The sequence below is a fragment of the Erigeron canadensis genome, chromosome 4, assembly GCF_010389155.1.
Source record: "Erigeron canadensis isolate Cc75 chromosome 4, C_canadensis_v1, whole genome shotgun sequence".
Taxonomy (NCBI): domain Eukaryota; kingdom Viridiplantae; phylum Streptophyta; class Magnoliopsida; order Asterales; family Asteraceae; genus Erigeron; species Erigeron canadensis.
Window position 1 is genome coordinate 31559510 of NC_057764.1, and position 72089 is coordinate 31631598.

At 33.1% G+C, this 72089-nt stretch overlaps 6 protein-coding genes and 1 pseudogene across 6 annotated transcripts; 3 read left to right on the forward strand and 4 right to left on the reverse strand.

The window, feature by feature from the left end:
• Positions 1-1419: 1419 nt before the first annotated feature.
• Positions 1420-6048, reverse strand: LOC122596411 (protein argonaute 7). Its single transcript, XM_043768982.1, has 3 exons — positions 5544-6048; positions 3571-4798; positions 1420-2962 (listed from the first exon to the last, which is right to left on the reverse strand). Exons 1-3 carry the CDS (start codon positions 5956-5958, stop codon positions 1522-1524), a joined length of 3084 nt encoding a protein of 1027 aa, XP_043624917.1. The 5' UTR covers positions 5959-6048; the 3' UTR covers positions 1420-1521.
• Positions 6049-18620: 12572 nt separating this feature from the next.
• On the reverse strand, positions 18621-25953 carry LOC122598025 (CSC1-like protein At1g69450). Its single transcript, XM_043770630.1, has 11 exons — positions 25735-25953; positions 24718-25058; positions 24316-24471; positions 24162-24225; positions 23361-23570; positions 23129-23263; positions 22629-22927; positions 22167-22443; positions 20731-21006; positions 19777-20010; positions 18621-19027 (listed from the first exon to the last, which is right to left on the reverse strand). The coding sequence occupies exons 2-11, from the start codon at positions 24996-24998 to the stop codon at positions 18860-18862; spliced, it is 2100 nt and encodes a 699-aa protein (XP_043626565.1). The 5' UTR covers positions 24999-25058; positions 25735-25953; the 3' UTR covers positions 18621-18859.
• Positions 25954-27669: 1716 nt separating this feature from the next.
• On the forward strand, positions 27670-31565 carry LOC122595772 (vesicle transport v-SNARE 12-like). The gene is made up of 6 exons (XM_043768209.1): positions 27670-27792; positions 28005-28113; positions 28270-28328; positions 28426-28614; positions 30238-30408; positions 31282-31565. Exons 2-6 carry the CDS (start codon positions 28014-28016, stop codon positions 31432-31434), a joined length of 672 nt encoding a protein of 223 aa, XP_043624144.1. The 5' UTR covers positions 27670-27792; positions 28005-28013; the 3' UTR covers positions 31435-31565.
• Positions 31566-32309: 744 nt separating this feature from the next.
• Positions 32310-34943, forward strand: LOC122595767. The gene is made up of 5 exons (XM_043768204.1): positions 32310-32834; positions 32986-33085; positions 33779-33899; positions 34310-34405; positions 34676-34943. The coding sequence occupies exons 1-5, from the start codon at positions 32492-32494 to the stop codon at positions 34811-34813; spliced, it is 798 nt and encodes a 265-aa protein (XP_043624139.1). The 5' UTR covers positions 32310-32491; the 3' UTR covers positions 34814-34943.
• Positions 34944-36245: 1302 nt separating this feature from the next.
• LOC122598735 lies at positions 36246-36461 on the forward strand (annotated as a pseudogene).
• A 2532-nt stretch (positions 36462-38993) lies between these two features.
• On the reverse strand, positions 38994-41706 carry LOC122597408 (G-type lectin S-receptor-like serine/threonine-protein kinase At5g35370). The gene has a single exon (XM_043770006.1). It carries the CDS (start codon positions 41696-41698, stop codon positions 39077-39079), a length of 2622 nt encoding a protein of 873 aa, XP_043625941.1. The 5' UTR covers positions 41699-41706; the 3' UTR covers positions 38994-39076.
• Positions 41707-53179: 11473 nt separating this feature from the next.
• On the reverse strand, positions 53180-59155 carry LOC122598524 (transmembrane emp24 domain-containing protein p24delta9-like). The gene is made up of 4 exons (XM_043771117.1): positions 58813-59155; positions 57694-57903; positions 53829-53905; positions 53180-53460 (listed from the first exon to the last, which is right to left on the reverse strand). The coding sequence occupies exons 1-4, from the start codon at positions 59017-59019 to the stop codon at positions 53316-53318; spliced, it is 639 nt and encodes a 212-aa protein (XP_043627052.1). The 5' UTR covers positions 59020-59155; the 3' UTR covers positions 53180-53315.
• Between the last annotated feature and the right edge of the window lie 12934 nt (positions 59156-72089).

Sequence of the window (72089 nt, forward strand, 5' to 3'; positions counted from 1 at the left end):
GGGTGGTTAACCGTGAGAATCAACAACTGTTTGATACTTTGTTTTGCTGGAACTTCTTTGCCATCAAATGTTTATCTATCCCATATTATAAAACAAATTTACTTTTAATTTTCAACAATAAACTTAAAATTTCAATATTAATTTTAAATTTTAACAATGTACGAATTCTAATGCATGATATACCATACATCATAGCCAGATCCATCAATAATTTCCACTACTTACCGGCGCCACCACCACCAATCTCCGCCGCCACCACCATCGGCACCGTCGCCACCTCTATCATCGCCGCAACATGCAGGTACCGTTCTCTTTCTAATTAAAAATCTATTCCATCAAAATGTTTATCTAAAATTATTCATGACCTTTTACACGAGGCATATAAGACAGTTAAAAAGATATTTAATTTGATGCGTGTTGATGTGAATAGAGGGGAGCAATTGTTGTTGTTGCTGGCTGGCATTGTATTGGTCTTTGCATGCATGACACAAAATAGGGTCACAGTTGTCTACTGTTGTACTAATTGTGGGTATATACACACATATACACTATAGCATGCATTACACACTTAAATGAACTGACGTCCATTCTCCAACCCTTTTTCTGTTTCTTAATTTTTCTTTCTTAGTTTTTCTTTAAATAAATTATTTCGTTATATGGAGATTTTAAAATACAAAAGAAGTTTAACCTGGTGGCGGTATATATATATGAATTATGAAAAAGTCGATAGCCCAAAGTTATGCTACTCATATACACACAAACTTCCAGGACTTCTTTATATAGTGTATGTTTTACTGCAAGAAAATTATGACTAGAAGTTTAAAGTTTAAAGGTAGGAAAAAAAAACCAATTTTCATATCTAACTTAACATATCTTAAAGCTTCCTAACAATAGGAGATATCATTTGGATAATTCAAAGGGAAAAGATTAGAAGAAGATTTAATATAAGATCCACATGTCATAATAAGCATATTTTTCTTTGGTGAGATTGAATCTTTGTTGACAAAATTAAATGTTGTCATGGCTCTATATAAGAAGAAATGTGGCCCATAGTGTTGTTAGTTGAGCGAAGAATGTAGCATCATTTCATGTGATCCCAATTATTTATAGTGTGGGAGGTCTGGTTTCATACATAGTTGAGCACACTTGTGTTTCCCAATCACCATACCCCGTTATGGACCGATACTGATCGTAGGTAGTTCTACACATATGTCGTTAGAACTTACAAACGACTATGTGCGTCTTATGTCATGGGTAGTACTAAGTAAACGTATGCCTTTACGATTGTGGCATGCCATATCATGTACACGCACGGTATCTACAATAAATAACACAGTATCTTTCGGGCATCCTCCTTACAAGAAAAGGCAATTGCCCAAATTAACAAAAGATAACCCATTCCAAATGAACACAATAACAAAACTGATCAATGGCATGTTAGAATTCATTCAATTAGCCTAAAGTTCTTTTACAATGGGACATGAACATACAACCAGATGTTCAAGATTTAATCTAACTATATCAACAATAAAACATAAGATTCTTGACATTCTCTAGTACTTTTGGGAGGGGGGCGGTCTTGGGTGGTTCTTGTCTAGTGAATCCTAACGAGGCACCAGTTCGATCAAGGTACAACCGACCTCTATAAGCGGCCAAATGAGCATAATAACATGGTGGAACCAATGAAACAGGTTTAGTACATCTTACAAAAGTGAAGCAAAGATTGTAAACCAGTTTCTGAAGTTCATCGGAAGAGAAGTCATTTTCATCCCATAATATGTGATAATGAGTCGGCCGGCTTGTACCCTTTACACCCCAATGGCTGCATAGATAGAAATCAAATTCTTTTGGGTGGGTGATGACAGAATCAACCACCGTTCCTGGAGGCACGTTCTCGTCTGTAAACATGTTTTTTCCACTACTAGATACCAACTCAGCGGGAAACAGCCTGGTGTGATGTCGTTTTTGGACCACAGCAAATGTGATGGGAGGGTTGTATCCAGAGAACCGCAAACACGCTGCACGAATAGCTTGCAATTCTTCACTAAGAACCTTTTGGAATTGGGTCTCACTGACACCATCCCGAAAGAAAATCAATCTCTTTGGCAGTTTTGATAGCTCCCGAAGAAAATCATGAAGTATTTCTTCTACCATAGCTGTCAAATCTTGAATTATCTCTTGCCGGTGAGTCTGAGACCTCATTTTGGAAACATACTTATTCGCTGCCGGCCAGTTCACTGACCCGACAACTGCAGCCACTGATGGGCTGAAATCGTCTAATGGATGTGGGTGGGTTACATCTGCACCCAAGAACATCACCGGCTCATCAAGTTTTAAAATTCTCGGAATTTGAGCAGGCAATGAGGTGTACAACGCCACGGTGCACCCACCAATCTTTGCATTGATTTTAAGTGCCAAATTAGCGAGAAACTGTGAGCTTAACCTAGCAAGGTTTTGATACAAACAGCATTGGCTCATAACCCCGATACTCGTTTCACTGATTCGCTTCAAATCTGCATACCCTTTGTGTTTCTTCTCCATTATACAAACTAAAAGTTGCAACTTATCATTTGCAGCTTTTTGAATCTTCTTGATCTTTGATTCAAGAAGAGACACATTGTTAAGAACTTGCATTGATTCAAATTGTGGCTTGATGACTGTGTTTTTGTTGAGAAAGATCCCTAGTTGTTCACATCTTTGAGTTAACTTATCGATGAATTTTGGGATTATCGATCTTTGCTCATTAGTTCCTCCAAAACTAATTACCGCCCATCTACCTATTCGGCTACCTTCAAATACCTGACTGCCAGAAAAGTTCCATTGTCGGTCATGTCTCGAAGGAAAAAGATTGGTCACCTCACCACCGTCTCCAAGTTTAAGCTTTGGAGGTCGCAGAATTCGTCCATTTAGTCTTGTCATCTCCTTCGCAACACAGAGATTAAATTCTTCTGCTTGGTGTCCACTGTTGCATTGATTGAAAAACATCACAAACATTAGAGTTGGCAGCAGATAAGTGGGTTATTGTAATAGATAGATTTTAATGAGTCTGGTGAACTTGGATTGACCAATAAACACCCTTTTGTCTGTTATTCAACTACCAGTGAATTATTACTAGCCAAATGTACTGCAAGAAAAAAAGCTTACCACATGCATTTTGCAAAATTTAACAAGACATTAGTAAAGTGCTTTTCAAATCTTATCTACAACAAATTGCATACTTAAGGAAGAGATGGTAACTATCTTGTATTAAAAGTTCATAAAAGTACGTTATATATACTCTCAAAAGGCAAATAGTACATTTTAGATCTAAAAAGTTCTGTACAAAGATAGTTAAAGCATTGAGGATATCCAAGATACATTAAAATTATACTTTAGGCAACTTTAAGTTTAACTTGTTTGACCATGTTGATCTGTTCAAATTTCTTGTAATCTGTTCAATTCAGACTCGTTTAAGATAAAACACAACCGGACCATTACCAAATATATGGGTCAAGATCACTGCTACAAAGTATGAGACAAAATCTTTTAACTATTTTTTTAGAATTTATTAATAAAATTTGGGTTATATACCTTGTTGGACCAAAGGGTCCAGCCATGACTCCATCAATGATCGACTTGCGTTCTCGTGGTTTTTGACAACCCATTTTCAGGATTTTCGCCGTTTGATCTTCAGAAAGTTTTCCAAGAAACTTCTGACCCTCACAAACACGACAAAGTTCCATAGGAAGGTAACATGGTCTTCTCCGACTAGTCTGCAAACAGGGCAAATTCCTATATTGAATCTCATAGTTATACTGTTCTTTGAAGTAACTCAACACCCACAAATTCTCCCCATTTCGATCTCTAAACTGAAGATTCTCAGTCGTTTCATCGGTCAAGCTATGAACTTTATATCTCTGAATAGTTTCTCTATGACAAACAAACACTTTAACATTCTTTAAAGCCCTTTCTACCTCTTTCTTTTCATCAAACGTCAAATCCCTCGTCTTTAGTTCACAAAAATCGTTTAAAAACGTTAAACGTTTCTGCAAATACTGAATCACTCCAATACTTTCATGAAATGCAGTGACTGTCAAGTCCACATTCAGAGCTAACCCTTGCTGTGTCGGCCTAAGACTTTGAAAAAAACCTCGAAGTCCAATCGCTCCGCCCCCTATATCTTTAGCTCCACCCATGGCAGTCGAGTACAACGACCTTCCTAACGGGGTGCATTCAGACAACGGGTTTTCGCGTAACACAACATCTAAAGCTTGTATATAGTCTTGTGGAAGGGGGACTGAATCATTATGTTCTTTACTCAAATACTTACTCAACTCTTTCCCATTTAGTTTCGACACAATCTTGATTTTAACCCGATAAAGCTTCAATCTTTCTTGGTTATCATTACAATTCGACGAAATCGAGTGACTACCCATTTGAACTGGGATGTTAATAAAGAGTTCTAGGCTATCTTTTTCAAACTCTACCGCACTAAAAAGGTTTCTCCTACCGTCATAACTCGGGTTTCCACCCGAAAAAACAGTAGCATTATGTTCTACTAGCTTTTGTTTGATTAATCTTGCAATCTCTTTTGAGGGTTTTGGAGAAATTTCAATATCATAATGGTAGATTTGTTGTAAAGGGTCAAATTCTACTAAAAAATGATTGGCTAAAAGTGAGATTTTTGTTCCTTCTTTGCCACCAGAATCAGGCCTTCTTGCCACAGTTAATGGTGGTTGTGGTGGTGCTAATGAATCTCTAACTTGTTTCATTTCATCTTTCTTGGCTCCTATTATTGTTTTTGGAATCACCTCTATAGCTATTTTAAGTACACAAAAAGAATATTAGTACTACATTATGGGTCACATTTGTTCAAATTTCACATTTTCCATATCAAATGCTTGATGAGTTAAATTTTTTTTGAAATTATCTGTATAGCTGTTTTACATTATGGGTTACATTTAATTAACTTTCAGATTTTCCATACCAATTTCTTAATAAGGAAAAAAACACATTGAAGGGTATGAACAAGAAATATATTTAGCAAAATTGAAAACTACAATTTAGCTCAAAAGAAATATATTTAGCAGAAAATTTGAGTGCAGGAGATAAGATTCTGTCTCTTTTTTGCCAAAGATTCTTGAAAATAACAAGATTTTTGTATTTCTTGAAAACAAGAATTGAGCAAAAATATAGAATATTGAACACATGTTTGCACCAATGTTTGACAAATCTAACAAAAAAAAAAACTCGTGTTGGGGTTTAATAAAAATTATTATTTTTGTTAAAAACTAAGGAAAAAAGGAAACAGAGTCCATTTTGCCATTTTGGAACATTAACAGAAAAAATAAATCAAAACTTGTGAAGACAAATGCTTAAGAGCAACAAAATAAAAATATAGTATAACTTTTCAATATATCAATATACTTCGTATATATAAAGTTTATAACTTTTTTCAAAAATTAGAAGGAAAAAATTATATATATATAAAAAAAAAAAGCATAACCAAATAATGTTAAGATATTTATATAAAAAACAAAAGAGGGGTGTTGTAAATTTGTTACCTTTTTGAGGAATTTGTGGGTCAGGAGTAGAAATAAGTGGTGGTTGATGATGCTTATTGTGATGATGATTTTGCTTCAATGAATGTTTATGAAAATGGGCTTTTTGTGTGAAGGATGGTAGAGGTGGTGGAGATAGGACAGAATAAGGTGGTGGCAGGGGAAGTAGAGGTGGAGATTGAGAAATACTAGATGGTGATGAGTATAATAAATTTTGGTTAAAGAAACCAAAGTTTGTGTGTGTGTTTGAATGATGATGAATAAGATTAAGATAGTGTGGATGAAGATGAAAAAGATGATGATGATGATGATGATGATGAAAGTAGTGTGAAGTGTTTGTGTTGTTATTATGATTATGATGAGTATTATTTTTATGTGTTGTTTTTGGTGTGAAGTTTTTCTTGACTCTATGTTCCATGGTGAATACACACAGAAAAAATAGCCAGAAAGTGCTGTTTTTGCATGAGAGACTGATGCATATGTGTGTTGTATTTATATATAGAGAAGAGATAGATTAATATGTTTATATGAATAATAATAATAATAATAACAATATATGTGTATGTATATAGAGAGATAGAGATGTAAGGAGAGACAGGGAAAGGGCAAATGGGGTTTTGTCTGTGAAATCAGAGGGCAACTAGGAATAGGAGTAGCAACTTCAGTTATTGCAGAGAGAGAAAAAGAAATGGTATGGAGATGAAGCATAAATTAGAAGGAGAGGTATAGGGGTGTGTGTATGTAATGGAGTGTAATCTTCATGAAGGAAAAAAGGCAAAATATGAATCTTTTTAGATATTTGGATTGTTTATCTATAACTTTTGCATACTTTGTGAACTATTTTATTTGATAAACATAAACATAAAGATAAATATATAAATATCTATAAAAACCTATTCTCGACCCAAAACAGATCATAAGTTAAAACTTTTAAAAAAACTAAGTGGAATTTATGTGTGAACTTAAATGTTTAAACATATTTCATAAAGAGTGATAAAACTATAACAACGTTTGCCATTTACAACAATATATGTTTTATATATTATATGTTTGTTTGTTTTAAAAGAGGTAATAATAATATTTTACAATAAATGGACGGTTGGTATAATAATATAAGGGGTTAACAAGTATGCATTTTTCTACCATAATTTTCAAGAGGGATGAATTTTATATTTAAACATGTGATTTTGAAGGGGAGAAGTTGGGAGTTTGTGAGGGGAAGCCTTATTCTACCATGCTTTCAGCAGCATTTGTTTTTTATTTCCCATAATATAATAATTAGGTTATCGGGGGTGATTTAATTTATTTAGGTTAGTTTAGTTAATTCGCATATGTAATTTGTTTCAACTTTAACTATTCAACATATATATTACATTGGTAACAAATTTTTGAAAAAATTAAATCTTACATTATATCTTATTATATTTATGTGATTTGAATAACAAAAACGCAAAATCAACACACAAGCTCAACGTAGATATATCTATCATGACACCACGATGCTGCAAGTCCGCAATCATGTTATGGCCGTAGTGGTCAACATTGGTAATAGTCTTTGTATAATGACCAAATACAAATACTTTAACTATTGTATAATTTTTTCTATTAGAAAAAGGCATTTCAAATAAAATATAATTTTTAAAATAAAATATTCGTTGACTCTGATAAAAATATGGTTATCTATAATTTTTTTACACTAGCATGGTATACCCGCGTTGCATTGGATATCATGGTACAAGCTTGTGTGTGAACAGTGTGTATGAAATCATGTAAGGAAACTGGTGTGTGTGAAAATGTGAGTTTTGATGGCTGTCATATTTTAAATTTATGGTTTTTTTCATGAGGAAAGTAATTTAGACATTTCCTTATAGAAAGCTATTTCTTTTATTATATAGTATGGAAGTATAGAACTATAGATAATCATTTCTAACTCCCATCTCCTCCCTTCAAATATGTCAAATCATATACCAATGTACCTAAATTGCTCCTATACAATAAACACACACCTAACAATGACGAAAAATAATTTTAATGTATTGATTCACAATATTTATATATTGCTCCTATAATAATTATATTCGTTTTTTATACATCAATTAAATTTATATTGATAAGATACAACATAACATCATCGCACAACACGATTACAGGAGCATCCTTTTAGGACTTTGAGGTTGAGGTGGTGATAAAAGCTATTTTTGTTTACATTGTATATATTTAGAAACAACTAAAGTTATAGCTAGTAAAGTAAAATTGAGTTGTTTCCCGTTTAGGGCATATAGAAATGTAAAATGTCTTATTTTGGAAGAATAAAGGGAATGTTGTTTTAGAGTATTAAATTAATAAAAACATAAGAAATACCTTGGATGCTTTGTGGATATAATTTGTATCATTACTAACAAAGTAAATTCTTGTTATTGTAAAAACAAGTGTTTGTTTTGTAGTTTCTATAAAGACAATATGTAAATAAAATAAAATCAATTCTAAGGGTGGGGGAAGTGTCTCACTGCCCCTCCACGCTTTTTCTCTTCCTCCCGCCCACTCTCTAATTGCAAGGAGTGCTTCACAGCCTATTCTCTCTTTTCCCCATCTTTTTCTATTTAATTTATTTTCTATTTATTTTTATTCAAAAATTAACTAAAACTTTTATTTAATAAATTAAAACTAATACATTATTAAACTAAAACAACAAAATAGAACATGAAACTACAATTTTAAACGAAATGACAACACAGTACATAAATCAACTAGCAAACGATGCTCGGGACGAATGTGCGATGAATATGGTCAATGAGATCCATCCAAAGATCTTTGTGTACGCTTAAGTCATGTATCTCTGCTAGTCGAACATCTGATGGCTATGGTCCTCATATTTTATAATCATGTTGTGAAGAATACAACACGCATACATGATCTTACGGATAGTTCATCCATATGTCGTGCTGGTTCTTTAAGTATTTTGAAGCATTTTTGGATAATACCAAAAGCTCGCTCCACATCCTCCCTTGTAGCCTCCCGTGCCTAACAAATCGAATCCTTTTCTCACTGGTTGGATGAGGAATGGTTTTCCACAAACATCGCATATCATGGGTAGATCCCATCCACGAGAAAATACGTGTACTTATATTCAGTTTCATTTACAGTGAATGGAACCACTGGTTTTGTGTCATCTTCATAGTAATTGAATAAGGGAGATTGATTCAACACATTGACATCGTTGTTTGAACCGGCAACACCAAAGTATGCGTGTCAAATCCATGCATCCTGTGTCGCCACTGCTTCAAGCATTATTGACGACCCCTTTTGGTCACCTCTCATGTATTGCCCACGCCAAGCCACCAAACAATTCTCCCAAACCCAGTGTGTACAATCAAGGCTCCCTATATATACATAACTAAACCGAAACTATTAACTATGTAATATACATACATATATATATATATATATATACATAACTGAATTAAATAATTATATAGTTATAATTGAAATTTATAAGTAAATATATACCTAACATGCTGGGAAAACCATGATAAGACGCATGATGATCAAATGTGCGTTGCACGTCATTACGCGTTGGCTTACACAAATATTCATGCCGGTATAACTTAATGACTCCATCACAAAAAGCATTAAGGGTGTCACGTGACGTTCTTTCTGCCATGTTTAAGTAATCATTTAAGCTGTCGGGATTAATATCGTATCTTAACTGGCGAATGGCGGATGTGCATTTCTATAAAGTCGGGAATCCTATCTTCCCACGACCATTGTACCTCCTTTGAAAATATTTAAAGTTGTTTTCCATATCTTTAGCTATCTTCACTAACAACCGTCTCCTCATCCAAAACTGTGTTCTAAAAAAATCCGCATCAAATTTCGGTTCCTCAGCAAAATAATCTCGAAAAAGACGGTCGTGCGACTCAATACGATCGTCTCTGTTTGTGTAACATCCCAAACCTTTTTACGTTGACCGTTAACTTGTTGTTGGTGACCGTTAGCTAATATGTGATTTATATGTGTTTTTGTGAATTAAATGATTAACGTGAGATATGTGTTAAAGTGATTATAAGTGATTAAAATAAAGTTGATAATGATTAATGAAGTCATTTAATGTTCCCGATAAGATATAAGGGTCGTTAAGTGTTCTCGTATGCGTTAAACGAGCAATTAATTGACGAAAGGAGTTGTAAGAAAGTGCGAGGGCTTAAATGTTAAGTTTTGAAAGTTGGTCCAACAAATTTTAGGGCTATATTATGTTCCATAAGCCTCATAACCAGTTCATAATCCTTAGAAATTTTCACACACAAAACCCTAGGCATCTCCTTCAAATTTAGAGCAATTTCGGAGTGATTCGGAGATGGTTTCTTCCAATTTTTATCCGTTTATCATCCTTACAGGTATAACATCATTCTTTAATTGTTAATTAAGTTCTTTAGTAAGATTTTTTCTAATCAATTCAGATCTTAAGGGGTGGGTATGAAGGATTTCAATTTGTTATCGTTTATTAGGTTTTCGGTAATCAATCGGTTATAGATTTGATGCAATTGAGTTCCGAATCGTTTTATGAAATCAATTGGTCATTGGAAACATGTTTTTAATGTCAACTTTTAGTGTATAAGTCGTGGGGTTTACCTTGGATGTGTTTGGATTAATTTTGGAGTGAGAAAACGTGAAAAAATGAATAAACCCGTAGGTGGTCATGTCATGACCAAGATGGTCATGTTGCATCTCAAATACAGAGTGGCTAAAATTGGGTTTTTGGTTATAGGTCATGTCGCATCACGAGTCCGGAATGCAAACTACTCAGTATATGAAAAGTCTTAACTTTCAAACCGTAACTTCGTTTTTGACAAATAAGCTATCCACGAAATCGTGGGAGAGTCTATTTTCCAATGGTAATGTCTTTTAAATATGAATTAAAACTAAAAGTGTTCAGATGTTTAATATAATGAGCGAAGGTCAAGTTTTGTCAAGTTTAGTGAACTCTAATCTAATTGTTGGATCTTTGTTGAATCAAGCATTGACATGGGTCAAGTATTTAAAGCTAGGTTATGATCATAAGTAAGAAGGTGATTAGATTGTTAATAATCATTTAATGATTATAGGTAGTCGGGAACACATACAAGACACTTTAAAGTTGCTTATTGATCGTTGTGCTCGTCAACAGGTAAAATTCATGACTTTTCTCACGTTGGAGGCACAACAAAAGTAGTTTTATTTAATTAACCTCTTAATCGGATTATCTTATGTGTGTTGGGTTATCCGGGTTATGCGGGGGGTTATATGGGAACATATGCATGATGAAGTAGTTAATTATGTTGTGATGACGTTTAAAGATGAAGTAATTATATGCATGTGTGGTTTGATGTTTACGTTGATGTTGCCATGAATATGATAAGTGTTGTTGATTCATTTCATTGATATGACTAATGTTGATATGTGATGACTTATATGTGGCTCTTAAGTATGAAATGTCTAGTTCACTAGATACCGAAAGAAATGTTATGAGTTGTGCACGTTAGTGTAATTAAACGTTGAGGTAGAAGTGACATTAACTAGGTAATGATTATACCTAAAATTAGTATAAAGTAAAGTAAGATGTATGTGATAGTTTAGGTGAAAGTGTAGCCTAAGCTAATATAAAGTAAAGAAAGATGAATAAAAGTAATTGGTTTAGGTGAAAGCGTAGCCTAAGCTAATAAAGATAAGAAGTCTCAAGCATAAGTTGTGTTAAGCTTAACCCGTGCTAGTTGTAAAGCTAGTGCGCACGTGGTCACTTGAGTGGCTCCTTGCGGCATAATTATGTTGATCTAGTATTTCCGTGCGGAGTGACTAACCATCAACACGGGATACTAAAAGTGGTTGCTTGAGTAATTTCTTGTGCCCATAGTTACGTTGATCTAGTATATCCGGGTGGAGTGACTAACCACCAATGTTAAAAGCATAATGGAATGCTTAAAGTTGATTAAAGTTGATAAGTTGATATCGTTGATAAGTTGGTAAAGTTGATTAAAGTTGATTCAGAGGATTAAGTTGAATAAGTTGATCAAGATAATAAGAAGATATGTTGATAAGTATGATGTATCGGTTATAGGCACAATTAAGAGTATTTACTCTACATGTGCTAATACGTGAGATATGTTTACGTGTATTATCCTAAGTTATGAGATGTTCATTATGTTGAAAGTATATGATGATATGATATGAGATGTTGACCAAGTTGTAAGATATGTTGATATGTTAAAAGATGTTCATTAAGTTGTATGTACTTGTTGATGTGATATGAAAGGTAATGGAATGTGGGAAAAAGGGAAGTATGGGTTGATCTATGATAATTGTGGATGAAGTGTAATGTGATCATGTTTTGATAAGTTAAATATGACGAAGTTTAATGAAAGTAAAATGAAGAACGTTTTTATCAAAATGTGTGTACCTTACTTAGCTAATTTTATTAGCTAACACTTATTTTTATGAAAATGTTGTGTCCTTCAGTATAAGTAGGTATAAGCTAGTGAAGTGCGTGGATCGTGAGATGGGTAGAAGAATAACGAAAGATTAGAATTAGTTTCCCGATGCTTAGACTTCCCCGTTAGCCATTGTTTGGCTACCTGTTTATGACTTATGTTTTATGTATTGATATATGACATTTATGTTGGTGTCATAACTTGGATTTATCATTTATTCTTGTGACGATACGATTTAGTAACACCATTTTTATGAAAGGGACCATCCGGTTACGGATGGGGCATTTTTATATGTACGTTTTCCGCAAAGTTTGAACACCGTTAGGCAAAGTTTTTTGAAATCCAGGTTTTAAAATGACGGGTGTTACAGTTTGTATACTTTTTTGAAGAAGAGGCAGTATCACGAACCTCTTGATCAATCGCATGATGCATTGTTGTAAAGAGATTAACATATCGTTCCGTCTCATCGGAAGAACTCTAGTCCGATGGCAAATTTGGGGGTGTTGAGCCGGATCCGATGAATAAAGGGTTGTTGAAGAAAGGGTTCATGATTTATGAGTATCTATGTATATGTTGAATAATTGATTTTGGGGTTGTTGTAAGTATATACGTTTTGGGGTTGTTGCTGCTACTGAAAAAAAAAGAGGAGAGAATAAAACGAACGGTAGGAAAAAATAAGAAGAAAAGGGGAGGTGAGATCTAGATGTTACATGGTGGGCCCCACCTTTTTTTTTCTTTATGTGTAACGGTCATATTAATCGAGGGGAGCCGGTGACCATTGTCTCGATTTCGTCCACCGCCCAATCGATATCCGTATCACGGGGCGGTGTTCCCTTTATTACCGGTTTGGTGCCTATGTACTTCGTCCACCCTAAAAGCATAAAGTTATAGATCATGTTTAGTGTGGAATTGAATGTCCTAATTGTTCCATTGACTCCATTAAATAAAACAAATGGCCTATCTTTTTAGCCGTCTCTTTTCCTTTTCTTGAATAAAATTCTCCACGTCAACACACAATGAGAAAGTGTGTTTACTTTTAAGTTTATTTTTCTTTAATTTTGTTTATTATTTCTTTTTTAACTAAAATGTTTAACAAAAAGCATACATCTTATCACTTTAAAAAGAAAAATAATTAATCATTTTAAACATTAACCTAAAAATCCTCTTAAAATTATATAAATGTGATAAGCGGATTTCATTTAATCTCTTTCCTAATCTTATTTTTGCTTTTTCATACGTCATTATCTTATGATTTAAAAAGATTTTTAAACAATACCTAAACTAGCTTATAAACCCGGGTGATACCCGGACATAGTAAAGAAATTCTAGTTATGAAATACATAAAGACAAACATAAAAAACAATACTACTTATATATTATAAAAAGTGATGATAAAAATTTAAAACATACGACTGTAGACATGCTATAATTGGAATTTTTTTTAAAAAAAGTGACTAACACTCTGTCGAAAATGTATTTATGGAACACAAAACATAAAAAGTGTTAACCAGATTGATCCAAATTCTACATATTATTTATTTGATTATACACATGTCTAACTATTATTACTGAACTTATACTAATTATAAGTGATGATAACGAAGCACAATTATGAAAACAAAAACGAATTGGATATTTCAATAATGTATCACATGTTTTTTGAAATTATACTTAAATTGTAAGAAATTGTAATGAGTAAGTTAAAAAGAATATAATAATAGAATTAGTGAGACGTTATTGATAAAGTTTGATATATGGTTGGATAAAAATATTATTTTGCATTAGGCTTAGTTAGGTTTTAGAAAAACTTCATAGTAAAAGGATTAAAGATAAAAAAATTAGAAGATAATATCATAAAACAATTAAATGAAAAGAAATATTTATTAAAAGAAATTAGGAGGATGTCATATAAGATTTTTCTAGAAAATAATTATGAAATCAAAATTTTATTTTATTTATATAATAGATAGATCTTTTTAGAAAATCAGATCAAAGACCTTTTAAGTAAAACCAAAGAAGTCTCCTCAAGTCCTTACAATCTCTACATTTTTCAATTGATTTATATTCACAAACAAAGTGAATACTAAAAAAAGCTTTTCTTTATTTATAATGTTTATTACGAGTAATTATTTACTGTATAACCTTTGGCTTTTGTTTGAGTTTCATTTTTGTTTTTAACTTCAGCTAATTTTTGTTTATTGGATGGTTTGTAATTCCCGTCGATGAGATCTCTTTTATCCGGTATTTATAGACGATGATAAATATTCTATCATTTTACTTATAAATCATGTATATCCAGATGTTAATTGTTATTTAGCAAGTGGCTTTATTCACACTTATAATATTAGAACATAGTTGATTAATGCATTAAATATTTAGTGATTTGTAACAACAAAATAAAAAAGTATATTGCAGGCCACTAGAGTTAAAAGGAAATTATGAAAAATATACTTTACTAATATTGAAAGAAAGAGAGCATAAAACAGAATGTATTATCTATTTACCTGTGAATCTGTGATAATAAGTCGCAAAACATTATTTGGATCTTTTAAATGAAAAAATTGTGGCTAAAACAAATTATTTGTGATAAAAGACTCATGAAGTTGTTATATCGACAAAGATTTGATAAGAGTTTATGAAAGTCTTACTTGTTACATGATAAAAGCTTTAGATGATTTATTAGGTTGATCATAGTTGTCAAACTCTTATGAGTCACGAGTCGAGTCGATTTACACCCAAAATGAGTCGATTTGTTGGATGACTCGTTTTTGTCCAGACTCTTACAAGTCAGAGTGTAAAGTTGAATCGAGTCACGAGTCGCAAACTTGTAATTATTGTAGTTTAATACTATTGATATATATTATATTTATTCTTACATTATTTTGTATGTTATCTATGTAATTTTAATTCCTTTATTGCGAATATGGAGATAAATTGAAGTTTATAACTCAAAACTATTGAATATGTTATATTTTGGTAAAAGCTATCAAGATAATAAACTTATCTTTTGTTTCATAAGACGTCAGATATATAATTATACTATATTATGTGATATTCAAAAATATCATGATTCTTACGGGTTGAGTCACGTTTTGAATCACAAGTCAAAAAACCATATTTTCAAGTCGAGTCAAAAGTTATGAGTCGATAACTATGAGGTTGATATATAACTACTCAATTGTATAAGTTAATTGAGTATAAAGTGGTGAACAAATAACCTTTTTAGGGACAAACTTATTAAATTCCATCTTATTGGTTGAATTTTTTCTTTGGCCATAACTTTATGGATTTTGGTAATACCTTATATAGTTCAACCTAAGTTTTCCTTTTAATGCGTAAATAAAATGCACCAACTATGACAAATGATTGCCAATTTCCATTGTTTTCTAATACATATTCATTTTTCTCATTAAGTTGCATTTTGAAGCTTTGGATGAAAAAATTTGTCATCATCAAACGTAGTATCTTGTTAATTCAATTTCATTAAATAATTAGTTTGAAGCCCCACAATAATAATTAGACCGATAGTTGGTGCAGATGAAAGCCACGAAAGAGAACTAATGTTTTTCTTTAATAATTATCTCAACTTTGCATCATCATTTTCATTTTCCATATTCATCCATATTTGTACTTTCTTTCGAAAGAAGACTTTAAAATAAGAACGTATAAGAGTTTCGGAAAACTTGGGGTGATATTTATAAACATTATATGCCAAACTTTTAATTCTATTTTTTTTTTAAACTATTAGAATATTTTATAATTTGTTGTACTTTAAGGTTTATACACTTTATACCTAGTTTTTAATGCTAGAAATGATTTTAATTGTTAAACTAATTTCTATCATTCATGTAGATTATGTTATTGGGAGATTTATGTTTGATATATCAATCAGTTAAAAACTCTTTATAATATATATGGTGTCGATATATTTGGTGGAAAAAGACCCTCTTAAAATTTATCTAATAGAACAAGATTTATCATATTTTAAATAAATAAAACTATCACTTCGGGTTTTTGTAATGTTGACCCCATTGCACGTTCCACTAATTTGAGCCACCATTTTGCCTCATCTTTTATCAACATATTGATTGTTAATGGTACTAGAATACGGGTCCTTCTGCAGATAAATTATTATATTCTTTTACTTGTTTCATGTACATCTATTAATTTATCTTCAAAAAATTGAGATTTGACTCATATCTATATAATCTAAGTGAGATACATATAATTTCTGAATAATGTAGACTTTTATATTACCATATAACCAAATATACAGCATAAATTGTAGACTTACAACAAAAAAGTACCACATATACCTCCATGCTACAAGATGTAACACGGAGATACATCACAACAGATGAAAATACAAGACTTCAAAAGTTCCCCAACACATGACCATGAAAAAAGATAAAAAATGACAATGAAAAATGATAAAAATGACCATCATCAACTGAGATATTAATGTGACTATTTTCTAACTTTTTTCATGATTAACCCGGCAGAATCTTATCTAATATGATTCGACCTTGATTTTTTTTTTTTTAAATGAGAATATTAGATCTCCTGGCATTTCATATGTTACATGAAAATTGTAAACAAATGATAGTTCACTTTACATATATAGTTAAACGTGTTTTTCTATCTTTGTTTTTCTAATTCTCCTATCATGCAATCATGATTTTTTTTCTTCATAATGTTTATCTTCTTGAAGTTAAAAAATTTAAGTTTCATGAATGTGTTATAACATGTGCCTTAGCCCTTAGATGCATATTTTTAAAAACTAAGTGAATTCGAATGTTTGGTGTTCTAAATGACATTGTAAACTCGTTTGAATAAACCGATGAATAATTTGGAGTAATCAATGTTATACAAAGAGTTATCTCAAAAGGGATTAATGATGGTGATACGATAGACACGGTTCCTTGAGTGGTTAGGGAATCTAATGTTACTTTTATTGATTCATATGTCCAATTTTTGTTTAAAAGGATAAATACAAAAGAATTAAGGATAAACCAAGATTTACATCATCTAAGCATCATTTTCTTTTTCTATGATTTTTGGTAACACAGATATTGAAAGATTTGTTGGTAATGTTTACGTTTTCTTGTTTGTATTTCTATACATATATAGTGTTGTTAGTGTGTGTTTAATGAAAATAGTCAAAGTGTTATATTGGTTTGATACTTTGATGGTTAACACATGTTTTTGTCGTGATATATGAATACAAAATTTGACTTTTATAAAAATTTCCAAACTTATTTTGACTTCTCATATGTGTTAGAGAATCGTCGAAAACAAAATATGACAACGGGAAGTCATACACTTATACGTTATTAGACCTTGAAACTAAAATGATTGATGAGTAGATTAACATTTGGAATCAAATACTTATCTCGAAACAATCACTCCGTAAGGATATTAATTGCGAATATGACATGGCTTTGATCAATGAAATGATTTGATATCATAACGTGGCATGATCACATAACACTCTAGTACTCTATTTATTTTACTAAACTTTTCATTTTTTCTCTCTGTTTTTATACCGATTCGTAAAAATTACTTAATTTTGTCAATCCTATCTGGTATATTAGTGGTCAAATGGTAATAATAAAAGATGTGCTAACCTATTGATAAGAGTATAAGCCATGACTCCTCTTTTATATCGCGTATTCTATTTTCACAACAAAAAATGAATCATAAAAATAGATTAGAACGTTCAGAATAAAAGGTCATGTCTCTTACTACAGTCGCAACAAACTTAGCTGAATATCACTTAAAGTTTGTTGGATTATCTAAAAATCTTGAATTTGAATACTATACATTTTCAAGTGTATTGTCACAAATTTGTCTTTAGGTGATACTTAAGCTTAAGTTATGTTGCAAATTTAAATTATGACAATCAATTATTGACTTATTATGAGGATGATATAATCTTTGAAATGTTAGCTAAAAACAAATAAAACTAAAAACAAAATTACTTAAGGTTCAAATTCAACATAAGAGATCGGAAGACTAACGTATGATAAAGAACTCCTAATGATAATGGTCTAGTCAAAATTATACAAAAAGTAATCATTCCCATGACCACCATGAAAAAGGCAAGTAAAAGGCATTGAATTTTGACACTTGTATACCTATTTTAGGCAAGCACTAGTATACTCGTCATTATCCATTTTGTAGCATACTAGCATGATTTCTATTTGAATTACTAGGTCTTAAACTACCTGCCTACCGCTTGTGCTTCACCCTAATAAAGAGGACCACTCCCACACCAATGTATTTTTACATCCCACAGCTTCGGCATATCGCTTAGCCCCGTTCTCCAGCGCAAGAGTGTAGATTATATAATCAACAGAAGCAGGAGACCCTCTTGGAACTAATTTGTTTGAGATTATGGTTAATTGGTTATGATTTTTTTGACAAGGAGAATTAGGTCTAAAAGTATGGATGATCATGACTTATCGGGCATGAATCACAGGGCGGGGGAATTTTTCTTAATTCATTACAAAGTTCAAATTTAGAGCAAGAATTCCAATCTGAACCGTGCTTTGAATTCAAAAGATATTTAATGCCGTTCAACAAAAATGTCAAAAAATATTTGACACTCAAACAAATCTACACTAAATATATATTCAATATAAGAAGGAAGACAAGTTCATACAAATAGTTACAAATCAATCATCATCTACATGTGACTAAGCACATAATATGCAGCCTAAGCTTCTGTACATTAAATTTGTATGGAGGTTTCTTATCATCTGGTATAGACTCTTTTCTAGTCTCAAAAAATAAATAAGAGTATTCACACACGTATCCTGATTTATCATTGCACGTCATGCAGTATAAAGTATTCTTTTAGCCTCTAACTTCAGCAGTAGGGATAAGGGGTTTATGAAGACTGTCGTAACTTGCAGAATATGACATGGGCACAAGTGCTGGATTATGGTAGGCGGCACTCACTTGGTTTAGAAATTGAGGCATTGCAGGATGAGATTGATCTTCCCTATCTTTCTTGCGTAAAGCCTACAGACACAAAAGTACAAAGAGAGCACCAAAAAATAAATTAGTATTACAAACGTATACAAGTGGCTTGTAGAGATACAATAATTCCTGCTTTGATATCCATCCAGTGACGCATTGATAATAAACGCATCCATGATGATTCTTAATATTTTGGAATAGATGTAGCAATTCAACCCATTAACATATAAAAGGTGTTCTGCTTATCTATTACCTCTAATGGGCCATATGGGTTAAGCTGCTATATTTAACACAAAATGATCAAACGTGTCCAATAGGTAAAAAGTAACTACAAGTCTAGAAGTGTATTAGAATGCATTTCTTATTTATGATAAGTTCGATTGTAATTGTTAGATATCATGCTCTACAAGTCCAAAGAACAGAAAAAAGAAAGTGATTATGGGTCCAACCATATCTATTTGACCCATTACCCCACCAGTGTACTTGCACCCATCCATATTGCCACCCTAATTTGTAATGTACGGTATGTACCAACTTTTACAATGATGATATATGATGTTACCTTGTTCAGATCACATGACAATTACATTGATAATTTATATCTTTGAACAAATACACACGGGACGACTTTCAACCTGTTTCAACTGTAACGTTTATGGCTAAACTTTTTAGTTTGACCTATTTGAGGTTAAGAATGTTTCGCAAGTGAAATTGCCAACGCCAGTATTTACTATCAGTTCACACACAAATGCAAGAAATTACTTATATAGTATAGGCATGAAGTGACATACCTCGGTCGAATAGGCTGTAAAAATGGGTAGAAAGCGCTTTCGACAATATTCGTTGAAGAGAAGCGTAAGAACAGGAAGAGGCAAAGTTACAGAGGTGGCATGAGGAAGCTTCTTCAGTGTAAAGATTCCAAATGCTATGGATTGCATCAAAACAAGTGAGAAAATAGTAGAATCATGAACAACTGGCCAGAACTTCCCAGCAGATTCATACTTGGGTGCATAAACATTTAAGAGCTGCATGTAAATGTACCACTAATCAAACTTGATTCAAATTCATTGTTACAACCGCTATCTAGAGCACAACAATAATAGTTTGCTAATCGTCACTAAAAAGGATGGTATTTAATCAGTAACGACAATCGTGAAGGCTCACATAGTGAGGTACATATCCTCAAGTATTAAAGTGAAAACTGCCATCTTGATGATAGAACTAAATCACTAATAGCAATGTAGTTCAAAGTTTGAGGGTTATATGCTGAATATAGCGACGTACTTTTCCTGAATTTCTTAAAATAGAAACAGACTTTATGTAACCCATTATACAATGCCTGACATAATCTGATAATCATTAGATCCGATGATGTGGCACTGCTTTTATTTCATGTCATTGTCCATGTGGAGCTTATTTATTTATAATAAGTACGAAGTTTACAGTAGTTTGAGTAAAAATTTTCCTTAACGAGCCAATTAAATATACTAAGTTACATACGGGAAAAGATGGAAGCATATTATACTTTGAGTCTTTGACGAACTTTAAAAGCATGATGCTATTTCTTGCATATAACCTTAATTTTTACAGAATATATTTAATGCATATTGCATATAGACAATGTATGCACAATTTTGCACATGTCATAATATTAGATCATAATCACAAAGAATTCAAAGAAACTCATTCAGTTTTTAGATATAGAATTTTAAGCCATGCTTACTATGATTACTTTATTAACTAACCTGGTTACGATATATGATGTATGCAAGAGCAAAGTAACCCAGGAGAAAGGGAATGATCAGAGGAGCCAAGAAAAAGTACGTAAATCCCAAAAGTCCAAAGAAAAGAATCTTTGGAATGTCTTGATGATAAGGAAAAGATGGAACTGTGAAGTCATGGTCGGAGTTTCTTGAAAAAGGTTTACATAATAGGCTCCCTATGAAGGGTATCACCCGGAAGAGTTCTGACGAGGTGCTTGTCCATCCTAATGTAACAACATAAGCAATGAAAAATGATGCCTGCAAAAAATTTCAAGAAAGTCCCAATATGTAAGACTTCAAGTATTTCAAAATGACTACATTTTTTTTGGTTGGGCTAATGGCATGGGAATGCAATGAACTTCCAAAACATTCAATTGCTGTAAAAAGTATCTAACTCATTACCATATGATGTATAACTTAACAAAAACTATGGTAAGTTAGTAACTTTAAAAATAAAATCATCTGATTTAGATTCTTCTTTAAATTCGTTACTTTACTTACGATTCAACAATACTAAGTATTACTTAAAAAAAAAGAGTTTTATCATACGAGTATGTTATACGTGTAAACATATAAAAAATCCCGCAAGTAATTTTTATGTGGCATGTTTTTCTTGGTAGTGAAAGTACTGACTTATACTTGTATCTCAAGATAATTTGAAAAAAAGTTCTATTTTTTCAAAAACGAACGTCACCATATGGACTTAACGAAAGGCTCGTTAAACTTTACGTCAAACATTACCGATTTCTAAGTTGACGTTTTGAAAGTTCACTCATTCATACAATAAAAATTCGTCCCAAGTTCATTACATTCCTATGCCATTAGCCCTAAGTTTATCACCAAAGATGACAATAAACGATTTAAACACACTTAATAGGTCTAGAAATTAAAACAACTGCTATACGTATCTTTGTTGGAAACTTCATTTAACTTTCTGCAGGTGCTTGGATGTGCTACCAATTTCACTATTTGAATTTGCAATAACCAGATGTGCGAGTGTTTTAAAAAAGGTTTAGCATATTAACAAATAAAATGACCAAATATGACATTTTTTGTGAAAAAAACTCTATATGATTTGTGAAATAGATAAAGTTCTCTCAAACTAGATAATAGAAGGGGTAAATTAGTAAACCTTTATTTCATGCTTATATATAATTTCTGTTGAGGTGGTGTGAAATTGACTATTCAAACCCAGTTACCTGATAAGCATAATATGTTTACCAAACATTATAAACTAATTATTGCGATTTCAAGTCGTAATAATCAGATTTAGAATTCAAATTTGAGCACCCCATATGAATGTTATAAGTTATGGTTTTATTGATTTGGGGACTTCTGTTTAAAACGGTTATATCACATCCGATTTTTCATTTTACTTAATGGCATATATATTTAGAAATTCATGAGCATGGATTTACCTGAGCAGGGACAGAGACAGCAAGCTTAGAAGGGATCTCCTTGATCTCAAGAATAATAAATACCAGACTGAATGCGGAGGCCGATAGAACGTTCGCAAAGAAAACATTAAACACAGTAAACCAAATTACTTTGTGACAAGCACTCCTTTCAATCTCACTAACACAAGTATAGCCTTGTTGAGAAGATATAACTTTCATGATGGGAGGAACTATCTTCAGTGACACCTGAAGTATGAGATTCGGAACGTATCCTGTGATTACTTGACTTACGATAGACCTGCATCATTGATGAACATGCTATGAGCTTAAAAATTACATAGAGCCAAATCACATACAACTTTCAAATGTTCATCTATTTATTTGGATCCAGGACTGTCTGGAAAACAAGAGTTGCAAAATTAAGAGTTTCTGTTTCATATAACATAAAGGTCTAAAAACAAGGGAGTTGCAGAAGTTACTTACATGGTAAGAATGTTTTTGAGAGCAGGAAAGTAAGTTTCCAGCTGTGCAAGATTTGTAAGTCCTTGCACAATAAAAACTGGAATAAGGAACAAGATTGTGACAAGAACACATGAGACAATGACTATCAGTTTTGAAATCCATCTTCCCATAAATGTTGAAGAAAAGAATGGCCAATAAACATCCTGTGGCTCAGGTGCTTGCTCAGTTAGCCATTGAGTAGGATTATTTGCTTGAAGCATGTGAAGGGCGATTGCAGCACCATAACGGGAATTAAAAGACACAAATGCAGCTCGGACTTCCTTTCTTAGCAATAAAAGAAAGAAAGATTATTTTTTTAAAATTATGAATGGAAGATAGGGATGTTATAAATTTATAGTAACAGAAACAAAACAAAGCTGCATCATTCAAGAAAAAGTGCAGACATATTTAATTAGATCCATACTAGAAGTCTAGAATAACTGCAGAATATTGGAGATTAGAGAAGTAGAAAAGAATTAGACCTCTCTCGATTTGTCAATTCTCACATTCACCTCCACGTCTGGCATCTTTTCTTGGTGATCTACACGCATGTATTGTTGCTGATTGTGGACCCTTCTAAGATTGATAATCTTCTTGTATAAATTTTTCACAGCATTCTGGACATGGTTATAGCTTAGTTATATCAAATATACTAAAAACTACTTGCAAATTGCAATGATAAAAAGAAAGTGCAAGAACATAAGTGCAACTTACACTGACAGTCCAAACTTTACTTTTTCGATGAACGACCACACTAGATAAATATGTGTCAGGATGATATTCCGTGAAAAAGTTTTCAACACTGCTGCGAACACTGCTTCCTTTCGAAACTGGTATATTACTAACTAAGATAGTGAATTGATGAGGTTGAGGTTCTGATGAGAAAAAATAAGCAATCCTCTTTGAAGCTATATTTTTGTATTCCTGGGGGATTGAATGTAAGATCTCAATCAAGCATTTAAAGCAAAACTACTGCTTATATATTAAAAAAGAAAAGAAAACAAAAAAGGTTGAACTTCAGCCACAGAAAGGAGAAATGATAACATTTTTGTCAAGTTAAACAATTATTTTTGCATAAAAACTACAAACCAATTTAAAAGACGATGCGCATTCTACAAAATTATGAAAAACTGCTCACCAATTATATCATTGTTAAGGTCAAATATATATGGAGTATATGATAAGGTCAAATATATATGGAGTGATTGAATTTATTGGTGTTGTCATTTTTGAAGCATGATGTTTCAGTATGGTTATTTTATGCATTAACTAAACAGGTAAACAGAGCATATCCCTGTTCAGGTTACCGGATGAAACTTGAGCCTTAGGCTATCATGTATATCAGAATATGTCCTAACCGGTATTCCCTGGCCATCCCATGATGTTTACCCAGTGAGGTTCGACCTCATGACTCTTTTGAGACCTTCGGGACGCCTTTACCAGAGGGCACCTTGGAGATAACTTGTTTTATGCATTAACTAACAGGTAAAAAGGACCAGGAATAGTAACACATACCGCATAGAGAAGATAACACACAATCAAGGTAACAAAATATACAGCACCCAAATGATACCATAATCTGCAAGAAGATTCCAATACAACTATCAGAATTCTACAAGTAAGCACACACATTTGAATGCATATATGATATCAAGTCACCACAGATTACCTATCCGAGCCATTGTTTACATTCGAAATGCTAAATACTTCCAGTGTATTATTTGCTATGTTTACATAGTCCATATCATGCAGCTGATTTCCCGAGCAGTTCACAGGGATTAAAATGAAGATTCCAATAAATCCCGCTATACAGAATACTTTGAAACTGCAAATAAGAAGCAAGAATTAAAGGACTATTCATCGCCTTTTTTTGTTAACCTAGGTATCCGACCGGCTTGGTGACTAATCTCAGGGCAACCACATGCTTTCTGGTCAGCCCGGAGTCGTCGTGGGTGAACCTCTGTGGCCACAAGGAGGTATATTTTTTTGCTCCTATGATTAACACTTGGGACCTAGATATTTTCATCCATAAAGACCATCGTGTATGCAAGTTTTTGAAAGATGTGATCACCTGAAGATGATTATTCTCATGAATACGACAGCATCGAGTCCTGAATATGCTAGCAGATCATTTTCTGAAGGTTGCCACGCATTTTTCAACCAACCAGCAGTTGGTAACAGCCTGTCTAAATGAAAGCGCCTTGGACGATGGGCTCTCCCCTCAGCAAGCATACGTGGAGCATATACTTTATAATTTCCAGGTTGTTTTCTCAAAACCGAATACAAGATGAAGAAGATTGTACAAAGTGTAAAGTTGATTGCGACAGACGCTAAAAGACCGGAGACAAACATTTGGTAATCCCAAACCTTTTGCTGAAGAAACTCACAAATTAGTGAGAACCAACAGCAGATCTGCATTCAGATTATTAGAAGTTTATATACAATCAACTAGTCCACAAATAAATGAATTAACAAATGTAAGTACATCAACAGCAACTCAAATTAGATATCTACGTATTTTGTGTTGTTAACTAATTATTTACTAAAGATGCATAACTTTCATCTCGAAAAGAGCTACATGGATCTCTTAAGAAGGACCAAAATCTGGTGCAGGCCTAACGTGCATACGACGTTTACCTGACTCTTTGGACCAACTTTTTTCATCTGGCCGGATTAGGGATGTAAACGAGTCAAGTGCTTAACAAGATACTCGACCTGATTAAGGTCGACTTCAAGCATAACAACTTTCAAGCTCGAGTCGAGCCCAAACAAAAAACTTAAAAAGTTAGACTCGTTCAAAAGCTATTCTAGAGGCCTAAACTGTAAACTTGACTAACTATTTTAGATTCTATTACGCTTAAAAATCTGGATGGTAATCAATCGACGCATTATCTTACGTGTCTAAGTTAGAATCACTCCATTTTTAGAGGTAACTGATTTACTAACACTCAATCAGTTATAACTCAATCTATCTATCTATCTAACAAAATATTTATTTCACGGAGATATTAAGTTATTAACATAATATTTTATTTACAAAATTAATCAGTTAGAGCATAACTTAATAGAATTCAGCTACAAATCATACCTAGTGGGAGAATTTTGTTGCAACTTTTATTACATATGTATATATATGTACGTGTGTTTTCTGAGCGTTGACTTCCGTTGACCGGTGGTGGTGGCAGCGGCGGAATCGGGGATTGCGGCAGTTGTTATATCGGAACAAGGAAGGCAGGCCAAACAAAACGTGTTGACTTGCTTGTATCGCGTATGGAAGTATATTTATTTCGCGGTTATATTTTTGGTTTTAATCATTTGGATCTCATATCATCTAACCGTTGGTTATAAGCTATAACGTCCAACTACCAAAAAAAAAAGATATTCTTTTTAAGGTTTTACCAATTTTTTTTCTTTTCAAACCCCCCTTTTCTTTCGTATGTATAAAATTACACCAAACTATATACTCCGTATTTACCAAATTTAGACAATGTTGGCTTTTGTCCACCGATACAATACTTGCCACTCAAAATTTTTTTTTTAATTGTTTTTATTCGTCATTTATGTGAATCTTTCTAACTTAATGAGAGGTGGCAGTTGTTGTGATCATGATGATGGGGATTGATATCTTGATATGGGACTCTTTCACAACTATCACCTTGTTGGCTTGTTCTTTCTTTTATCATATATATTAAAAATGCATTTGATAAATAGTTATGGTGATGTGCGCAATATTACTCCATTATGACCATTACACATAAGGGGCTAAAGGATTGTTGAGGTTACACCTCCGTCAACCAAAATTTAGGTACATAACCATAAAAAAAACATATGGTACTACTTGTCATGACAAGGAGAAATATAAAAAGTTCAACCGGATAAAAACAAACAAAGAAAATAGATTATTGAACTGATTATATATACATCTATACACGAATCTGAATCTACACAACCATTATAAGAGAGGGACGACGGGCAACGATGGCGTGTGATGGTGGCTGGAGAAAAGAGGGAGACAGTAGGAAGGTTTGAGATCGAGAAAGAGGTGTTTGGAATTTAAATTGTGTGAAGAGATATGAAAATGTGTTAAGATGAGGAGAGTAAAAACTAAGGAAAGAGATAAAAGAAGAAAGAGGAGAGAGGCGAAGTAATAGACAAAATATTATAGGACTATACAACATAATGCATTTAAAATACAATGATCAAAACATGAAGAAGAAACCATACTACTTTTTAGATTAAGGGGGTGTGCAAGGAGCATAGACCAACACATAAAATAATATTACATATTATATGCACCTAATAATCACTTGTTTATATGTATATAACTCAATAACTTGTTATTTTCTAATAACAAAGTGTGTCAAAGAGTACTTTTTTAAACGAAATATTTATATACAAATGAGTAATTAAAATAGTTTTTCCATCTAAAATACAACTTAGAGCATTGAATCTAAACAAGAGTTGAACTTAACAACCTAATGATATATGAAATTATTGAATTCAACTATAACAAATGAAATATTGAAATAGCGTCATATCAAGGTGTCTAACCAAAAAAAAAATTGACCACCATAGTTCAAATTTGATGAACAAACCAACTGTCAAACCTTGATATGTCACTCTTAATCATCACATAGAGACTTAACCATGAAACCAACTCGGTTTAAAATTTTAAGCACGAGAACAATCTTGGTCCGTAAAACTTAGTCATCATAATTTCAAAAATAACCTTATAATTCATTAATTCAGAAAAGAAAATGATATATCTTTTTAAAAATTAATCTAAAATTCCTTTTAAAACTATAAAATTATAACATTTGTATTCCATTAAATCTTTTTTCTAATCTCATCTTTGTCTTCATAAAAATTTTTTAGGTTATTTAATTGGAAAAAGTAAATTAGTTATAAAAACGAGGCTTATATAAAATATATAAATCATGTGCCGAAAATAAGCAAACCATATGAACTTTGTTTCGACCTGTCGAAACAAACCATGAGTCCATTTATTTACACACGTTTCATTACCGGAAGCCCGCAGACAATGTAAACACCACGGCCCACATCTCAAAAGGATTTCCCATTTATTCATTTTCCATTTTTCTTTCATCACGATCGTTCTCAAAATATTTTAGTATTTTCTATCTCTGTAAGTCACAATACTAATCGATCTACACTTTATAATCCCTCATTTTCATTTCAATTAATTTGATATGTTATATCCAAATTAGCCTTAATCTGATCACTTGATCGGATCTCAAGTCTAGGGTTTTTTTCACCTCAATTATATTGCATCATATTTAATTAGTCAATATGAATCCTTTTTTTTTTTAATTAATTATTTTTTTTTTATTTTTGTAGAAATTTGAGATGAGTGAAGCACTATTTGAAGGATACGAAAGACAGTATTGTGAGCTGTCTACGAATTTATCCAGAAAATGTAATTCAGCTTCTTCTATTATTGATCCAGGTATTTATTCATTTCATATATATATATATATATACATATATAAGTAACTTTGTATCTATATATATTTGCTTATATTGATAACTTATATATATATATATATATTGCTTATATAGATAACTGATACTGTTTTTAATTGCAATATATCATGATATGAAGAGCAAAAAAGCAAAGAGATTTCAGAACTACAATCTGGATTAGATGAGGCTGATGTTCTGGTAATAAGTAGCCGGTTTTTATCGTTGTTTTTATGCAAAGCGTTCTACGGTTTTCGGTTTATAATTTACATATGGAATTCTTAAAATTTTTTGGCAGATAAGAAAAATGGATCTTGAGGCAAGAAGTTTGCAGCCAAGTGTGAAGGCAATGCTGCTTGCGAAGCTTCGAGAATACAAATCGGATTTGACCAAGTTGAAAAAGGAAGTTAAAAAACTTGCTTCAGCTAAAGGCGGTCAAACTGCACATGAAGAGTTGCTCGAGTCCGGAATGGTCGATGCTCATATGGTAAAAGTACTCATATATCGTTTATTTATACCTTTATGTTTTTTGTGAAGAATTCGTCTGCCTGTTTGTGTGTTTTCATCTGTCTTGAACTAGTAATTATCTAGATGTAAGTTTCCTATGCTCATAGATATTATAGATTTGATTTCGTTGGTAATAATGATCAAACAAGTAATTGTAAGGTTATTTTGGAAGATAGGAGGTGACGATCCGTAGATCTACAATGTTGATGTAAATTACCGAATGAACAATTTTTTTCCTGAGTAAAACAGTAATACATGTTCTTATGGAAGGTTAATGGTAATTTTAGTATACTTCTGCATTGACTATTGTTGCCCTTTCGTTGAATTTTTCTAGAGCAGTTAGAACTTTGCAATTAACTACTTTATCCCAGGATATTTTCTTAATCGTAGATACATTATACTGCTCTTTGTCGTTTCAAGAACTTGGCCCATTTGCAGTGAAGTACAAGCATAAGATTAAGATATTACCTTTATTTCTTGAGTCTTGTTTTACGTCAATGTGTAAGATTCCAGCTTAAATGCTTTCAGATGTTCTCAAGTTTAGACGACCTTGTACTAAGTGTCAGTTTTTAAAAGGCCACTAAAAAGTGAAATTTAGGGAGCCTGTATATAGTTCATAAATCAGGCTTATGCCGCTCGCCCGCTCCAATGTCCAACATTGGCCTAAAATTAGTGTTTGTTGCATCATACTTGTATAATGAGATACATCTACAATATCAGAATCTCCCTAGTGGCCTAGTTCATTTACCACACGACCTTCATGGCTTCATTTCTAAAACACAACACCTTACGTCTGAAAAAGCTCAGCTATACCTTGAAGCAGTCAAAATTAGTAGTATAGAAGGTCTCGTATAGTCATATAACTGGCAACAGACCATTTACCGAGCTGGCCACTTGGTGTTACCTATGAACTTGTAGTAACGGACTACCAAAATGATTCTAGTTAGGGGTTCACCATTCACATCAAGCTATATTTTGTAAACTTTTCTGGGAAAAAAGGGGTTTGCATCTGCTATAGATACACATTACATAAAGGATTACCAACAACAGGTTGCTAGTCTGTATTTCCAAGTTGATATGTAATGTGTTGTTGCAAGCTGACAATTTTTTTGGGTTATAAGAGGTATACCCCTTGGTTAATTTTATCAATATTGTAATTGTAAAAACTTACAAATCACAATACATCTGGAAGTAAATGAGACATGCCTCATGACGTCGTCCAAAGAAATACAAGTCACCAATACTAATCCAACACTGAAACCCAAAAAAGGAGTCATCAGTGATGTGCTACAATAATGAAAGACGTGCCACATTTACTAACAGCTAGCTTGAAGCAAAGTGCATTTTCTACTTGGTTATGGTTTGCGTGATACCTTCTACTAGGAGCTCGTGATACAGTTAAACATTTTCTGATGGATGGTGTTTTTATATATTGGAAGTGATTAGATCTACCATAGATGAGTTAGGAAGTTTGTTACATTGTTGATGTATCCTTTTAAGTGTGTGTCTGATATCGTAGGTTGACATCTTTTTCATATAACAAAACTCCATCTCGCAAAGAATTTATCCAGTGGAAGATATTTTCACTGATGGTTCATTACAGGCTTCTGCAGGTCAACGAGAAAGAATGGAAATGTCAACTGAGAGGCTAAATCAATCTAGTGATAGAATTAGAGAAAGCAGGAGAGCTGTGTTTGAAACAGAGGAGATTGGGGTCTCAATACTTCAAGATTTGCATCAACAACGAGAAACTCTCCTAAACTCGCACGCAAAGGTATCTTACATGCTACATTTTTTCTCGTCTTTTGTGGCACTAAATGAGCATATTATATTCACCATTCTTCATTTTTGTGGCACTAAAGAGGGTATTAGTTTAGTAATGTTATCGCATCGAATGGACCATATAATAGTGAATTTAAATACTTAAATGAATGGAATTATTGTGCTGCAATGGAAAGGTGTTAGTATGTTTGATAGGCATGCTCGTTGTTAGTCTAGACCTTGTTTGGCAACATTTTTGTTTTTACATTTAGAATATGACAACTAAATAAAAAAACTACTCGTAAAAACCTAAAAAATTGTGATTGACTCACGCTTATCTAAAAAACTGTGTAGTTGATAACTTGTACACTCGACTTTGATTAGTTGAGATGTTGAGTTGTGAATCTAATATAACACAGTTTTGATTTTTATTTACTTTCATCTTAGTATTATGAAAAGTAAATAGCTCTGCTAAACGGGCCAATTTTTTAATCAGGTCATCCTTGTTACATAACAAAAAGGTGTAACCAAAAAGAACAAGTGCTACCACACAATACCTTATGATATGGTTGTGTTTTCATGTGCCAATATATTTCATTTTTTCCACATCAGAACATGGGTCCTTTATATTGCGTATATTCTATTGTCAATTGATTGACTATCAAATCACACATTTGCACACCTTTTAGCATATGATTCTAGCCATTACAATTAGTTCGACAGATTCATTTATAAAAAAAAAAGGGTAATGGGGATTGGGGGGAACCCTATTCTGTATTATAAATTTTGGGAGACGATAAAAACTGCATATGTTCTGAGCCCCTAGTCCCTTTTCAATTCGCCAGGCAACAATTATCATAACAACTCTATTTCTTTGTTTTGTCAGCTTCATGGTGTGGATGATGCGATTGACAAAAGTAAGAAAGTGTTGACATCTATGTCAAGAAGGATGTCAAAAAACAAGTGGATCCTTGGTTCAGTGATTGGAGCCTTTTTGCTTGCAATCATCTTTATCTTGTATTATAAGATTTTTCATTAGTAAATGGCATCTAAATACGTTGACCATATTGGATGTACATATGTTATAAACCTTGTTCTTGCCAAGTCAGACACCATCTCTCGTTTGAGCTTTGTTGTAAAATTATAATGGAATTTGATCTCTTCATTTTACCTTTTAGCATGATCCTCGATAATTAAACAAGATTCTGATAAAAAGGTCTGCTACGTCTTGTAATGGCTATGCTTGTGTGATTACTGTCATGCATATTTTTCAATTAGAGAGTTTCCCACTGTTCGGACATTACAGCTGAGATGGTCTATGTGTCATTGACTCATTGGTCACCTCTTTTGTTTCGATGCACTTGCGTGTGAATATAACAAGGTTCATTTTCATAACTCATTACTATGTTACAGTTTAGAAATGAAACTATTTTGGGGGTGGCTTAATGTGCATTTTTATGGCTCTTGCTCTTGATGTGCATTATCAGTGAAGTTTGTGTACAAATAATGTCTTCAACCACTTGGTCTCTTTTCTTCAACTTTAAAGAAGTGATAGGAATTATTTTGCAAATGCAAAATTGAGCAGAAATACACAAAGCGATAAATAGCGTCAGCATCATAATACAAAATACAATTACATATCTCTTGAAACTCTATTAATTTATTCAAGAAAATACTTATTTTGAAACGGAAAAAGTATCATAAAATAGTAACCAAAACATATTCAATTTCTATTAAAAAAAAAAAGTGGGGTTGAGATCCTTCGGATTCAACCAGCAAAAAAAGGTACTTCGTAGTTCGTATATTATTATCTTAGAAGTTAGACCTATAGTTTTATTTAAAGTTTAATTATTTATTGCAACAGTATATCAAAAGTAAAAGGCTAAAAAAAAAAAAAAAATCTTAGAACCAATGAAAATAGAAATAGTAGAAATAGAATCTCCATAATAGATTCAGTAAACATTTCCTTTTCCGGGTATAGTCGGGTATTTCAGTCGTTCACGCTGCCACCGATCAACACCACCTTCTCAACCTACTCTCTCACAAACACAAACACAATTTCTATATCTATAATTCCATCATCATAAAAAAAAAAAATGGAATCCATCTCCACCGTCTCAACCTCAATCATCCTACCTCCTTTCCATCACCACCGCCGTAGACTCACCTCCGCCACCAGATTCCTTCATCCCGATCATCACCGTCATCTTTTCCATTCAATTTCAACTTCAAACCCTAGGTTAAAACCTTACAGAATCGAATCTAAATTAAACGCCGTTGCCGGAAATAACGGAGAAGAAAACGAAGAAGTTGATGAGGCGTTAAGATTAGACGGAAGTATACCTGGTTCTTCAAACCAGTTTGTTGAACAAGTTTCATCACGTGCGTATGACATGCGTCGTCATCTTCAACAATCTTTTGATTCCAGCAGTTATGATGGTATATATCTTTATCTTTATATGTTTTTAAGTTGTTGTAGTATCTAATCTTTTGGTGTAGGGAGTGTTTAGAAAAAGTGGGTTTGTATGCTATAAAAATAAGCACTTAACTGTTGTAAGTGACTCACTCAAATCAACTATTTTTGATTTAGTATTGGAGGCCAATCCATGGAGAGAAGATTCAAAAGCTGTCTATGTGTTAACCCGCAGAGAAAACCAGCTGTGCACAATGAAAACACGAATGAATCGCAGGTATCACTTCTCATTTTTCACTTACGCTCTATATTATACATGCCCGCACATAAGGTGTAATTGTGAGGTGTAAGAATAGCGAAATAGTAAGGAGAAGCCTTGATACATTTGCTTTCGCAAAAACTTCTCTTTAACAAGAGAAAACAAAATCTAGAAATTTTGGATTGTTGCTTGGTTGGGTGTATTATAGGCTAAAGAATAGTAATGGTAATGATTGGTAAGGAATGGAGCATTACCTGGATAATTGGGGAGAATGAATGTAACTGATTCTTTCATTACCTTTGCCTTTCTTTCCTTTAACTACTTTCAAGCAAGCATGCCCTTAATAATGAATCGAACAGTGGGCTTTATGTTTTAATGTTTTATCTCTAATGCATCAAACGGGTGTAAGTGAAAAGGTAGCGAAAGTGGAAAAGTATTAGAAGGATCTGAAGCGTCAAAATTTTGCGAAAGCATATTTATAATGCCTTGAAACCTCCTGCATGATTGAGATTATTCCTGAACTAATATAACATTTGTAATCATATTTGATACTTATTGCTTATAAATAGTAAAATTCAGTGGGACATGTTTTGGCTCAATCCAACCTAAACCGACCTGGCTTGTTCTGACCTTTTACATCTTCCATCTTTATGCTGTTTTCTTCTATATATAACTTGTACTTCTTTCTTACAATTTTGGTTTTGATAACAGTGAAGTTGAGAGGGAACTTGGGATGTTGTTTTCCAAAGGACGCAAGTCAAGAAATCAAACAAAGAAACCAACAGCCAATAAGTTCCAAATGCTTGTGGAGGATGTGCGGGATGGAGTGCTTGTAAGTTTTACTCTTTTCTTCACATTTGATTTATTAAACCCTTTGTATCTCAACAGTAGTCTTTCATATAGCGATGCCATTTTTTTGACCCATTCACTCAAAAGAGAGTTGTGATGGGTTATATAATGATCTCAAGCTGGTTACCTTTAAATGAAACTGTGGGTTGTCATGGGTTTTATTATCTCAAGGTCACTGGTTATCTTTAAATTGAAACTTGTAAAATGGGTTGGAAGTGACTTGAAGGCATTTTAAATGTTTAAAAGTTACTTTGGATTTTGACCCCTATAAAAATTTACCTATTTTGATTTCTGACCCAAACCTGCTTCAAGCTGCTACTTGAACCGCCCTTTTTAGCACTTCTATCAAAGTAAAGTGATAATAGTTTCACACATCTAAATTTCATATTACAGGTATTTGAAGACGAGACCGAAGCAGCAAAATACTGTGATCTGTTGCAAGGAGGAGGTCAAGGTTGTGAAGGGGTTGCAGAGGTTGACGCCTCATCGGTAAGGACAGCTTCTTATATATAAATAAACGTTATGTACTATATAAGAGCTACAGTTGCTTGGTGGTTTCCAAAAAGCTTATATGCAAAATTGGACTTGGTTCTATTAGGGGAAAAAGAATACCGACCAATATTTTAAAACAACAAGTTAATGATTGTATCTAACCGTAACCAATGGAAGAAAGAAATAATTTGAAGATTCATGCATGAAGTATATAGGTAAACAAAGTGCATTCTAAAGCTTGATGTTTATGTAAATTACGAGTTGCAGGTATTTGATATGTGCCAGAAGATGAAGGCACTTGCTGTTTTGTTTCGAAGGGGAAGAACACCTCCTTTACCAGAAAGCCTTAAGCTTAACTTGAGTGCTAAGAAGCGCTCCCTTGAAGACCAAGAGGATTTTATGTGAACAATTTCGGTCGTGCTGCCATATCGTACATAAAGTACATATATATATTGTATATAATCAACTTACAGAACATGGATTCATTTAGATACAAAATTGATGATTAATTATACACCTTTCCCTTGTGCCTATATACATCATTCCATCTGTTTTCCTTACACGACTTACTTCCCGGTTTCTGTCTTGTTTGACTTGGGAAATAACTTTTGGAGATCTGGTAGATTTTAACTCATTTCAAGCTTGTTCATGTTGAATTGTTATGAAGAAATTTTCCTACAAGCATCAACACTTTCCTAAGTTTAGCCATAAGTTGATGTCTTTTTATTTTGGAAAGATGGCACAAAATACATGGTGACACGTCCATACAGATGAGCACAAGATCACAAGCAAACCATCTCACACCTACAACACACCTATTTTGACTGAATTATATAAATAATTTTATTGCAGTGTAACAAAATTATACCTTCCATCTGAAAACAACACCCATGTGTAGAGCAGCACAAGAGCAGAACTAGACTAAACACTTAACAGTGCTTTGAACCATAAATTGCTGATCGTTTCAACAATCAGATTTCAAATTCTAAAAATTGAATATCCATAAAGTGTAACAAAGTTGAGGTGATCTTTAATCTTCAAACACCACTTAATATTACTGCCTCTCAAATCATTCGTTTAGTACCCATCCACTAAGCCCTCCTGAATAATTATTTTTCTATAGAATCCAAGTCCATTGGGATAAACTTTCCACCAATCAAACACTTTCCGCCACACTTCGAATGCTCCATTATAACACGAGATAAAGTTTAAGCTGATACATATATGATCCAAGGGCGAGATAACTTCTGACCCCGTGTCTCCATACTTTGCCATCTAACACCGATGACGGCCAACTACTCGAGTGCTCTACCCGAGAAGGCGTCCTCAATTCCCGGCCCTATCAATGCTGTCATCCGCTAGTAACTGCCACCAATCGTCTCTACAATTCTGCACTGGACTATTGTTATGCAATACAGATAAAAGCACCTCCACCTTTCACAACCCCCTATCCATCAGTTCCCATTATCCAATCAAACCCCACACCTTTACTCCTTCCTTCTCTCTAACTTAATGTAGTTTACTCTTATTTGAAAGCAAAGATTAATGTGTACAGTTCTTTTATCTATAGACATTTGGAGTGTATTTTGGCCGCAATTTAGAGAGTCTAAACATGTATTCTGATCCACATTCATTATTCATACGTATTGTTACTAGAAAATATTGATGATAATTAACTTTATGTTTACAAAATACGAATATAGTTTACAAAGGTACTAAGTTAGGAAAGAAAGAAAGTTGAACTTAAAAACTTGAGGAATTATCCCACATCGATGGAAAGATAAAAGCCAAAGGGGAAGGGGTGTAGTATAAAAAGTGAGCGAGGCCATTGAGAAAGACACTTGCCTGGACAGGGTCAATGAATGATCAACAGGTTCATGGCCTAGGTTTGTGACCTCTATTGCGCTTTACGGAGGGGTGCCTACCTAAGGTCAGCCCAAGTGGTCGAGCCTACGTCATAAGCCCAAGTGGTCGAGCCTTTGTCTTAAGCCCAAGTGGTTGAGCCTACGTCATAATTTGTGGAAGAGGGAGCATTTGTTTGCGCAACCCCCGCAATTATATAATTTAGATGTTTTAACTTGTACAAGGCTTTCTAAGGTTGATTAAGTCAATGTATACCAATTATTTTAAATCCGACAAATATACAATTATTGATAATGTGAAACAGATAGACATGATATCAACTTATCGAGTATTAACTACATCTACTATAAGATGTTATGAATGACGTGATATATTTCTAAACTGCCTTAAGATTTGTTTTTAATGTACAAACTATGACCAAAATAACAAACTATGACCAAAATTATACAATTAACGACCAATATATATATATATATATTGTTTTTTTCTAAAATCATAGTTTAATTACCTTTATCATATGCTTTTTTGAATTAAACGTTTACGGAATAATCTAATAATTTTAAGATGACTAAAGTAATAACTATTTATTTTTTTCTTTCCACATTGAGCAATATATTAATCGGGATTTTTTTTTGAAAGGTGTGAATTATTTACTCGCAGCTGGGGATCTAGATTATGTTGTTTTAACCAGGTCCGAGCTAGAGAACTCACTCACCTTCAATACCTAGTAGGAGGAGAAACTCCCAACTAAACCGCCCGAATGCACGACATTTAATTGGAATAAAACCCTGCCCACTTTGCAGGATTCAAACTTACTTCACTGGAGGACTTTATTGTGAAAGTCTTTCAAATGTCATTCCCATTTCTCGAACTCAAAACCTCTAACATGTAAAGCTGATCCTCAACCACTAAGCTATAATTCTTACAAATTCTTTCTAAACCCAGAAGGCATTAATTCTCGTATATATCCAAAGCACCAATTTTAATACGTCATGTATATTGTTTTTTAAACATGGTAATTTTATATACTTAGAAGCGAGGTTCAATTATCTTCGAAGAATTCGAAGTACACTTTTTAATCCATTTACCGTGTTGTTTGAACTTTTGACTACTACAATTAGTATTCTTTTATCGTGGTGCTTGAATTGGTACAAGTATATCACCAAATATACATGCTTGGAGACCTTTATAAATTAAATTAAGAAAGTTTATATATACTTAACTAGTCGTGCTTAAGCTATATGCTTGACTAAACTTGCTAATCTGTGGAGAATGTTAGAATATTTCTTTATTTGAGTTGTTTCACCAAGGTTTGTTTCAACTATTTGGTAATATTATATATTAATTGTTATAAAAGATTCATGAGGTTTACTACTGCACAAGTTGTAGTTTTTTTTTTTTTTTTTATAATTTTGCCGGAAACTTCGTGTCGCGATTCGACAGCGGGAGGTCTACCATACGTTGTCTTAATCGGGTCCGCTCTAGAGAGCTTACTCGGAGTAGAAATGCCTATTTTAAATACCCGATGGGGAAAACCCCTTACTAATCTGCCTGAAGGCACGACTATTAATAGGGATAAACCCTGCCCCCTCAGACTTGAACCTGAGAATACCTAAGTTAAGCTCTCATAAAGGACTTAATTCATATGTCTTCCTCATAGCTTAATCCAAGACCTCATGTAAAAAAGGATGACCATTTAACCATTAAGCTAAATCTCAAATACAAGTTGTAGTTATTCATATATAAAACTTGGATGAGATGAGATGATACTGTATAAATTTCTATCAAACTAAATGTTAAAGTATATCATATATAGCCTAGTTGTGCTCATCCACTCCATTTCATCTTTAAAATATATTGGGGTTTGTAAATACAACCTTAAGGGCTGTGTTTAAGGTGTATAAATTATTTGTACATTTACCATGAAAATCAGGGGGCAGACTTTTAATACAAAAGGTACAAGTTTTTTTATGCACGTTAAATATAGCCCTTAGGGCTGTATTTAGCATTTCCCAAATATATTTATATAAGAATCAAATAATATATAAATCATTTAATAGCAATAATATTTTACATCCTGTTGGACTTTTTAAACCAATTGACGACCAATTCCATGTTTACATGTTCCATTTCCATCTTACGTCTTTAGTAAACAAATTAAATGACAATTATTTGAGTTTTAGGATGTGCCGATGCGGTGCTTCGTTGATATATATAGAAAAAAAGTCGTCTTCCACGGATTTTGGGTCCCAATATCGTCTTCGACGGTGTATGGAGAGGTTGATATGTAGACAACCTTATCCCTATCAAAGGTAGAGAGGCTGCTTCCAGGTTCTACCATAGGTAAAAAAGGACCTCCAGCCTTGCTGGGCATGAGGATCGAACCCATGACCTCTGTTTCTAGAGGCATGAGCTTCAACCACTGATCGGTTGATATATATATATATAGAAAAAAGAAACTAAAAATCAACATCATAATATCAAGTATTTAATTTGAAAGTTGACTTAGTGGTAATATGGTAGTATAAATTTATTTAAAGAGACTCTTGGTTTAAACTTTTCTCGATAAATATATCATGATTGTATAGAATTTACCCAAAAATATAGAAATACTGGTTGGTTAGACACTTAGACCACAATAATTTCTTAACAATTTACACAAAAATCAATTTCGAAAAATTTCAAACCCTCAAAACTACGGTACAACGTTCACTATCGTTTATATTCGTAACATTATATACTTTCTTGAAAGTTAAGAAAACAAAAGTTAGAAATCATTCAACAATAATATATACATTTTTACTGTTATCTAGGACCCGAAACTTGTTGTGCTGACATATACGAACAAGTGCTCGGGGACACACTTGGACTACTACTATCCATGGTTGGAACCATAAACCCACTCGGTACCTCTACTTCGACACCGGTTTCAGCCATTGATGGCTCGGTGAGCCTCCTTCCATAGAACCGCAAAAAGTTTAACAACTCCAACCGCGGTTCACTAACTGGCAACGTTCCTTCTAGTATTGCAACCACATTAGCCATTGTGGGTCGTAACGAAGGGTCTTCGTGCAAGCAACATAGAGCGACCTTAACTAGCTTCTCGGCCTCTTCTCTTGACACACGACCAGTTAACCTTGGGTCAACAAGGTCTAAGTACCTACCCTCTTCGTGCATTTCCAATGCGTGTAATGGGAAATAAAAAGCTCTAGCACGATAATGGGTCCGGGTTCCTGAGGAACCCGAGGACTTACCCTCTGTGCTAGTAGTTGGGTTCCCTGAACTATGTGTTCGAGCTTGAACACAATTCTTTCTTCCTTGAATCAACTCCAATAAAACCATACCATAGCTGTAAACATCTGTTTTATCTGATATGGCCGCGTTGGTAAGCCATTCGGGTGCTAGGTACCCACGGGTCCCTCTCATCGTTGTAAACAAGCCCGATTGCTCCGGGCTAAGTAATTTTGACAACCCAAAATCGGAAATCTTTACTTGCATACTATCACTTAAAAGAATATTTTCCGGCTTAACATCACAATGTATAATCTTGTGCTCGCACCCGTTGTGCAAGTACGCAAGACCACGAGCAGTCCCAACCGCAATCTCATACCGCTCTTGCCATTCCAAAGGCGGTCCAGATCCAAAGATGGTTCTATCCAACGACCCGCGGCTCATGTACTCATAAACCAAGAACCTATCCCTTCCATGTGCACAAAATCCTTTGAGCTTAACTAGATTCACATGATGAATGTTTCCAATAATCGCGATTTCAGTACCGAATTCCTTCTGCCCTGCAGCACCTAAAGCAGTAATCTTCTTCACCGCGACCACCGTCTTATCACGAAGAACCCCTTTGTAAACTGTCCCAAACCCACCTGACCCGATTTGTGTACTAAAATTCGCGGTTGCCTGAACAAGATCCTCGTGATCAAACCTTATGGGTAAACCGGCTATCGAGAACATTTCAAGATCATCTGTATATGAACTATCAACCAATTTCTTAGAATTTGATCTCATTTTCGTACTTCTTTTTCTTCGATGCATCCAAATTGCGAAAATCGCAATTAATAGAACCCCGGATGCAGGAAGTAACACTAAACCAACCAGAGGGAAATCAGAACTCGAATTTTCATCTTGAAATCGAGATGCAGGTGAGGAAGATATTGCTTTGATAAACCCCAATTTATCATCAGAGTCATTACTTGAGCTTGAAATAATTGAACCCAAATTATTAAAAATCAAATAACATAGTCCTGATGAACTCTCATGAAATAAGCCCAAACAAGAACATTTTGCACTACAAAGATCTTCACATGATGATAGACTCACCCCACTTGCAAATGGATTCATATAATCAATCTCAAAATACTTCATCCCATTTCCGAGTTTTACATAGCTATAAGTCTCCGACGAGTTTTCTCGTAGGACACTTCTGTTCCCATCACAAGGTGTTGGGAACAATAAAGAACTTTCCAAAAAGGAACACCCTGTGTTTGTTTTTGGGTCGTTATGAAACCCTGGCGGGCATGAACACCCGTCAGCAGAACAAAGGCCGAGCTTCCCACATCTGTTGGGAGCCCGGCAAGTGTCTGCTGGCGTAGTGAAATCCGTCACCCAGTTTTTGTTTATGAATCTTGTGACGGTTAAATAACCGTCGTTTGTGATCTTTAAAATCCGGTAACCGGCATCTTTATCCGATGATGATAGTAATACTTGTACCACTACCCCTGAGTCACCAGATAAATAAAAGCCCGACCCATTTACCATGAGATATGATATGGGTTGGTTCGAGTTTTTAATAGATTTTGGGTCCATCAACAATCTATAGTAAGTTGAGTTTCGCCACTGAAACATCCCATCATAGGATGTCAAAGTGAACTTATAATCTCCAGCAGAAAAATCCGCCGGAGATTTCATTGAAACTAATGTTTTACCCAACAGAAACCGTTGTCCTGACACAACAGTATCTGTTGGGTAATCAAAAGACTGCCAGACAGATTGATTTAAGCTGTCTAGCAAAACCAAATTCCCAGAGTCAAACAAATGCAAAGAATCCACTTTTGACTCCACCGGGGGCGTAGACCATACAGGTGTCCCCGAATCATCATATATGGTGATTCCTGTTTGAGTGAGTCGAAGTTGACCCGAATCTGAAATGGGGTTGTTCCGGTTTGCCGTCCACACGATGACACGTGAGTCGGTATGATAAACCACGACATAAAACGAGGAGGAAGTCGGTTCTTGGCTAAGTATTGCCGCCGTGTAAGTTTGATTGATAGAACGTAAAAAATTGCCTGTTTGATCAATAAACGTGAAATGAGAGGCTGTGAAATTAGGTGAGACCGAGCCGGTGAAGATCACGGTGGACTTGGTGGCTGTGAAATAAGTTATAAGGAGGAGAACGGTGGTTATGACGGCGGCGGCCATCCATGCACTTTGCTCGCCGGAGAAAAATAAAAAAGAATGTTTGTTATAGTTTTTTAGGATAAGAATTTAAAAATGGCGGGTGAGTTTGTTATATTATTGGTGACGGTTTTTAAGAGTTGACTTATTTATAAATGTTTAATGAATAATAGTGACGGGTGTTTAATGTTATAAATAATAAAATAAAAATTACAATATGTGAGAGTTTCGTGACAGTTTTGGTAAGCTGTGTAGTAGGCGTGGACTATTTAAAAATGAAAATAATGTTGTTTGATGAGACAAAAAATGAAAAAATATTTTGTTAGAAAATGTTTATTCACGAGTAAAGTAATGACCAACAAAAGGATCTTAGTTGTAAATTGTAAATACTATTTGTTTTTGTCATTTTATTTTTGGAAAGATGATTACATGTGCCAGAAACAGAAGAGCCTAATCGGTATATTTTATTATGTTGGGACCATACAGCCATAGGTTCCACGCCTGTATTATTATATCTATACGAGAGCAAGTGTCCGCACGTTGCGGCGATGATACGATGGGAGTTATAGGTCATAAAGTGTGATAACCAAATGCCTTAACCGTACGTTCTCCGTCTTCGGATTTAAAAATTCGTCGAAAGTATATCAAATGACATCTCTAATGAAAGAGCATGAAATTTTAAGAACACCCATATAATTTTTAAAATTTATCGATGTACGGTTTTTGAGATAAATGAATTTTGAATGAATTGGAGGAATAAATAATTTATGAAGGAGAGACAAAAAAAAATGATTGGTTAAGATTTAAGGAGAGAGAAAGAGTGTTAGGTAAATATAGAATTGATATATGGGTACTTTGGGAAAGTAAATGTTGAAACTTAAAATGTAGACAGGGGAAATCTGCTTTATAATATAGTATAGATATATTAATAGAAGTGGAAACATGAACAGTAATTTGGATGAATAGTAACCGCCTACGTGGCAAGTTACTATTCATCGACCACACATCCTGAACTACTAATCGGATTTTGTCACATCGCATTTCGTTCAGGTTTTTAAATATGGGTTACTTATTGGTTTTTTGTATACTTTTTTTCTTTTGGGTTTCCAACCAATATGTTGCAACTTTTTCTACGTGGCGAGTTACTATTCGTCCACCACACATCTTGAACTACTAATCGGATTTTGTTATATCGCATTCCGTTCGGGTTTTCAAATACGGGTTACTTATTGGTTTTTCGCACACTTTTTTTCTTTTGGGTTTCCAACCAATATGTCGCAACTTTTTCATTGTCATATCTCGCATCATTATGTTCCATTTACCATGTATCATTATGTATCACTATTTAGTTTTTCTCAAACTTTTCTCCTTTGGTGCTTTTAACTAATATTACTAAATATATTAATACAACTTCAAGGATGAACAGTGACTGATGAATAGTAACCGCCTAGGTGACGAGTTACTATTCGTCCACACAACCTGAACCGCTAATCGGATTTTGTCATATCGCATCCCATCTGAGTTTTCAAACATGAGTTACTTATTGGTTTGTTACACACTTTTTTCTTTTTGAGTTTCCAACCAATATATTATAACTTTTTCGTTGTCATATCCCGTACCATTATGTACTACGAATAGTAACCGCCTACGTGGCGAGTCATTATTCGTCCGCCACACATTCTGAACTACTAATCGGATTTTGCCACATCGCATTCCGTTCGGGTTTTCAAATACGGGTTACTTATTGGTTTTTTTCACACTTTTTTTCTTTTGGGTTTCCAACCAATATGTTGCAACTTTTTCTACGTGGCGAGTTACTATTCGTCCACCACACATCCTGAACTACTAATCGGATTTTGCTACATCGCATTCCGTTCGGGTTTTCAAATACGGGTTACTTATTGGTTTTTTGCACACTTTTTTTCTTTTGGGTTTCCCACCAATATGTTGCAACTTTTTCTACGTGGTGAGTTACTATTCGTCCACCACACATCCTGAACTACTAATTGGATTTTGCCACATCGCATTCCGTTCGGGTTTTCAAATACGGGTTACTTATTGGTTTTTCGCACACTTTTTTTCTTTTGGGTTTCCAACCAATATGTCGCAACTTTTTCATTGTCATATCCCGCATCATTATGTACCATGTACTATTATGTATGATGTGTGAAAATCTAGTTAAATTAAAATCCTTAAAAATACCCCGAATAGAATACCACACACAATCGAGCAGTGGACCCGTCCGTATGCAATATAGATTAAAGCAAGTAAAGGTTCGTTCCACGGAGACTGCAAAGAGCTAGCGAGTTTTAAGTAGTTAAAAAGATTTTGGTTTTTAAAGACACCACATCATCTTGATTTTTATATTAAAAAGTTAGTTGATTTAAAGAGTTAGAAATTCCTAAGAATTTATCGAAAAGAAAATTGTCTTATATCAAATAGGATGAGAAGATCATCCACTTTCGACTCCGTGATACACTAACTCCGGTTGCATTTAAATTAAGACCCAATCCAAATATGTTGACAAGATAACCTAGACTCGAACAAAGAAACTCACTTAGTGGCCGACAAGCTTATAACTATATTCAAACCCATTAACTAACTAGTTCAATCCTAGAAAATTGGCACCACCAACATTTAATAAGATTTACCCTAATTAATTAATTTGTTTTGGTTAAATATTAACAATCATGTCTACTTGAAATTAATGTGACACCATCAACTATTAACTCCAATTAACAAATCGTTTCCTATAATTACTATGCCGTTTACTATCACTCCATGAATTAGCACCAATTACTCATAGACAAATAATTGAAATCAAACTTATATACTTCTGACACAATCGACAAAGAATGTAAGAATCACCAACAAGCACAATAATATAGAACAAGAAAACGATTCATTAAGATCTCGACATAACGCTAATAAAAACAACTTGGATTAAAAATATGCAACCATAGTCAATGTATCACTTCATCTCAGTGGATGACGAATTATTTAGCTACTCATAATCATAAACATAGCACAAAGAGAAAAAGTATGAGAGAACATATTGTACCAATGTGTAGAAAACAAGTAGAAGCTAAAAAAATCGATAACCGAATGCCTTGAAGCTTACGAACAACCCCTAGACCTTGATGGACGAAAAAGCTGCTAAATATTGCCTCAAAGAACCCTAAAATCGACTGGAGGTGAATGTATATCGAATGGAAGGGTTTTGGTCTTGTATTTATAGTGAAATCTCAAAGGGTTTTTAGCCGACCTAGTTTATGCACACAACAAGGAATCTGTGTACCGCACAAACTAGAGTTTCCATATTTTGGGCACCCGTTATGCACCGCACAAATTAGCTCTGCACCGCACAAACTTCAACTTCTAGACTCCTTGCCCGTTATGCACCGCATGACTTCCCTGTGCGCCGCATAGACACTTTTGCTCGACTTTCTGACCAAAATCACATATTTCCATGCGCCGCATACCCTTCTTATGCGCCGCACAAGCTACCAGAACTCACAAAACTTGTATTGTTCAATCCGTCTTCACTCGAACTCGTCCAAAAACCATCCAAATGCATCTTTTAACCTTCTAAATGCCATTTCTAACCATTATATATATTTATGGCTCCCAGAGCTGAGAGAAAAAAATCAACTCAACTTTTGATCTTGACCACTAAAATTAATAACCAAATTGATCTCAACCCTTAAAACTAATAGTCAAATAGTCAAACAACCAATGTAACCTGTCAGATTCATTCACATATATTAAATATGAAATTAAAATCAAGCATTTTCTATTATTAATTTAATTAATAGATCTGACTAAAAATTAATTACATATCTTTATACAAAATATCAATTCATTTACCATCTTTAACCATATCACCACCTACCAAAATAACTTCCGGCCACTACCTGCCACCAGCTACCAGTAGCCGCTGTTACCTCTGGCAATGCCACCACCAGCCGCGGTACACCTGCAACCAAATTCCATCCAAAACGGATGTACACACGGATCTATACCGCCGCACAACACAGATCTATACACGTAAGATTACATTAAGTTTTTAAACCACTATGTTCATTCATCACACATACACACAAATTTATTGAAGTATATCATACCCACAAAATTCATCAAAATTCATTACAAAAGTGAAGATACTACCATATAACCATTACGTTGATTCATTACAAAATTTATTTTTTCCATAGTATTGAAGTGTATCATGCCCATAAATATATCATCACACATACACACACACCCACGGATCTATAGGCGGATAAGCATACCCACAAATCTCTTATTACACGCACAAATATAGAGGCGAAGTAGTCGACGGGAGAAGAGGGGTCGAGCTAGAAGTGGCGTGCGATGGTGGCTGGAGGAGAGACACGGCGGGTCGTGTGGTGGTGAAAGGGCGAGTTGTGGCTGGACTAGAGAAGTGTGTGTTTGATAAAAATGTGAAATGAGGTTTGACATGATAGAGTTTTTGTTTTGTTTTTATCATTCCTGCCCATTTTTACTTTCTAATCTTTTTATAATTAAATGTCAAATACGAGTATATTTTTATTAAATATGTTTTGGGTCGTTCTAATCAAACATCATAAGTTTAATTACACACACCACATATATGCAATTTTCGTAGTCAAAATTACATTTTCAAATTTTTTTGCAACATTGGTACAAATTTTACATTTTGCTATTTAAATAAATTAAATTTTAATTCATATTAGTGAACCAATTTTGTTCAAGATCGAAGGAAATTAATTAGTATGCTATAATTTTGAAGTTTACTTAAGAATACATCTAAAGTTCTAAACAGATTGACTAGAAATTTCGTCAAATTAAACTCTTAACAAATTAACCATTTAATCTAAATTTTAAATAAATATATTAAATAAAGTTTCTTAGTGGTTTATACAAGATGTGTGTATTTGTAAACAACTGTTATTATTAGGGTTATCAATCGGGTCAACCTGCGCCGGGATGCCAAGTTGAAAATATATAATCCTAACTCGCCCACTAAAAATTTATTGTTAGAAATATCAACCTACCTCTATCTCGGGTCTACCAAATTAACCTAATTAATAATAACTAATTTTTGGCCATTTAGGTTGGCAAGTTAATGGGTTGACAAATCAAATGGCTAGCTTTGGGTCAAATATGTTGTTTTTGGTCAATAGGATGGGCAAGTCAATTGGGTTAGTTTGGGTTAAGCGGGTTCTTTTGGGTCAAGTGGGATGGCGGTCAAATGAATATAACTTAGGTCAAGTGGGTCAAATAGGTTTTTTTTTGGTGATGTGTGTTGATGAGTTGATAGGTCAAGTGGGTTTTGAGGTCAAATGGGTCAACATTATATATAATAAATATAATTTTAAAGAAGTTATTCAGGTTAACGGGTCAACTGAACCACCTAATAACCTAACCCGGGCCCGATAAAAAAAAATCAAGTTAAAGATAAAGTTGTACGTATTTCGTGTACTTTTAAGTATATATTTATTGTTTCTAACCCGGTCACCGACCGGGTATTGATCTAGTTGTACCTGTTCTAAGCTTGAAATCACTAACAATACCATCAAAGCATCGAATATACATGTAATTTGCACATAATTAAGCTTAAAACGACTTAGAAACGATATGAGAATGTATATATAAATGGACATATCAATGTATTATTATTTAGTTTTTCTCAAACTTTGCTCCTTTGGTGTTTTTAACTAATATTACTAAATATATTAATACAACTTCAAGGATGAACAGTGACTGACGAATAGTAACCGCCTAGGTGACGAGTTACTATTCTTCCACCACATATCCTGAACCGCTAATCGGATTTTGTCATATCGTATCCTATCTGAGGTTTTAAACACGGGTTACTTATTGGTTTGTTACACACTTTTTTCTTTTTGAGTTTCCAACCAATATATTGCAACTTTTTCGTTTTCATATCCCGTACCAGGTACCATTATGTACCACTATTACTTTTTCTCACACTTTTCTTATTTGTTGCTTTTAACTAATATATTGAAAACTTTCATTCAAATTTTTGTCATTCATTTATGGTTTTTGGTTTATTGCATATATAAAATATATGTATTCGTTAATATAAACATTTATAAGCGTTTGTGGTTTTGACTTTAGACATATACTAGATTTTAGACCCGTGTTTGACACTGGACACGGGGTTTACGATATTATCAATATTAGATCTTCATACATTTAATTCATAAAAACTTATAATTTGGAAGATATACGGTTCTAAGTGATATACTTTGCAAGTTGTAGTACAATAACCACATGTTCGTCACAGTCATTATTAGATGATACACATTGATGAGATGTTTGTAATAGTCATTCCACAAGGCACATGCTACAATAATTTCTCTATTATATAATTTTTTGAAACCAATTGTACTCATAATGTGATATTATTATGAAAGATTATTATTAATTAAAATATAAACATACTTGTGATCCCGTATTTGACATTCAAGTATTCGTGTTTGATCATGATACGGCCCATAACATGAATATGTTTATTTTCAACCACTGTCCAATGATAATTAGATAACAATTATGATTGTTTTCATATTGTTTGATAACAATTATGACTTTTGATTTGAGTAGCAATTGTAACTTAAAAAAATTAAATAAAAATACTTTTTGTAACGTTTTTAAAAAATTAAGAAAAACTTCTCAAATTCATGGCTAAAAATAAATATAATTTAAATATTTATGGTTAAAAAGTGTAAATTATTGATGGAAAACAAAAAAAAGTGTAAATTAATGAGACTTTTTATACAAATTAATATAAATACCAATATAATATATTTGGATAATGATTATTAGGATTTCTAATTTATAGTTAATCTAAATGATGACATAAGCGAGAGTCAATTTGATACAATTGAGCGATTTGATTGTTTAATAAGTCGTTAGTTCAACTGTCTTATAGTATATACTAGATATTAGACCCGTGTCCAACACTGGACACGGGATTTACGATATTATCAATATTAGATCTTCATACATTTAAGTCATAAAAGCTTATAATTTTGAAAAAGTACGGTTTTAAGTGTTATATTTTGCAAGTTATAGTACAATAATCATAGATTCGTCACTGTCATTATTAGCCTAGACATATTAATGAAATTGTTTGCTGTAGTCATCCCACAAGGCACATGCTATATATAATAATTTCTCCATTATAGAATATTTTGAAACCAAATGTACTCATTATGTGATATTATTATGAAAGATAATTAAGAATAAAAATATAAACATATTTGTGATCTTGTACTTGACATTTAGGTATATGGATTTAATCATGATGCGCATCCATAACACGCATAGGTTTATTTTCAATCACTTGTTCTATGATAATATGATAACAATTAGGATTGTTTTTATATTCCTTGATAACAATTAGGACTCTTGATTTGAGTGACAACTGTAACTTTAAACATTAAAAAGCAAAACTAATATACGAAAAATGAGAAAATTATGTACCTTTTTGATTGAGAGATAGAATGAATTTTGAATGGAGTTTATATTGATTTGGATTTAGGATTCAAGTAACCCTCTGTTGTAAATCGTGTTTGGTTCTATGATCGTCCCCTATCCTGTGAATCCTATTGTGTTTAAGACAATGATGTTGTATATCGTTATCTGTTATTATATTTGGGATATGTATCTAAAGCTAACATTGTATTTATATCTAATATTAAACTAAATATTAATATTTATAACTATAAAAATCTAATCTAATATTTGTTATTAAGTCATTAGGTTTTGAAATAATTTTTTGTAGAAAATATTTGATATGTTAAAAAAAATTTATTTAATTAAATGATTATAAATTTTAAAAAATTCTCTCAAGTTGACGGCTAAAAATAAATATAAATTAAGTATTCAGGGTTAAAAAGTATAAATTATTGATGGAAAACAAAAAAGTGTAAATAATGAGACTTTTTTTTACAAATTAATATAAATATTAATATAATAATATATTTGGATAATGATTATTAAGATTTTTAATTTGTAGTTTATCTAAATGATGACATCATCAAAAGTCAATTTGATGAAATCAAACGATGTGATTGGTTAATAAGTCATTAGTTCAACTGTCTTATAGTATATATAAAGATTAAGATTAAAATTAAAATTAAAATTATACAATTACTACTAAAATCTTAATATATTTAAAATAAATTTAATTTATTTTTACATAATTAATTATATATATATGATTAAACATATTATTGGATATATATTTGCTATTATTTTATTGGATAAATATTAGTTATTATTTTATCGGATATATATAAGCTATTATCATTTATTTATTATATTAAAACTATTAGGTAAAAAGTGTAAATTTGTGATGGAAAACAAAAAAGTATAAATTAAAGTCAAAATTGAAAAAAAAAGTCAACGGTTTTGACTTTAGACATATATGTATTTCATATGTCAAAGTTTTTAGTTAACATATATTGTGACACATTCTCAACAGCAAAACGTAATCACAATAAGTGAAACCACGCAATTCACGGATGTAACCTAATGTGGCTTTGCCATTAAATAAATATATAAATTGAAACAAACCCATCAACAACATTATATTAGGCGGTTAGAAATTCAACGTAATTATATTAGAATAATACAACTATTTTAATATTGACAGCTGAAGCCCCGCGTTGCGAGCCCAATTTTACTAGTTTGTATTATTGTGTATTGTATACAACATATTATTTGTCTTATTGTTGTAGAAGTAGCCAATTTTTAATGTGTATATATCGTTTTTTTGCTTTTTTATAAGTTTTTCCCTAGCTTTTTTCCATGATATTCCATACCTGTATTATTTGCTTTTTTATAAGAATTTTAGCCAATCTTTAGTTTTTTTTTTAAAACCAATATTTAGTAAATGATAGGCCACCGACGCGTTTGTACTGAATTAGGTCGGCGTCAATGGCCGATTATGTTGCCTTTCACCTCTTTTGTTGGAGATGGCCTTAGCATATACAATATTATTTGGATGTTAGTAAATCTTGAATTGTGTAGCAATATAAGGTTTTTGTTTCGTCCTATATATGTTGGAGGCAGATCTCTGAAAAATAGGCCTTTCAGGTCCTCCCAAGCTTTCGTCCGCCATTGTCAAAGATTCCCCATTGCTACCCCTCTTAAGAGTCCGAACCATGTAATGTGAACATCATGTCATCATTAGCTTGGTCAACCTTCATGACCAATTGCAACCTTTAGTCACATGTGATTCATACAAAGTTTCAAGACCCAGGAAATGTAAAGTTTGTAACCAAATGTTACTTGATGAATAGACACATAGTTGTGAATAATTGCCATGAAAGATATAAGTAACATGGATAAAAAAAATAAAAATAATGGTATGAGTACAAGTAGTAATCAAATGTAAATAAACATTAAAAAAATATACATATGTACATGAGAATATGCGTACGTTAAGCTGAATTTCTTATCATATTTTGTGAGACATGAGAATATGAGATTTATATTTTTGTTCATCACTCTTAACATCTGTAATTTGTATACTCATATCATAAGATCATTAATATAACTTTTTGGTTATGCTAGATCTCTCAAGATACGCAAGTAATTTACATCTTTCATAAATATGTAAAATTATAGAATAAATTGATTGTGCAGAATGCTTATATGCTTAATCATATGAATTAACATCAATAATCATCTCTAAATATATATAAAACAAAAACCTTAATTCATAATAGTATTAGATGAAGTTGAATTTTTAATTAGAATCATTAGATCTTATTTAACTTTTTTAAATTTTATTTTATTTTAAAAAATTTAAATTATTATTGTTTTTTTATTTAAGTTTATAGACATTAATAATAACTAATATGTTTAATGACATAGTTATAGAAACTAATATTTTTATATTTTACCTCATTTGTTGTCTATAAATTTAATTTTTAATGTTTTTGCAATAAAACTTTCTTTTCTAATGTAATACGCTTTTTATTAAAATATATTTTTGTATAGGATTTTAATGATATAACGAATAAAATTTGGTTATTAGGAATTTATATAGGATTTGTATCATATATTATTTTTATTAAATCAATATTTTGAAAATCGGGCCGGATGTCAAACCGGTCTTCTTAATAAATAACTAAAAAGCAAATATGAAATCTATAGTAAGTTATTACACTTATATAACAGATCAATAATTGTATGAAAATTGTAATGATAGTGCATAATTTAAATTAAATTAACGCAACATGCGATATATAGATTGGTAAGTAAAATTGCTTAGTAATTTTAGTGTATAACTAAATTATTTGAACAAATGTGAAAACACAAGTACAATGATAATGCAGATATATCCGGATGAATGAAAGACATCCAAAGAAACGAAAACCGTACTTAGCGAGACCTCTAATAGATAATGTAATTTATGTTTTTTAGTGGTTTAATTCTTACCTGATTAAATATTTAAGTTATAATATTATAAAAATTTAACATGTCATTAATTATATATGTATCCCGCATATTAAGCGGGCAATATTCTAGTACAAATTTCAAACCTCAAACCATAATTATAGAAAAAAATTCAATATCTACCAGAGGCACAATTTTATTATTATTATTATTATTATTATTATTATTATTATTATTATTATTATTATTTATGAAGAAAAAAACATTTCCTTTGATAAATATAATTCGTATAATTTAAGCATTACTAGATACTGATATTGAATAAAGAAATTCAAAGGAATTAAGTGAAATACAGTAAAACTTATATTACATGATATAAGCGGATACTAAATCGACTCCTCTGTTATGGAATGCTCTAAAATACGGAGTAATGAAAAATGCATTGCATACCACAATGACAATTATTTTGCCAACAGAATTTAGTTTATATTATCATTGAAAAGATTGACTTATTTGATGTTGAACCTTGACATCATTAACATATTAATATACTCGTAATATAATATTCTCACTAGATTGGCCATCCCCACCTTAAGGATTGAAAAGTGGACATTTTAACGGGTCGTAAACTCTAGTTGTAACTTGTAAGACCAAGTTTTGCAAGTTAGGAAAAGCCAAGGGGGCCCATTTGTTTGGTTGGGAAGATGGCAGTTGACTAATAACAACTTTGCCATTATTAGGCCAAAATCACACATTCAACTAGGCTAAATATGAACCATTTTCCTTAGTATGAACACTCACTGATATCACGAACAATGTGATACATATAAGTGGGTAAGCAGATTGAGTTTTCCCATATAAATTACCTAGAGAGGACAAGTCATTTTGACTCAAATTTACGTCGCCCAAGTGTGATATCTCGTAGCCGTTTCCAAACTGGTCACCTTAGAAATTGTACCTAGCGGAACTCAACCTGAGACCTCTTGTAGAGATCTCAGGATGTTATCCACTAGACCACCTGGCGATGCAATGTAATAGTAATAAGAATCCTAATAACTAACATGAAGAAACATAAAGATCATAGTCACGTAAATTTTCTCAACTTTAAACATATGTCGTGTAATTTTTAATCCTAGTAACAGGCGCCGAGATGCTACTACAAATATGAAAGTCTACCAAGAGATAACTAAAGAGAAGATGGATATCAAATGAGCTTCTTCTTTTCAAAGAAGGATTTCAAGTGCCAAAGCTGCATACCGGCCACAGACAAGCATACAAAGAGCGAAAGAAAACTCAACCATGCCATTCTAGAGTTTGTGACTTTGTTAAGCTCTTGCATCTCCCGTTCCCTGTGATAGATATACGAATAATAAAGTTATGTTCTCATGCCATTGATAAAAAATAATAACATTTGACTAGGGAGAAAGTTGGGAGCCAATTTACATTACAGATTAGTTAAGTTCTGAAATAAGGAACGAAGGTCACTTTTAAATTAGCTCTAAATATGCATGGCAAGTATAACCATCATCAGTTCATCATGAGTAATGATACCACGTAATTTAGCTTAAAAATAAACTATTGCCGTTTTAATGATATACTGTAGTACAAGCTAGTTAACTCTATATAAAGCTTGAGCTTCTAATATACTTAGATAAGAGATGAACTACTTTGGCCCAGGAAGAAATGCAGCACGATTTTCTGAATATTATTCACTAACCTTTCTCTCAGATAAAACATCTCCTCATGGATGGAAGTGATGGTATCCGCCAGTTTCTTCAGCTCATATTCCATTGACTTGAAAACACAAAAAGTTTGTCAAAACACAACAATATATAATTACCTATATATACTACACGAATGTTTTCTAGTTTCTCATCATTAAGGGTATTATAAGATAAATGATCAATAACCAAAAACTTTTAGTGAACTATATCTATTCAATTTTGCACTTGCTTAGACACAAAGGGAGTAAACTTTATACTTGAATAAATTCATGAATAATATTGGTATGAGTTTAATTACTTTTAAGTTTTCTATTAAGCCATATATAGCTTTAAATGCAAAAACACTCGGCGTTTAAATATTTTTGATATGGTAAACCCAAAACCAGATTTACTATCTTCTTAAATACTTCAAGCTTAAGGAAAAAACCTACTCGCTTAATTCCCCAGAAATTTCAACATTCGACCTGATATATGGTTTAGAGAGAATGTTATAATATTTCATATAAATCTAAGCCGTGCTTTAATAGAGACGGCTAATGCAATATATCTAATGAAATATTGAAATTATCATGGAACATCCTGTAATAAACCTATAAGAGCACCCCTAATGGTCCATACCAATACTAACCAATACAGTGCCACATCAGCAAAACCTCTTTCCAATACATTTTCCTCAATTCACACCCAATACCCAATACATCCAATATTAACCAATACACTCCAACATATTTATTTTCAAACTTTTAATAAACAAAACCACAAATAGAATTTATAAAATAAACACAAATATTATATTAAATCCTAAAATACCATTTTATTAAAAAAACGAGTAGCGTACATAAAAAAAAAAACATTAAAATGCATTTAAAAAAAAAACAATCCTAATAATGACTTAAGCGCAACAAGATTTAAGGAAGACTCCAAATATGCTCGACGAGATCATGACGTAGAGAATGGTGGACGTGTCGGTCTCGAAGTTCCATGATGGTCCGGTCATGCACCTTTAGCCTCTCCTCGAATGTTTGCCGTGGTAAGTTACGTGGCTCGTTAATGAAATCCTCTTCGTAAGAGGTTATGGCACTTCCCGAATCCTCAACAATCATGTTATGCAATATAACACACGCATACATGGTTCGGCGAATCTTATTAACACTCATGGCTTTTGCCGGTGCCTGAAGTATCTCCCATCGACCTTGAAGAACTCCGAATGCCCGCTCAACATCTTTTCGAGCACTTTCTTGGTATTTCTTAAACTTCTTCCTTTTCTCGTCTTGCGGGCATGAGAACGACTTCACAAACATAGACCACTCTGGATAAATGCCATCAGCAAGGTAGTATGCCTTCTTATATTCGGTCTCGTTAACGGTAAATGAAGTGTCGGGAGCCGTATCCTCAATTATTTCCCTATATTTAATAAATAAATTATATTAAAAAGCGATAAATTATATTAAAAATACCTAAACAAATTTGATTGATTCAGGACGTTTATGTCGTTAGATCCTGCAGCGCCAAAATATGCATGCCATATCCATAAATCATAAGACGCAACCGCTTCAAGCATAATGGTTGGACGTCCTTTATTACCACGAGTTTATTGGCTTTGCCATGATTTTGGACAATTTTTCCATGGCCAATGCATACAATCGATGCTTCCTAACATCCCTGGAAACCCATGAAGTTCATCGTGTTTGCTTAGCAAACGTTGTATGTCATCAGGCGTGGGTCTTCGCAAATACTCGACTGCATAAAGCTCAAAAACACACTTACAAAAATCTTCTAGACATACTCTAGTTGTTTCCTCCCCCATATGCAAATATTCGTCAAGTGAGTCCGGAGATTTGCCATACGCCAGTTGTCGTATGGCAAATACACATTTATGGATGGTACTAAAACCAACCCTTCTTCTTGCATCGACAGGTAAGTCTTCCATTCGGGTAAAATGTCTTGGTTTTGGAGACAAAGAGTAGCTTTGTATACCGCGAATGATGCGCATGAACAAGCTCTTTCTCATTCTAAAACACCGCCTAAAATGGTGTGGCGCAAACGTTGAGTCTTCAATGAAATAATCTATCATGAGTCGGTCAGCAGTCCCATACCGATCTCTATAAACCGGTTCCCGAGTCAATTTCTGGGACGGTTCGGCCTCATCGAGCTCGATACAATCTTTGATGATAGCCATGAGCTCCTCATCACTGTCGTCATCGCTAAGCAATGGACCCGAGTATGTATGGATGCTCGATGAGAAAGACATGGTGATTTTTAGTTTGAAGAATGAATTGGATTTGGATTTGAAAGTGTTTGAGTTTTGGTTGAATGAAAGAAATAAGTGGGTTAAATAAGTGAATAAAAGGTGAAAAAGGTTGGGTTTTTTGAAAATTTTGATAAGTAGCCGTTACCTACCAAATCTGAATTGTAAAAAAAATTTTTTTTTTTTAGCAAACTAGCCGTTGAGGTAAATAAAAAAAAAACAAAAGCTTCAAACCTTCCGTAGTGGCCACCACGAACCGTCCAATACGGACCATATTCGATGAATACGAACGAATACTATATACGTAAGAGGTGCTCTAATGGGTGAACTCCAATACAGTGCCACATCAGCAAAACCTCTTTCCAATACATTTTCCTCAATTCACACCCAATACCTAATAAATTCCAATACACTCCAACATATTTATTTTCACTTTTAATTAATTAATTAATTAATAATAATAATAATAATAATAATAATAATAATAACTTTAAAACACTTTTGAAATACATATGAAACTATAGGGTTCAAAAATGAAATATATATAAAAGTATAAGGTTCAAAAGAAAAATTAATTAATAAATGTATAGATATTTAAATGGGTCTTCTTCAACCTCTCGATCGACTCCCACCGGAGTACTGCCGGAAAACGCACAGACACACACACGCATACACAAAACACACATACACACAGACATGTATGTATATATATATATATATATAAATCGATTTATTAAAAAAAAAAAGAAGAAATAAAGTCACTTGCCTCCTCCGTATTCCCCACCACGAACCGACCCAATACGCCCTCGAATACAGAGCAATACGGCCCACACCCAATGGTGTGGACCGTATTCGAAGTTCAATACGGTGCTAGTATTCATACATTAGGGGTGCTCTAAAGGACAAGGAATCATCCAAACTGTGAAATCATAATTTATAGCTCATTCAACCCGTTAAATATTGAATGAGCCGATTTGGGTTGTCTTTTATCTTAAATAACGTAAACTATTTTAGCTAAAATAGGAGCATGTCAGATGGGTTGAAGGTTGCCCAAACAACACTTGTTGTTGGCCATAGTACTATTCTATGGTAAATTATTGCAGTAATTGCACGTGTGCGATGTGTGAACAGGGAAGTAATTACAGTGGTATGCAAATTACCTCCCTCTCTTATGCATTCAACTTTCCAAATCATTTTACTCAAAAATTATTTAAAAGTTGGCATAAACTCCTCTTGTTAGCATAATTAACACATACAATATCTACAAAAAATGGTTGGAAGTGTTGGCGGTGATCCAACCCAACCTGGTTCATTACGACCCATAAATCTGCCTTAGACACCTAATCTGCCTGACATGCCCATCTTATCACCTTTATTCATGACATATTTATGTGTTGAAATTTCAAATTACTATCAGAACTATATATGAATCAACGGTAGACTTTATCTTTATAAATCAAGGATTCTTTGACTCTATTTAACCTCTCAGTTCATTTGCATATGCATAACATAACATCTCAATGATAAAATAGATAATAGAGCATAACACAAACACACGCTAGACATGCATAACATGGGATGTGATAAGAATGGTAGATAGATACACTTACATCTACTGAACCTTTCTTGGCAACATTGGACCAATCCTTAGCAGCCACACCAGACCTCCAATCGAACTCAATTGGTATCTTTAGCGATGGTTGGTGATCGATAGCGTTAAAGCAAGCCATATAATCTCCAGCCTCAACAGCCTGAAAAGCAAATTGCCCTGACTGTACATTTTCAGAAGAGTGATAGCTGTTTCCGTATGCCGAGGTCACCTGCATTACATACAAACAATAACCAATACAACAGTTTAATTAAACCATCTACCATACCAAAATCAAATAATCTAAAATTCCCAACAAGAAAAGACACACAAAATGATAATCCCAGGTTGTTGTTTAGGCAAATGTAATATCCAAACTACCAAAACTTTATTTTCCGGCAACCCCAACCGGCCCACGCCAGACCTTCCCTGTCCCACCACGTACAAATATATAACACCCTGCCTATCACGACCGCAATACTGTCCATTTTGCCCCACTGGTGTATACCTTTGTTCTTGGCAAAGACACGAGAACTTCCCACGGGGGTCATCCATCCTAGTATACTACTTCTCTCGAACAAACACACTTACTTACCGAATTCTGATGATCATATTCTAGTTGTGGGCGAGATGCATTGTGACTGGTAAGATTATAATTATGAACTGAGCATCTCTAATATCAACAAACCATATGGGATTGTCACAAGTTAAATTAAGCTTAACCCACAGCTGCTAAGATTTACGACACAACCAACTAATCCAACAAACTTAATTAATGCTAGATTAGGTTCTTCTCTTCACGCACCAGGGTTTAATCCTAAACGTATTTCTAAAACTCCCTCATCTCCGAACCCAAACCGGGTGTCAAAAAAATCCAAACTTTTTAACTTATAACAACTCCTTAAATACTTATAACTACAATCCAAATCATACTAATCATATTACATTCAATCTAGCAACATATATAAATAACAATATAACAACAACACATTTTAATCAATTTTTATCAAAAACCCACAAATAATACAACAAAAAAAAATCCTAAAACAAACCCAAGATTCAAGTACTATATGTGTGTGTGTCCATATATATATATATATATATATATATATATATATATATATACAGATAAAGATATAACCTTGAGGGTGATTTTATGAGATTCAGGCAAAGGGTGTCCTTCATCAGGATTAACAATGGAATAATGACCAACAGTCATTGAATTGCTTTTGATATCTTCTGCTATGCATTTAGTATGTCCTGATTCAAGCTCAAAACGTATAGATTCACTTGATGTTGATAAAACCCCTATTATTATTACAATCATCATCAAAACTGTAAACTTCATTGTGGATCGATCGATGTAAATAAAGATGGTGAATTTGAGTTGGGGTTTGGGTAAAAGTTTTGAAAGATTAAAGACCAAATTGATTGAATCAAGTTGTTAAGAGTCAATGAGATTTCAATTTTGTGTTTTTTTTAGGATTTTTGAGAATTTGGGGATGGAATGAAAGTTCGTGGAAAAGTGAAAATTATCTATGCTGCAACCTGCCATTCCCTTTTAACTAAGAACCTGAAATGATTATATTACCTTTTATATTTATTCACTAATTTAAACATTTTTACCTATATACCTATAATACCCTTAATAAAATAAACTACAACATAGATTTTCCAATCCTTAAATAACCATATTAACCTTTACCGCCGCACATCATCGCCACAATTGTCGCAGCCACACCTTTGTCGTTACCACCATTACCGCTGCATCGCGCGGGCACCCCGTCTCATGTGAAGTAAATAAGAAAGTCACGGTGTTCGCGATCAAAGAAAATTATCATGACTCGGTTCTTTCTTTTAATTATTCGGCTTGAGTTTGACTTAAGTTATTCGAGTTTGATACTCGTTTATGTTTTTTTCATGTTCATTTTCGCTTAAAGTAAAGTAAGTAAGTAACTTCCAATGTCATCTTTCACGGGTTTTAGGTCCCAATACCGTTTTAGACGGCGTATGGGGAAGATTGAGATGTAGACAGTCTTACCCCCACCAAAGGTAGAGATACTGCTTCCAGGTTCTACCAAAGGTAGAAAAGGACCTCCAGCCTTGCTGGGCATGAGGATCGAACCCATGATCTTTGTTTTCAGAGATAAAGGCTCAAACCACTGATCCAACCCAGTTGGTTTAAAGTACATATAAAATTATATATTTTCTTATTTAACGTCTACCTTATAATTTTATGATAAGTATACAACTATTTAATGCATTTTAACAAAAATTATTAAGGCTTCGTTTAGCAAAACCCATATTTTATTTTTAATGTTTCAAATCCATTAAAGCCATCTCATAATTTGAAACCTAGATCGAAAAATATAATCTATGAATAGAAATAAGCTGATCTTATAGCAAAACAAACTCATATATATTTTTTTTACGAGTTAAAACAAACTCATATATATTATTTTGACGAGTTAAAACAAACTCATATATATTATTTTAACTAAACTCGTCAGACTAATGAAGTTCGAATAGCTTGCTCGACTTCAATCGCTTGAAAAACTTTAGAAATAGCCGAACCTGATATTAGTTTAATAAACTCGACTTGTGAAACTAATTGAGAAGTAAATTTGTGTTAAAGTTCGACTTGAGTTTGAAAACTACTACGCTTGACCTTGACTTAAATGAGTTCGGATAGATCTCAGTTTCATGAATGATCTTTATGGTTTTAAGCTCTACCTTTGATGTAATTGTTATACTCCAATTTAAATGTTGTTGTCATAATATTATTATGAAAAGATGTTGCTATAGTATACGTGTTTAGAAATATACTCCGTATATATTAAAATTAAAGTATGTGGTAATGTAAAATGTTAAGATGAGAAGAGAAACATAATGATATTTACTTCTCATTTATTGATGATATAGACTGGTTTATAGACATACATTATTATGTAATCGTGTAGCTTAATAGTTTGTTGTGATAATATAGTCAATAAAGCATGGTATAGTTTAATGAAATATAATTAGAGTATAAGTAGAATGGATTAGGAATATCTTATTTATATTCTATGATGTTTACAAGGGGTTTGTTAATACAACACACCATATTTTCTTTACCAAAAAAAAATAAAAATACTACACACCATATAAGTAGAAATAACATGGCAAAGCTTGTGGAAGTTCACCGAGGGCAATGTTTATCTAGACTACACCATTTTCTTAATAACACGTTTGGATCAAAATGCGCCATCTAGAAATTTTAACTGATTAAACGGGCCAGGTTGGGTCGATCCACTTTTCATGTTGTCATTGGTCTCATTTTGTTGTCGTAACCAAATGTCATAAAATTTTGTTTTTTACATCTTCCTATATTACCAAATTACTACTAATTTGTTAACAATGATTTAATTTGGAACGATGGTTAAAGTTGTAGATTTCCATTCTTAATACAGTATGTATTTCATACGGAGATGTTATCAATAGATATTGGTTATGTAACACCAAAATTTTCAGCTATTATTTTTGTTCTCTATAGGCAAGTACCTTGTTTACAAATAAAAAACTATAACGAAAATTAGGCTTAGAGACATGATAGATAAAATTTGCACCAAAACGGAACACTCTCATGGGCTGATTGAATTCTTAATTGCTTTAAAAACATCTCACAGGCAAAGAATGGGCCGGGCCAACCACCTGATCCTAAATTATTCCCGATAAACCAAATAAGGAAGAAGACAATTTGTATGCTAATACTCCTAGTCCTCAAGAATGCCAAAAGGATCTACATCGGTTTGAATTAACTAAAAGTTGTGCAGGACTTGATATATATAGTTGATGAGATTCGTATGGAATGTAAGTAAGAACAGGAAGTATCCGGCCCATAAGTTGTATAGTGTTCGTAATTAAAATGTGTATGTTCGTTTTGTCAATTGTGCTAGTAATTTTTTTTTTCTTTTTCTGAAATGTTGAAACTTCGTGTCGCGATTCGACAGCAGGAGGTGTATCATACTTTGTATTATCCAGGTCTGACATACGCTGGTTATTTAATTATTGGTTTGATATTCTTTTGCATATCGATCGGTCTTTTGTTTTATCACGGAAATTAAATTAAATGTGTTTAGGGGGCGTTTGGTTCGCAGAATGTTTTTGATAGAATTGTAATCTGTCAAAGGAATTGGAATTTGAAGAAATTGAAATTTGAAAGTTTTAAAATTTGTCAATTGTTTGGTTGACTAAGGAATCTGAATTAAAATTATAACAAATAATAATATAAATAACTAAAAATATAAAAATAATTATATAATACATATTAATATAATTAATTAAAATAATAATAACATAAATAATTAAAATATAAATAATAATATAAATAAATAATTACTATAAATAGTTATAATAAAATTAACAATAAGAAAAAGTTCATTTATAACAATAATGAATTACTTAATAAATAATAAAATAAATTTATATTATATATAAATATAAATATACATAACTAATATAAAAATAATTATATACATAATTAATAGTATAACTAAATAAATTAATAATAATAATAATATAAATAATTAAAAAAATATAATAAAAATATAAATAATTAATTTTACAAAAATAAATAATAATTCAAAAAAGATACGAATAATTACTATAAATAATAATAATAGCTATAATAATAAAGAAATATAATTTATAATAATAAATAATAATTTAATAAATAATAAAATAAATATAAAACAAATTAATATAAATAATATAACAATTATAATAATAAGATGGAAGGGTCATTTTGTCAACTATTTGAATTCTTTTAGAACTCAAAATATTCCATGGGTTTTGTGATAGAATTCTAAAATGCCATGTTTTAAAGAGTTCAATGGAAATTATTGAATTCCAATTTCTTTCAATTTGTCAAACCAAACATGATAAAATATGGAATTCAAATTTTAATTCTAATAAATTCTTTATGATTCTGCGAACCAAACGTCCCATTAGTATTTACTCGGGTAGTTTGTACCGGCCTCGGCATTTGTGAATTTTAGCCATATGACGGGTATTTATTTAGTTTTATTAACAAAATTAGTCACAATTCTTTTTCTTTTTGGGCTGTGCCTTGCCTTTATAAGAAGAATGTTATGTTATCCTTTAGGGCACGCGACCACTTTATTTCTCGTATTATTTTGAGTTAATTTGATAATTTCATACCATATAAAATATCATATTTACCTAAATTTTGTTTTTAGACCCATTGTCCGCCATGACATCATGTATTCAAAATTGGGATTAATTTCCGGGAATGTAAGAAACTTTGAATAAATGTCTATAGTAGGAAATAACTAAAGTTGTGTGTATTGTATGTAAGCAACTCGAAAAAATGTTTATTGTATGTAAGAATTTTGTTCCAACCAATTAAAATCTGACAAGGGACACCTGTAGATAGTTGTCACGTATGTTTTCTTACATACAATAAATATTTTTTCGAGTTACTTACATACAATACACACAACTTTAGTTATTTCCTACTATAGACATTTGGTCAAAGATAGTTACATTCTAAAAAACTAATCCCATAATTTACTAAAAGCACAAATCATTCTTGAGGAATTGCAATATTTTGATCCATGTACCTCTGCTTCTTGTTGATAATGGCTTGTATGATCCCATTTGTAATTTGAGTATATAGGACATTTAAGAATATAGGGATAAGTATCTTGTAATGTAACAAACTTTGAACGAATGTCTATAGTAGGAAATAACTAGAATTGTGTGTATTGTATGTAAACAACTCGAAAATAATGTTTATTGTATGTAAGAAAATGTATTCAACCAATTAAAATCAGACAAGTGGCACCTCTATATGGTTGCCACATATGTTTTCTTACATACAATAAACATTTTTTAAAGTTGTTTACATACAATACACAAAACTTTAGTTATTTCCTACTATAGACATTCGTCCAAAGTTTGTTACATTCCAGGATACTTATCCCAAGAATACATGATATTTGCCCTTATTTTTATTATCATATATAACTAATTATATATAAATCCATATATCAATAAACCCCCCCCCCCCCCCCCCCCCCCACATATATATATATGGTAAGGTTGTCCGACACCTAAGCTTAGGTGTGGAACCTCTCACATACTAATTTTTTTAATATTTGTTGAATTTTAATTAAATTACATGGCCCCCATGATTTTTATGGATTAAAAAAAACAATATGTGAGTGTTTCACACCTAACTTTAGCTACCTAACAGTCTTATATTTTCATCCCATATATATATATATATAAGACTATCCGATACCTAAGCTTAGGTGTGGAACCTCTCATATACTAATATTTTATTATTTATTGTTTAATGAATAAATGTTTGAACCCCCATGATTTATATGGTTTAAAAAACTATGGTTTAAAAATCAATAAACTTCATTAATGGTTAGTTTTGTTGATAATAGGATAAAGAAAGCAGCAGGAAAATTGATGGAAAGCTTGGTCAAGTCAACCGAATCTTCTTCAAGTCAACCAAAAAGGAAGAAAAAGGCAATTGATTCTTGAAGAGGAACAAGAAGAAGAAAGATCACCCCAACAAGAAGCAATGGAGGTTGAACAAATAGAAGAACCCGAATGGTGGATATGGTACCTCCTTTCTATTTTTATGTTCTTCTTATGTGACTATGTGCTAACTTACAATCCTATAATACTTCCTATCACCAAAGAAACGCCATATAAGAGTTATATCCATCATACATACTTGTAAAACTCAACCTTCAAGCAATCTTCAAAGTACATTTGGGCGAAACTAAGTAATGTAAACCAAATCACATAACACAACCAACCCATAAGACATACAACTATCAAAATTTGATCGTTGTCATTGGACCGATCTAAACTATAAACTAAATACCTCTAATTAGCTAGGGTAAGTCGAGTATCGTATCCTCAGGGAATCATGGGAAAATGTTAAGCAATTAGAAAAATTAATTAAACTAGGCATAAATATAAAACCGATTGATTGATTGTTTTGATTAAAACTAAAATTGATTATGAACTTAACAATATGATGCAATTAAATAAAATAGACCATTCTCATGCTTCCAATTATGTTTTCAAATATGTAACCTAACTTGTATTAGTTGGAAATCACATAGACACGATTCGTTATAACGAGTGGATTGAATGAACTTAAGAACTAAAGTAATCGGTTCTAATGATTCACGATAACGAAAACCGGGGAATTTACACAACTAGATTTTCAATTCATTAACAAGATTACAAGTTCATAAGAGATTCTTTCAATAATCCATGATAAACAATAATTTGAAATCAAAAGATAGATGAAATTCATTCAAGTCATAAATAAGTAATCATTCAAACAATCCAAACAACATTAGATGTTAAAAGACTAAAGAAGAATTAAACATCTAATCCAACATGAATATGAAAAAGGTTGAACATAAAAGTCTTACATAATTGTTCACATGGGAATGATCAAAAGAAAACCTAGCCTATCATCTTCATCAATGATTCTTCAATTAAGGCTATGATCTTCATGGAATTGTGATATAGTGATGATTTTTGGGTGTTGAGATACTTGGGAACTGCTCCAGGTGTGTGAAAGTATGAGTTGTAACTTTCATCAGTCGTCCAAGATGTGATATAAACTGAAAATTAAATAAAACCCAAAAAGTTGGATTTCTGTGCAGTAACTGGCGTAAGCTACTACCCTCCTGGGCGTAAGGTACGCCCCTTGTAACTTCAACTGGCGTAACCTACTGCCAAAACTGGCGTAGCTTACGCCCCTTATAATTTCCAGATTTCTTCCTTGAACTTCATTCGACTTGTTTGAGTTGCTTCTTGACTCGTGTTTGATTCTTTTAGCTCCAAATTGTAACTTATGACCTGAAACACTTAATCAAACATAAACACGCCCTAATTGTCTATTAAACTTCACAAAACATGTCATTTTCATATTCTAAAGTTATACGAATTAGGCGTTTATCACTAAGCTTAGGTACCTAACAGCCTTATATTTCCATCTCATATATATATATATATATATATATAGGGTAACACTCCAGTGAGAACAGTCTTACAATAAGAACGATGAGGATACTTAAAAAACGTCATTTTGATGCATTAAAAGTTCATAAAACTAACATAGTGCATAATTTTTTATTATTATTTAAGTGTTTAACAACACATTGATCCGTCAAAATCGAAAAAATCACGTTTTTTGGTGGATGCATCCTTTTGAAGAATATGCATCCAGATGGATGCACAAAACAAAAAATATGATTTTCTTGATTTTGATAGGCCAATGTGTTGTTATACACTTAAATAATGATAATTAGTTAAGCACTATGTTAGTTTTATGGACTTTTAATGCATCAAAATGATGTTTTTTAAGTGTTCTCACCGTTCTTATTTTAAAACTGTTCTTATTTTAAAACTGTTCTTATTTGATTGTCCCCCTATATATATATATATATATATTATAAATTGGAGTTATAATTTAGACTAGAATTTACATATTGTTAGTTAAATCTCCAATTCGGTGAGGAGATGCACAATTACCCGAATATCATTTCTTTACTTTTTTTACAATACATTTAATCCATTACAGTTCACAAAATTAAAATTATAAGCTACACTATTTGACGTCATTACCAGCATCACTTTCTGTCGCCGTTATAACAATGCCATCATCGGTGTCGCATTACATAAGCATCATGCTAGTAAAAAATTAATGATTTTAACTCTAAACAAAACGTATCATGACATGAGTGTAACGACCATTATTTACTACCAACGATTTCGAAATCCATTGCATTGTACGAGTGTATGCTAGTGTTTAAATATATAGTACTTTCATGTTTTTCCTAGCAAATTACGATGCTATCAAATGACCTTATTGACCCAACAAAATACAAAACTACTAATTTTCCATTTTTTCATATGAAAATCAGTAAGATACTTCCTAATTTTGTTTCTCTCACACACACATATATATATACTAGGTGAAACCCGTGCGTTGCACCGGTCTATTTTATTTTCTACGTAATTCTTGTAAATGACATACAATAAAAATAATGTTATAGCGAAAAGTGAATAGATAGTTATTCAACCTAGGTTCAACGGTTATTTTTTTTTAAAAAAAAGAAAAAATATGCACAGAAATAATAGAAATATATAGACTACAACGAAATGCTAAAAAAAATAATAATCAAAAACACAACTCCGCAAATTAAAATAAGACGTTGTGGCCAAGCAGGCTTCTAACAAAATCTTAACTGGATATTTGATCATTATCAAATTTGTCTTTCATAACGACTTCAACATGAAAACCATTTGGAAACTGTAACGTGTGCGCACAATGTCTCGTAATCCAACTAATCCAAACCTGCCACAGTTGGGAAAATAATCACATTAGTATGATAGCACTTTTCACAAGGCCACGATGACACATATACACATTCGTACATATGTTATATAATGTTTAAAAATACGAAATTTGATTACATATGAAGTTTAAACTAATGTTGCAATGGATGAAATCAAAAAGCAATCCTACAGTGGTGGATCTATTTGTACGACATTTCTTGTAATAAAAAATTTTAAGCATGAACGTAAGCATCTTGATATTGCATTTTGCAATTAAAATTGTTACAGCATCATGTATACAATTATATCTTTTAAAAGAAATGTAGGCATGCAAGATTCTTAGAGCATTAAGTACATTAAGATTACTAAACTCAATAGAAAGGCTTAGATATATATGTTAGAATAGAAGATTTCGAGATCAGAACAATATCATCATTTCCCGGAATAAAAGATTTCGTCTTCGGCAACAAGAAAGCATTCATTACAATTGATTTTCTTTCCTTTTATATTTCATCATTCTCTTGTATAAATAGAGATAAACCATAATGTAATCGATATAAATCAATATACAAATCAGTTTAATTGACATGGTATCAGAGCCAGCAAGCCTGGTATCATCATCTACCCAATAATCCCACCCACTGTATCACCGAAAATCAAACCCAAGCCACCATGACAGATACTGCCGGCGGCTCTGGGTCAGATTTGGCATTACAGTTAGCCAATCTGTTGTAAAATCATACAAATCAACAACCTCAAAACCCAAAGATATCTGATAACCTTCAAATAAATTTAAAATTAAATAACCACAACTACGCCTTATGGACTCGAATGATTCGAGTAGCCATTGGCGGACGTTCAAAGCATCTGTTGGACCATTTAACCGATAACCTACCATCGAAAACAACATCAGAAAAATATGAGAAGTGGGAACAAGATGACCTGATAATCTTTTCCTGGCTCATTCAAAATATCGAGCCACTTTTAGCCGGAAACCTTACCGAGTTTGCGACTGCTAAGGAACTTTGGGATGCATTAACAACCACTTACAGCAGTGGAACTGACAAACTACAAACCTTCAACCTGCATGTTAAGGCAAATGAACATAAGCAAAGCAAACAAAACCCTCGAAGAATTTTGGATCTCGTTGCAAGGGATATGGGGTGAAATCGATCGAATCGATCCCAATCCAATGAAGTGTGCAGACGATATCAAAACATATGCCAAAATCAGATCTGATCAAAAACTATTCCAGTTTTTGAATGGTTTAGATCGGAAGTTTGAACCAATCATACGAGAAATTCTCCGAATCGACCCACTTCCAACCGTGGAATCCGCTTATGCTACAATTCGTAAGGAAGCCGCTCACCAAAATATTTTGGGAGCAACAATGAACGAATCACAGGGTGTAGCATCCGGCTTAATCGCCGGAGAACTCGACGGCGGCAGTTTTTCTCCAAATGATGGCGGCGGGTTTGTGTCAAAGAGTTTTCGTCGGAACGATGGCAAGAAAAAGATCCAAGATGATAAATCTCATCTTAAATGTGATAAATGCGGTATGTGGAGACACACCAAGGAACAATGCTTCGAGATCGTCGGATACCCCGATTGGTGGATCGAACCGAAAAAGAATAATAGGTCTGTCAAGGAGAAAAACCCCATCCCTACCGCCGCAACAACCTCCAATAAAGACAGTGGAAGTCGTCGATCAAATGGATTTGGTGGAATGGCGGCGGCCGGAAAAGAGGAAGAAGGAGACCACTTTTCGGTGGTAACAGGTAACAGGGAGAAAAGGGGAAACCCTAGTTTCCCAAACATAACAAGTTTCCAAAAGAAAATAAGTTTCCAAAATAAAGCAAGGATATCAAATGATATACCCTTATACCGATCGGCATCTCTCACACATACATATGGCCCATCTTTAAATAATGGGGATGGGCTTGGAATTAAAAAACAAAGCCCAAAGTTGAATGGAGTAGCTCACGTGGCCCAAAATGATCATAACAAATCTAATGGGCCGTGGATTTTCGATTGTGGAGCCACGGATACAATGACGTATGATTTATCTGACTTCACAATAACATCGAAACCTCGAAAAACCCACATTGAAGCTGCGAATAAAGGGAAAATGGATGTAAAAACTGGGGGAATAATTAAAATTTCTCCGGACATTAAAATGTCTAATTGTCTTTATGTTCCCGCTTTGTCACATAAACTCTTATCTATAAGCCATGTGACAAAAGAACTCAATTGCTCAGTTCTAATGCATCCAAATTTTTGTCTTTTACAGGATATCAGGACGGGACGGATTATTGGGCGTGGCACTGAGAGAGGGGGACTGTATTATGTTGATGAAGTAAATTCAAGTGGAAGTGTGATGTTAGCTCATGGAACAAGGGAAAGAGAAGCATGGTTGTGGCACAGAAGACTTGGACACCCTTCAGTTAGTTATTTAAATACGTTGTTTCCTGAACTCTTTCCATTAAATAAGCATATTTCCTGTGAAACTTGCATTTTAGCTAAGAGTCATAGACAAACTTACAAACCCAGTAATACTAGAGTTCAAGTTCCTTTTTCACTAATTCACTCAGATGTGTGGGGCCCTGCACCAGTACTTGGGGGTCAGAACTTCCAGTATTATGTAATATTTGCTGATGATTGCACCCGGATGACTTGGATTTATTTTTAAAAAAATAAATCTGAGGTATATGATAGGTTCACTGTTTTTTATGCCATGATCCAAAACCAATTCCAACAATCTATCAAAATTGTAAGGTCAGACAATGGTGGAGAATATATAAACTAACAAATGTCACTGTTTTTCCAAAACAAAGGGATAAGCCATCAAACCACTTGTCCACATACCCCTGAACAAAATGGTGTAGCTAAACGGAAAAATAGACTTTTATTAGAAATGACTAGAGCAATTTTAATTGAATCATGTGTTCCAAAACATTTTTGGCCGGAAGCTCTAGCCACTGCCACCTACCTGATCAACCGACTTCCAACAAAAATTCTCAATATGAAAACACCACTCAAAACCCTCACTAAATATCATATTCTTCCACCAACATTAACTCTTCCACCAAAAGTGTTTGGATGTACTGTATTTGTGCATGTCCCAAAATCATACCGTGATAAGCTTGATCCCTGTGCTGAAAAGTGTGTCTTTGTGGGGTATGGAATAACACAGAAGGGGTATAGATGTTATAACCCACAAACTCGACGTATGTTCACCACAATGAACTGTGATTTTCTTGAAACAAAGTATTTTTACTCCTCGCCACACAGTGGTCAGGGGGAGGAAAATCGTGACACACTGAGTTGGCTAGGATATACTTCGGGAGGAATTCCTGAAGTTAATAAAGGAACGTCTCTAGATGAACAATCTCCAGAAAATGAACAATCTCCAGAAAAAGAGCCTCAATCTCCTGAAGAATAGTTGAGTTGGCTAGGATATACTTTGGGAGGAATTCCTGAAGTTAATAAAGGAACGTCTCTAGATGAACAATCTCCAGAAAATGAACAATCTCCAGAAAAAGAGCCTCAATCTCCTGAAGAACAGTTCCTCAATCTCAAGACATCAGTGTCACCGAAAATATGAGTCCAAACCTGATATCCGAGGTACGTAACTCTTCACTAAATGATAATGCTGTACAAGATCCCACAAATGAAAATATGCAGGAAAGTGAAGAACAAGACAATACTGAGGCACCAGGAAAATATGTACTTCTAGCAAGATCAACTAGAGGAATTCCAGCAAAGCGATATTCTCCAGAAAAGACTTCGAGAAGTTCTAAATATCCTCTAACTAATCTAGCAAGAGGAAATTTATCCTCAGAAGCAAGAGCATTCGTGGCAAAGTTATATTCAGAAGAAATTCCATCTAGTGTAGAACAAGCTTTGAAAGTAAAAAAATGGAAAGATGCAATTATGTAGAGATGGATGCATTAGAGAAAAGTGAAACGTGGAACAAGTGTATGTTACCTCAAGGAAAGAAACCAGTAGGATGTCGGTGGATCTATATAGTTAAGTTTAAGCCGAATGGTGAAATTGAAAGATATAAAGCTCGATTGGTTGCAAAAGGATACACTCAGACATATGGCATTGACTACTCTGAGACATTCTCTCTAGTTGCAAAACTAGATACAATAAGGGTATTATTTTCTGTGGCAGCAAATCAGGGATGGCCACTTCATCAGTTTGATGTTAAAAATGCCTTCTTACATGGAGAATTAAAGGAAGAAGTGTATATGGATCCACCACCTGGGTTCTCTCAGAGTTTCAAACCGGGAGAGGTCTGCAAGTTAAAAAAGTCTTTGTATGGACTGAAATAGTCACCTAGAGCGTGGTTTGGTAGGTTCACACTGGCCATGAAGAAGTATGGATATAAGCAAAGTAATTCTGACCATACTCTCTTTCCTTATCACAAAGGAGATCGGATAACATGTCTCATAATCTATGTTGATGAAATGATTATCACCGGAAATGATGAAAATGAAATCAAAAAGCTAAAAGGTGATTTATGTGCAGAATTTGAAATGAAGGATTTGGGAAATTTAAGATACTTCCTTGGTATTGAGGTGTTGAGATCACAACAAGGAATCTTTATTTGTCAAAAGAAGTATATTCTGGATTTTTTGGCAGAAACCGGGATGATTGATTGTAAGCCAGCAGATACTCCTATGATTACCAATCAGAAGCTGTTTATGAAGTTAGATGGAAAGCTTGTTGATAAAAATGAATATCAACGAATGGTGGGAAAATTGATTTACCTGGCGCATACTCGTCCAGATATAGCATATGCTGTGGGAGTAGTGAGTCAATTCATGCATCAACCTCAAGAAGAACACATGAATGCAGTTCTAAGAATTATCCGATATCTCAAAGGAACTACTGGTCATGGTGTATCTTTTAAAGCAAATGGTCATCTAAATATTCAAATATATACAGATGCTGATTGGGCTGGAGATAAGGGAAACAGAAGATCAACTTCAGGATATTTTTCTCTGGTAGGAGGTAACCTTGTCACATGGA

Bases quoted from the DNA above. Each gene is read 5' to 3' on its own strand.
- LOC122596411 (XM_043768982.1), bottom strand. From the start codon at position 5,958: ATGGAACATAGAGTCAAGAAAAACTTCACACCAAAAACAACACATAAA. The intron at 4,799-5,543 runs GTAACAAATTTA...TACTTAAAATAG, and splicing joins CCCACAAATTCCTCAAAAAG to CTATAGAGGTGATTCCAAAA. The intron at 2,963-3,570 runs GTATATAACCCA...TCAATGCAACAG, and splicing joins GGACCCTTTGGTCCAACAAG to TGGACACCAAGCAGAAGAAT.
- LOC122598025 (XM_043770630.1), bottom strand. From the start codon at position 24,998: ATGTTTGTCTCCGGTCTTTTAGCGTCTGTCGCAATCAACTTTACACTT. The intron at 24,226-24,315 runs GTAATCTGTGGT...ATCTTCTTGCAG, and splicing joins GTAAACAATGGCTCGGATAG to ATTATGGTATCATTTGGGTG. The intron at 19,028-19,776 runs GTATGTCACTTC...TTGTGTCTGTAG, and splicing joins TTACAGCCTATTCGACCGAG to GCTTTACGCAAGAAAGATAG.
- LOC122595772 (XM_043768209.1), top strand. From the start codon at position 28,014: ATGAGTGAAGCACTATTTGAAGGATACGAAAGACAGTATTGTGAGCTG. The intron at 28,615-30,237 runs GTAAAAGTACTC...GGTTCATTACAG, and splicing joins GAATGGTCGATGCTCATATG to GCTTCTGCAGGTCAACGAGA. The intron at 30,409-31,281 runs GTATCTTACATG...TTGTTTTGTCAG, and splicing joins TCCTAAACTCGCACGCAAAG to CTTCATGGTGTGGATGATGC.
- LOC122595767 (XM_043768204.1), top strand. From the start codon at position 32,492: ATGGAATCCATCTCCACCGTCTCAACCTCAATCATCCTACCTCCTTTC. The intron at 32,835-32,985 runs GTATATATCTTT...TTTTTGATTTAG, and splicing joins TGATTCCAGCAGTTATGATG to TATTGGAGGCCAATCCATGG. The intron at 33,086-33,778 runs GTATCACTTCTC...TTTTGATAACAG, and splicing joins AAAACACGAATGAATCGCAG to TGAAGTTGAGAGGGAACTTG.
- LOC122597408 (XM_043770006.1), bottom strand. From the start codon at position 41,698: ATGGCCGCCGCCGTCATAACCACCGTTCTCCTCCTTATAACTTATTTC.
- LOC122598524 (XM_043771117.1), bottom strand. From the start codon at position 59,019: ATGAAGTTTACAGTTTTGATGATGATTGTAATAATAATAGGGGTTTTA. The intron at 57,904-58,812 runs GTTATATCTTTA...TATGTAATGCAG, and splicing joins CTCATAAAATCACCCTCAAG to GTGACCTCGGCATACGGAAA. The intron at 53,461-53,828 runs GTTAGTGAATAA...TATCTATCACAG, and splicing joins ATGTTTTATCTGAGAGAAAG to GGAACGGGAGATGCAAGAGC.